Below are 72,089 nucleotides of genomic sequence, written 5' to 3'. Positions count from 1 at the left end.
TATTTCATTGAACGAGGGTCTCGTACTGGCAGACTTGGTTTCGTTAGGTTGTATAAGAGGGACAATTAAACAGCTGCCCGCTCATAATAAGTTCACGTGCTACGTGACGCCAAACATGCGCATAAGAGTGTTTTCGCAATCGTCGTTTTGCTTATAGATGGTGCTGACTGTCACTCCTACTTCTACATTCACAGATAAACTCAAAAAAGTAGATGGAGGGAAGGCCGCTGTGGTAGATCAGTGGTTAGAGCATCGAACGCTTTATTCGAAGGTCATAGGTTCGATTCCTGCCCACGGCTGGTTATTTTTTCATCCACTTTTCTTTCTCCCTATTTACATTCTATTGGTTCTAATAACTTCCCCTGTACATTCCTTGGCATTACTGTCTGTTAGATCTCATTAAGATTGTGTTAAAACACGGAAAAAAGAGCCCTTAGGTATACACTTCTTTCCCTTATTTCATTGAACGAGTGTCTCGTACTGGCAGAATTGGTGTGTTTAGGTTGTATAAGAGGGACAATTAGTCAGCTGCCCGCTCATAATAAGTTCACGTGCTACGTGACGCCAAACATGCGCATAAGAGTGTTTTCACAATCGTCGTTTTGCATATAGATAGTGCTGACTGTCACTACTACTTCTAAATTCACATATAAACTCAAAAAAGTAGATGGAGGGAAGGCCGCTGTGGTAGCTATCTGATTAGAGCATCGAACGCGTTATTCAAAGGTCATAAATTCGATTCCTGCTTACGGCTGGTTATTTTTTCATCAACTTATGTTTCTTCCTATTTACATTCCATTGGTTCTAATAACTTCCCCTGTACATTCCTTGGCATTACTATCTGTTAGATCTCATTAATAGTGTGTAAAAACACGGAAAACGAGCCCTTAGGTATAAACTTCTTTCCCTTATTTCATTGAACGAGGGTCTCGTGCTGGCAGACTTGGTGTGTTTAGGTTGTATAAGAGGGACAATTAATCAGCTGCCCGCTCATAATAAGTTCACGTGCTACGTGACGCCAAACATGCGCATAAGAGTGTTTCAAATTCGTCGTTCGGCTTATAGATGGCGCTGACTATCACTACTACTTCTAAATTCACATATAAACTCAAAAAAGTAGATGGAGGGAAGGCCGCTGTGGTAGCTCAGTGGTTAGAGCATCTAACGCGTTATTCGAAGGTCGTAGGATCGATTTCTGCCCACGGCTTGTTATTTTTTCATCCACTTTTCTTTCTTCTTATTTACATTCCATTGGTTCTAATAACTTCCCCTGTACATTCCTTGGCTTTGCTGTCTGTTAGATCTCATTATTATTGTGTTAAAACACGGAAAAAGGAGCCCTTAGGTATACACTTTTTCCCTTATTTCATTGAACGAGGGTCTCGTACTGGCAGAGTTGGTGTCTTTAGGTTGTATAAGAGGGACAATTAATCAGCTGCCCACTCATAATAGGTTCACGTGCTACGTGACGCCAAACATGCACATAAGAGTGTTTTCACATTCGTCGTTTGGCTTATAGATGGCGCTGACTGTCACTCCTTCTTCTAAGTTCACATATAAACTCAAAAAAGTGGATGGAAGGAAGGCCGCTGTGGTAGCTCAGTGGTTAAAGCATCGAACGCGTTATTTGAAGGTCGTATGTTCGATTCCTGTCCACGGCTCGTTACTCTTTCATCCACTTTTCTTTCTTCTTATTTTCATTCCATTGGTTATAATAACTTCCCCTGTACATTATTTGGCATTACTGTGTGTTAGATCTCATTATATTGTGTTAAAACACGCAAAAACGAGCCCTTAGGTATACACTTCTTTCCCTTATTTCATTGAACGACGGTCTCGTACTGGCAGACTTGGTGTGTTTAGGTTGTATAAGAGGGACAATTAATCAGCTGCTCGCTCATAATAAGTTCACGTGCTACGTGACGCCAAACATGCGCATAAGAGTGTTTTCACAATCGTCGTTTTGCTTATAGATGGTGCTGACTGTCACTCCTTCTGAATTCACATGTAAACTCAAAAAAGTGGATGGAAGGAAGGCCGCTGTGGTAGCTCAGTGGTTAGAGCATCGAACGCGTTATTTGAAGGTCGTATGTTCGATTCCTGCCCACGGCTCGTTACTCTTTCATCCACTTTTCTTTCTTCTTATTTAGATTCCATTGGTTCTAATAACTTCCCCTGCACATTCCTTGGCATTACTGTCTGTTAGATCTCATTATTATTGTGTTAAAACACGGAAAAACGAGCCCTTAGGTATACACTTTTTTCCCTTATTTCATTGAACGAGGGTCTCGTACTGGCAGACTTGGTTTCGTTAGGTTGTATAAGAGGGACAATTAAACAGCTGCCCGCTCATAATAAGTTCACGTGCTACGTGACGCCAAACATGCGCATAAGAGTGTTTTCGCAATCGTCGTTTTGCTTATAGATGGTGCTGACTGTCACTCCTACTTCTACATTCACAGATAAACTCAAAAAAGTAGATGGAGGGAAGGCCGCTGTGGTAGATCAGTGGTTAGAGCATCGAACGCTTTATTCGAAGGTCATAGGTTCGATTCCTGCCCACGGCTGGTTATTTTTTCATCCACTTTTCTTTCTCCCTATTTACATTCTATTGGTTCTAATAACTTCCCCTGTACATTCCTTGGCATTACTGTCTGTTAGATCTCATTAAGATTGTGTTAAAACACGAAAAAAAGAGCCCTTAGGTATACACTTCTTTCCCTTATTTCATTGAACGAGTGTCTCGTACTGGCAGAATTGGTGTGTTTAGGTTGTAAAAGAGGGACAATTAGTCAGCTGCCCGCTTATAATAAGTTCACGTGCTACGTGACGCCAAATATGCGCATAAGAGTGTTTTCACAATGGTCGTTTTGCATATAGATAGTGCTGACTGTCACTACTACTTCTAAATTCACAGATAAACTCAAAAAAGTAGATGGAGGGAAGGCCGCTGTGGTAGCTATCTGATTAGAGCATCGAACGCGTTATTCAAAGGTCATAAATTCGATTCCTGCTTACGGCTGGTTATTTTTTCATCCACTTATGTTTCTTCCTATTTACATTCCATTGGTTCTAATAACTTCCCCTGTACATTCCTTGGCATTACTATCTGTTAGATCTCATTAATAGTGTGTAAAAACACGGAAAACGAGCCCTTAGGTATAAACTTCTTTCCCTTATTTCATTGAACGAGGGTCTCGTACTGGCAGACTTGGTGTGTTTAAGTTGTATAAGAGGGACAATTATTCAGCGGCCCGCTCATAATAAGTTCACGTGCTTCGTGACGCCAAACATGCGCATACGAGTGTTTTCACAATCTTCGTTTGGCTTATAGATACCGCTGACTGTCACTACTACTTCTAAATTCACATATAAACTAAAAAAAGTGGATGGAGGGAAGGCCGCTGTGGTAGATCAGTGGTTAGAGCATCGAACGCGTTATTCGAAGGTCGTAGGTTCGATTTCTGCCCACGGCTGGTTATTTTTTCATCAACTTTTCTTTCTTCCTATTTACATTCGATTGGAACTAATAACTTCCCCTGTACATTCCATGCCATTACTGTCTGTTAGATCTCATTATTATTGTGTTAAAACACGGAAAAACGAGCCCTTAGGTATACACTTCTTTCCCTTATTTCATTGAACGAGGGTCTCGTACTGGCAGACTTGGTGTGTTTAGGTTGTATAAGAGGGACAATTATTCAGCTGCCCGCTCATAATAAGTTCACGTGCTACGTGACGCCAAACATGCGAACGAGTGTTTTCACAATCTTCGTTTGGCCTATAGATACCGCTGACTGTCACTACTACTTCTAAATTCACATATAAACTAAAAAAAGTGGATGGAGGGAAGGCCGCTGTGGTAGATCAGTGGTTAGAGCATCGAACGCGTTATTCGAAGGTGGTAGGTTCGATCTCTGCCCACGGCTGGTTATTTTTTCATCAACTTTTCTTTCTTCTTATTTACATTCGATTGTAACTAATAACTTCCCCTGTACATTCCATGTCATTACTGTCGGTTAGATCTCATTAATATTGTGTTAAAAGACGGAAAAACGAGCCCTTAGGTATACACTTCTTTCCCTTATTTCATTGAACGAGGGTCTCGTACTGGCAGACTTGGTGTGTTTAGGTTGTATAAGAGGGACAATTATTCAGCTGCCCGCTCATAATAAGTTCACGTGCTACGTGACGCCAAACATGCGCATAAGAGTGTTTTCACAATCGTCGTTTTGCTTATAGATAGTGCTGACTGTCACTACTACTTCTTAATTCACAGATAAACTCAAAAAAGTAGATGGAGGGAAGGCCGCTGTGGTAGCTATCTGATTAGAGCATCGAACGCGTTATTCAAAGGTCATAAATTTGATTCCTGCTTACGGCTGGTTATTTTTTCATCCACTTATGTTTCTTCCTATGTACATTCCATTGGTTCTAATAACTTCCCCTGTACATTCCTTGGCATTACTATCTGTTAGATCTCATTAATAGTGTGTAAAAACACGGAAAACGAGCCCTTAGGTATAAACTTCTTTCCCTTATTTCATTGAACGAGGGTCTCGTACTGGCAGACTTGGTGTGTTTAGGTTGTATAAGAGGGACAATTATTCAGCTGCCCGCTCATAATAAGTTCACGTGCTACGTGACGCCAAACATGCGAACGAGTGTTTTCACAATCTTCGTTTGGCCTATAGATACCGCTGACTGTCACTACTACTTCTAAATTCACATATAAACTAAAAAAAGTGGATGGAGGGAAGGCCGCTGTGGTAGATCAGTGGTTAGAGCATCGAACGCGTTACTCGAAGGTCGTAGGTTCGAATTCTGCCCACGGCTGGTTATTTTTTCATCAACTTTTCTTTCTTCCTATTTACATTCGATTGTAACTAATAACTTCCCCTGTACATTCCATGTCATTACTGTCGGTTAGATCTCATTAATATTGTGTTAAAAGACGGAAAAACGAGCCCTTGGGTATACACTTCTTTCCCTTATTTCATTGAACGAGGGTCTCGTACTGGCAGACTTGGTGTGTTTAGCTTGTATAAGAGGGACAATTATTCAGCTTCCCGCTCATAATAAGTTCACGTGCTACGTGACGCCAAACATGCGCATAAGAGTGTTTTCACAATCGTCGTTTTGCTTATAGATGGTGCTGACTGTCACTCCTATTTCTAAATTCACAGATAAACTCAAAAAAGTAGATAGAGGGAAGGCCGCTGTGGTAGCTCAGTGGTTAGAGCATCGAACGCGTTATTCGAAGGTCATAGGTTCGATTCCTGCCCACGGCTGTTTATTTTTTCATCCAATTTTCTTTGTTCTTATTTACATTCCATTGGTTCTAATAACTTCCCCTGTACATTCCTTGGCATTACTGTCTGTTAGATCTCATTAGGATTGTGTTAAAACACGGAAAAACGAGCCCTTAGAAATACACTTCTTTCCCCTATTTCATTGAACGAGTGTCTCGTACTGGCAGAATTGGTGTGTTTAGGTTGTATAAGAGGGACAATTAGTTAGCTGCCCGCTCATAATAAGTTCACGTGCTACGTGACGCCAAACATGCGAATAAGAGTGTTTTCACAATCGTTGTTTGGCTTATAGATGGCGCCGACTGTCACTCCTACTTCTAAATTCACATATAAACTAAAAAAAGTGGACGGAGGGAAGGCCGCTGTGGTAGCTCAGTGGTTAGAGCATCGAACGCGTTATCCGAAGGTCGTAGGTTCGCTTCCTGCTCACGGCTGGTTAATTTTTCTTCCACTTTTCTTTTTTCTTATTTACAATTCATTGGTTCCAATAACTTCCCCTGTACATTCCTTGGCATTACTGTCTATTAGATCTCATTAATATTGTGTTAAACACGGAAAAACGAGCCCTTAGGTGTACACTTCTTCCCCTTATGTCAATGAACGAGGGTCTCGTACTGGCAGACTTGGTGGGTTCAGGTTGTTTAAGAGGGACAATTATTCAGCTGCCCACTCATAATAAGTTCACGTGCTACGTGACGCCAAACATGTGCATAAGTGTCTTTTCACATTCGTCCTTTGGCTCATAGATGGCGCTGACTGTCACTCCTACTTCTATATTCACATATAAACTCAAAAAAGTGGATGGAGGGAAGGCCGCTGTGGTAGCTCAGGGGTTAGAGCATCGAACGCGTTATTCGAAGGTCGCAGGTTCGATTCCTGCCCACGGCTGGTTACTTTTTATCTACTTTTTTTCTTCCTATTTACATTCCATTGGTTCTAATAACTTCCCCTGTACATTTCTTGCCATTACTGTCTGTTAGATCTCATTATTATTGTGTTAAAACACGGAAAAACGAGCCCTTAGGTATACACTTTTTTCCCTTATTTCATTGAACGAGGGTCTCGTACTGGCAGACTTGGTTTCGTTAGGTTGTATAAGAGGGACAATTAAACAGCTGCCCGCTCATAATAAGTTCACGTGCTACGTGACGCCAAACATGCGCATAAGAGTGTTTTCGCAATCGTCGTTTTGCTTATAGATGGTGCTGACTGTCACTCCTACTTCTACATTCACAGATAAACTCAAAAAAGTAGATGGAGGGAAGGCCGCTGTGGTAGATCAGTGGTTAGAGCATCGAACGCTTTATTCGAAGGTCATAGGTTCGATTCCTGCCCACGGCTGGTTATTTTTTCATCCACTTTTCTTTCTCCCTATTTACATTCTATTGGTTCTAATAACTTCCCCTGTACATTCCTTGGCATTACTGTCTGTTAGATCTCATTAAGATTGTGTTAAAACACGGAAAAAAGAGCCCTTAGGTATACACTTCTTTCCCTTATTTCATTGAACGAGTGTCTCGTACTGGCAGAATTGGTGTGTTTAGGTTGTATAAGAGGGACAATTAGTCAGCTGCCCGCTCATAATAAGTTCACGTGCTACGTGACGCCAAACATGCGCATAAGAGTGTTTCAAATTCGTCGTTCGGCTTATAGATGGCGCTGACTATCACTACTACTTCTAAATTCACATATAAACTCAAAAAAGTAGATGGAGGGAAGGCCGCTGTGGTAGCTCAGTGGTTAGAGCATCTAACGTGTTATTCGAAGGTCGTAGGATCGATTTCTGCCCACGGCTTGTTACTTTTTCATCCACTTTTCTTTCTTCTTATTTACATTCCATTGGTTCTAATAACTTCCCCTGTACATTCCTTGGCTTTGCTATCTGTTAGATCTCATTATTATTGTGTTAAAACACGGAAAAAGGAGCCCTTAGGTATACACTTTTTCCCTTATTTCATTGAACGAGGGTCTCGTACTGGTAGAGTTGGTGTCTTTAGGTTGTATAAGAGGGACAATTAATCAGCTGCCCACTCATAATAGGTTCACGTGCTACGTGACGCCAAACATGCACATAAGAGTGTTTTCACATTCGTCGTTTGGCTTATAGATGGCGCTGACTGTCACTCCTTCTTCTAAGTTCACATATAAACTCAAAAAAGTGGATGGAAGGAAGGCCGCTGTGGTAGCTCAGTGGTTAAAGCATCGAACGCGTTATTTGAAGGTCGTATGTTCGATTCCTGTCCACGGCTCGTTACTCTTTCATCCACTTTTCTTTCTTCTTATTTTCATTCCATTGGTTATAATAACTTCCCCTGTACATTATTTGGCATTACTGTGTGTTAGATCTCATTAATATTGTGTTAAAACACGCAAAAACGAGCCCTTAGGTATACACTTCTTTCCCTTATTTCATTGAACGACGGTCTCGTACTGGCAGACTTGGTGTGTTTAGGTTGTATAAGAGGGACAATTAATCAGCTGCTCGCTCATAATAAGTTCACGTGCTACGTGACGCCAAACATGCGCATAAGAGTGTTTTCACAATCGTCGTTTTGCTTATAGATGGTGCTGACTGTCACTCCTTCTTCTGAATTCACATGTAAACTCAAAAAAGTGGATGGAAGGAAGGCCGCTGTGGTAGCTCAGTGGTTAGAGCATCGAACGCGTTATTTGAAGGTCGTATGTTCGATTCCTGCCCACGGCTCGTTACTCTTTCATCCACTTTTCTTTCTTCTTATTTAGATTCCATTGGTTCTAATAACTTCCCCTGCACATTCCTTGGCATTACTGTCTGTTAGATCTCATTATTATTGTGTTAAAACACGGAAAAACGAGCCCTTAGGTATACACTTTTTTCCCTTATTTCATTGAACGAGGGTCTCGTACTGGCAGACTTGGTTTCGTTAGGTTGTATAAGAGGGACAATTAAACAGCTGCCCGCTCATAATAAGTTCACGTGCTACGTGACGCCAAACATGCGCATAAGAGTGTTTTCGCAATCGTCGTTTTGCTTATAGATGGTGCTGACTGTCACTCCTACTTCTACATTCACAGATAAACTCAAAAAAGTAGATGGAGGGAAGGCCGCTGTGGTAGATCAGTGGTTAGAGCATCGAACGCTTTATTCGAAGGTCATAGGTTCGATTCCTGCCCACGGCTGGTTATTTTTTCATCCACTTTTCTTTCTCCCTATTTACATTCTATTGGTTCTAATAACTTCCCCTGTACATTCCTTGGCATTACTGTCTGTTAGATCTCATTAAGATTGTGTTAAAACACGGAAAAAAGAGCCCTTAGGTATACACTTCTTTCCCTTATTTCATTGAACGAGTGTCTCGTACTGGCAGAATTGGTGTGTTTAGGTTGTAAAAGAGGGACAATTAGTCAGCTGCCCGCTTATAATAAGTTCACGTGCTACGTGACGCCAAATATGCGCATAAGAGTGTTTTCACAATGGTCGTTTTGCATATAGATAGTGCTGACTGTCACTACTACTTCTAAATTCACAGATAAACTCAAAAAAGTAGATGGAGGGAAGGCCGCTGTGGTAGCTATCTGATTATAGCATCGAACGCGTTATTCAAAGGTCATAAATTCGATTCCTGCTTACGGCTGGTTATTTTTCATCCACTTATGTTTCTTCCTATTTACATTCCATTGGTTCTAATAACTTCCCCTGTACATTCCTTGGCATTACTATCTGTTAGATCTCATTAATAGTGTGTAAAAACAGGGAAAACGAGCCCTTAGGTATAAACTTCTTTCCCTTATTTCATTGAACGAGGGTCTCGTACTGGCAGACTTGGTGTGTTTAGGTTGTATAAGAGGGACAATTATTCAGCGGCCCGCTCATAATAAGTTCACGTGCTTCGTGACGCCAAACATGCGCATACGAGTGTTTTCACAATCTTCGTTTGGCTTATAGATACCGCTGACTGTCACTACTACTTCTAAATTCACATATAAACTAAAAAAAGTGGATGGAGGGAAGGCCGCTGTGGTAGATCAGTGGTTAGAGCATCGAACGCGTTATTCGAAGGTCGTAGGTTCGATTTCTGCCCACGGCTGGTTATTTTTTCATCAACTTTTCTTTCTTCCTATTTACATTCGATTGGAACTAATAACTTCCCCTGTACATTCCATGCCATTACTGTCTGTTAGATCTCATTATTATTGTGTTAAAACACGGAAAAACGAGCCCTTAGGTATACACTTCTTTCCCTTATTTCATTGAACGAGGGTCTCGTACTGGCAGACTTGGTGTGTTTAGGTTGTATAAGAGGGACAATTATTCAGCTGCCCGCTCATAATAAGTTCACGTGCTACGTGACGCCAAACATGCGAACGAGTGTTTTCACAATCTTCGTTTGGCCTATAGATACCGCTGACTGTCACTACTACTTCTAAATTCACATATAAACTAAAAAAAGTGGATGGAGGGAAGGCCGCTGTGGTAGATCAGTGGTTAGAGCATCGAACGCGTTATTCGAAGGTCGTAGGTTCGAATTCTGCCCACGGCTGGTTATTTTTTCATCAACTTTTCTTTCTTCTTATTTACATTCGATTGTAACTAATAACTTCCCCTGTACATTCCATGTCATTACTGTCGGTTAGATCTCATTAATATTGTGTTAAAAGACGGAAAAACGAGCCCTTAGGTATACACTTCTTTCCCTTATTTCATTGAACGAGGGTCTCGTACTGGCAGACTTGGTGTGTTTAGGTTGTATAAGAGGGACAATTATTCAGCTGCCCGCTCATAATAAGTTCACGTGCTACGTGACGCCAAACATGCGCATAAGAGTGTTTTCACAATCGTCGTTTTGCTTATAGATAGTGCTGACTGTCACTACTACTTCTAAATTCACAGATAAACTCAAAAAAGTAGATGGAGGGAAGGCCGCTGTGGTAGCTATCTGATTAGAGCATCGAACGCGTTATTCAAAGGTCATAAATTTGATTCCTGCTTACGGCTGGTTATTTTTTCATCCACTTATGTTTCTTCCTATTTACATTCCATTGGTTCTAATAACTTCCCCTGTACATTCCTTGGCATTACTATCTGTTAGATCTCATTAATAGTGTGTAAAAACACGGAAAACGAGCCCTTAGGTATAAACTTCTTTCCCTTATTTCATTGAACGAGGGTCTCGTACTGGCAGACTTGGTGTGTTTAGGTTGTATAAGAGGGACAATTAATCAGCTGCCCGCTCATAATAAGTTCACGTGCTACGTGACGCCAAACATGCGCATAAGAGTGTTTCACATTCGTCGTTTGGCTTATAGATGGCGCTGACTGTCACTACTACTTCTAAATTCACATATAAACTGAAAAAAGTAGATGGAGGGAAGGCCGCTGTGGTAGCTCAGTGGTTAGAGCATCTAACGCGTTATTCGAAGGTCGTAGGATCGATATCTGCCCACGGCTGGTTATTTTTTCATCCACTTTTCTTTCTTCTTATTTACAATCCATTGGTTTTAATAACTTCCCCTGTACATTCCTTGGCATGACTGTCTGTAGATCTCATTATTATTGTGTTAAAACACGAAAAAAACGAGTCCTTAGGTATACACTTATTTCCCTTATTTCATTGAACGAGGGTCTCGTACTGGCAGACTTGGTGTGTTTAAGTTGTATAAGAGGGACAATTATTCAGCGGCCCGCTCATAATAAGTTCACGTGCTTCGTGACGCCAAACATGCGCATACGAGTGTTTTCACAATCTTCGTTTGGCTTATAGATACCGCTGACTGTCACTACTACTTCTAAATTCACATATAAACTAAAAAAAGTGGATGGAGGGAAGGCCGCTGGGTTGATCAGTGGTTAGAGCATCGAACGCGTTATTCGAAGGTCGTAGGTTCGATTTCTGCCCACGGCTGGTTATTTTTTCATCAACTTTTCTTTCTTCCTATTTACATTCGATTGGAACTAATAACTTCCCCTGTACATTCCATGCCATTACTGTCTGTTAGATCTCATTATTATTGTGTTAAAACACGGAAAAACGAGCCCTTAGGTATACACTTCTTTCCCTTATTTCATTGAACGAGGGTCTCGTACTGGCAGACTTGGTGTGTTTAGTTTGTATAAGAGGGACAATTATTCAGCTGCCCGCTCATAATAAGTTCACGTGCTACGTGACGCCAAACATGCGAACGAGTGTTTTCACAATCTTCGTTTGGCCTATAGATACCGCTGACTGTCACTACTACTTCTAAATTCACATATAAACTAAAAAAAGTGGATGGAGGGAAGGCCGCTGTGGTAGATCAGTGGTTAGAGCATCGAACGCGTTATTCGAAGGTCGTAGGTTCGAATTCTGCCCACGGCTGGTTATTTTTTCATCAACTTTTCTTTCTTCTTATTTACATTCGATTGTAAATAATAACTTCCCCTGTACATTCCATGTCATTACTGTCGGTTAGATCTCATTAATATTGTGTTAAAAGACGGAAAAACGAGCCCTTAGGTATACACTTCTTTCCCTTATTTCATTGAACGAGGGTCTCGTACTGGCAGACTTGGTGTGTTTAGGTTGTATAAGAGGGACAATTATTCAGCTGCCCGCTCATAATAAGTTCACGTGCTACGTGACGCCAAACATGCGCATAAGAGTGTTTTCACAATCGTCGTTTTGCTTATAGATGGTGCTGACTGTCACTCCTACTTCTAAATTCAAAGATAAACTCAAAAAAGTAGATAGAGGAAAGGCCGCTGTGGTAGCTCAGTGGTTAGAGCATCGAACGCGTTATTCGAAGGTCATAGGTTCGATTCCTGCCCACGGCTGTTTATTTTTTCATCCAATTTTCTTTGTTCTTATTTACATTCCATTAGTTCTAATAACTTCCCCTGTACATTCCTTGGCATTACTGTCTGTTAGATCTCATTAGGATTGTGTTAAAACACGGAAAAACGAGCCCTTAGAAATACACTTCTTTCCCCTATTTCATTGAACGAGTGTCTCGTACTGGCAGAATTGGTGTGTTTAGGTTGTATAAGAGGGACAATTAGTTAGCTGCCCGCTCATAATAAGTTCACGTGCTACGTGACGCCAAACATGCGAATAAGAGTGTTTTCACAATCGTTGTTTGGCTTATAGATGGCGCCGACTGTCACTCCTACTTCTAAATTCACATATAAACTAAAAAAAGTGGACGGAGGGAAGGTCGCTGTGGTAGCTCAGTGGTTAGAGCATCGAACGCGTTATCCGAAGGTCGTAGGTTCGCTTCCTGCCCACGGCTGGTCAATTTTTCTTCCACTTTTCTTTTTTCTTATTTACAATTCATTGGTTCCAATAACTTCCCCTGTACATTCCTTGGCATTACTGTCTATTAGATCTCATTAATATTGTGTTAAACACGGAAAAACGAGCCCTTAGGTGTACACTTCTTCCCCTTATGTCAATGAACGAGGGTCTCGTACTGGCAGACTTGGTGTGTTCAGGTTGTATAAGAGGGACAATTATTCAGCTGCCCACTCATAATAAGTTCACGTGCTACGTGACGCCAAACATGTGCATAAGTGTCTTTTCACATTCGTCCTTTGGCTCATAGATGGCGCTGACTGTCACTCCTACTTCTATATTCACATATAAACTCAAAAAAGTGGATGGAGGGAAGGCCGCTGTGGTAGCTCAGGGGTTAGAGCATCGAACGCGTTATTCGAAGGTCGCAGGTTCGATTCCTGCCCACGGCTGGTTACTTTTTATCTACCTTTTTTCTTCCTATTTACATTCCATTGGTTCTAATAACTTCCCCTGTACATTTCTTGCCATTACTGTCTGTTAGATCTCATTATTATTGTGTTAAAACACGGAAAAACGAGCCCTTAGGTATAAACTTCTTTCCCTTATTTCATTGAACGAGGGTCTCGTACTGGCAGACTTTGTGTGTTTAGGTTGTATAAGAGGGACAATTAAACAGCTGCCCGCTCATAATAAGTTCACGTGCTACGTGACGCCAAACATGCGCATAAGAGTGTTTCAAATTCGTCGTTTGGCTTATAGATGGCGCTGACTATCACTACTACTTCTAAATTCACATATAAACTCAAAAAAGTAGATGGAGGGAAGGCCGCTGTGGTAGCTCAGTGGTTAGAGCATCTAACGCGTTATTCGAAGGTCGTAGGATCAATATCTGCCCACGGCTGGTTATTTTTTCATCCACTTTTCTTTCTTCTTATTTACAATCCATTGGTTCTAATAACTTCCCCTGTACATTCCTTGGCATTACTGTCTGTTAGATCTCATTAAGATTGTGTTAAAACACGGAAAAAAGAGCCCTTAAGTATACACTTCTTTCCCTTATTTCATTGAACGAGGGTCTCGTACTGGCAGACTTGGTGTGTTTAAGTTGTATAAGAGGGACAATTATTCAGCTGCCCGCTCATAATAAGTTCACGTGCTTCGTGACGCCAAACATGCGCATACGAGTGTTTTCACATTCTTCGTTTGGCTTATAGATACCGCTGACTGTCACTACTACTTCTAAATTCACATATAAACTAAAAAAAGTGGATGGAGGGAAGGCCGCTGTGGTAGATCAGTGGTTAGAGCATCGAACGCGTTATTCGAAGGTCGTAGGTTCGATTCCTGCTTACGGCTGGTTATTTTTTCATCCACTTATGTTTCTTCCTATTTACATTCCATTGGTTCTAATAACTTCCCCTGTACATTCCTTGGCATTACTGTCTGTTAGATCTCATTATTATTGTGTTAAAACACGGAAAAAAGAGCCCTTAGGTATACACTTCTTTCCCTTATTTCATTGAACGAGTGTCTCGTACTGGCAGAATTGGTGTGTTTAGGTTGTATAAGAGGGACAATTAGTCAGCTGCCCGCTCATAATAAGTTCACGTGCTACGTGACGCCAAACATGCGCATAAGAGTGTTTTCACAATCGTCGTGTTGCATATAGATAGTGCTGACTGTCACTACTACTTCTAAATTCACAGATAAACTCAAAAAAGTAGATGAGGGAAGGCCGCTGTGGTAGCTCTCTGATTAGAGCATCGAACGCGTTATTCAAAGGTCATAAATTCGATTTCTGCTTACGGCTGGTTATTTTTTCATCCACTTATGTTTCTTCCTATTTACATTCCATTGGTTCTAATAACTTCCCCTGTACATTCCTTGGCATTACTATCTGTTAGATCTCATTAATAGTGTGTAAAAACACGGAAAACGAGTCCTTAGGTATACACTTCTTTCCCTTATTTCATTTAACGAGGGTCTCGTACTGGCAGACTTGGTGTGTTTAGGTTGTATAAGAGGGACAATTAAACAGCTGCCCGCTCATAATAAGTTCACGTGCTACGTGACGCCAAACATGCGCATAAGAGTGTTTTCACAATCGTCGTTTTGCTTATAGATGGTGCTGACTGTCACTCCTACTTTTACATTCACAGATAAACTCAAAAAAGTAGATGGAGGGAAGGCCGCTGTGGTAGATCAGTGGTTAGAGCATCGAACGCGTTATTCGAAGGTCATAGGTTCGATTCCTGCCCACGGCTGGTTATTTTTTCATCCACTTTTCTTTCTCCTTATTTACATTCCATTGGTTCTAATAACTTTCCCTGTACATTCCTTGGCATTACTGTCTGTTAGATCTCATTAAGATAGTGTTAAAACAGGGGAAAACGACCCCTAGGTATACACTTCTTTCTCTTGTTTCATTGAACGAGTGTCTCGTACTGGCAGAACTGGTGTGTTCAGGTTGTATAAGAGCGACAATTAGTCAGCTGCCCGCTCAGAATAAGTTCACGTGCTACGTGACGCCAAACATGCACATAAGAGTGTTTTCACAATCGCCGTTTTGCATATAGATAGTGCTGACTGTCACTACTACTTTTAAATTCACAGATAAACTCAAAAAAGTAGATGGAGGGAAGGCCGCTGTGGTAGCTAACTGATTAGAGCATCGAACGCGTTATTCGAAGGTGTTACGTTCGATTCCTGCCCACGGCTGGTTATTTTTTCATCCACCTTTCTTTTTTTCTCATTTACACTTCATTGGTTCTATTAACTTCCCCTGTACATTCCTTGGCACTACTGTCTGTTAGATCTCATTATTATTGTGTTAAAACACGGAAAAACGAGCCCTTAGGTGTACACTTCTTCCCCTTATGTCAATAAACGAGGGTCTCGTACTGGCAGACTTGGTTTGTTTAGGTTGTATAAGAGGGACAATTAATCAGCTGCCCGCTCATATTAAGTTCACGTGCTACGTGACGCCAAACATGCGCATCATAGTGTTTTCGCATTCGTTGTTTGGCCTATAGATGGCGCTGACAGTCACTCCTACTTCTAAATTCACATATAAACTCAAAAAAGAGGATGAAGGGAAGGTCACTGTGGTAGCTCAGTGGTTAGAGCATCAAACGCGTTATTCGAAAGTCGCAGGTTCGATTCCTGGCCACGGCTGGTTACTTTTTTATCCACTTTTCTTTCTTCTTATTTACATTTCATTGGTTCCAATAACTTCCCCTCTACATTCCTTGGCATTACTGTCTGTTAGATCTCATTAATATTGTGTTAAAACACGGAAAAACGAGCCCTTAGGTATACACTTCTTTACCTTATTTCATTGAACAAGGGTCTCGTACTCGCTGAATTGGTGTGTTTAGGTTGTATAAGAGGGACAAATAATCAGCTGCCCGCTGATAATAAGTTCACGTGCTACGTGACGCCAAACATGCACATAAGAGTGTTTTCACATTCGTCGTTTGGCTCATAGATGGCGCTGACTGTCGCTCCTACTTCCAAATTCACATATAAACCCAAAAAAGTGGATGGAGGGAAGGCCGCTGTGGTAGCTCAGTGGTTAGACCATCGAACGCATTATTTGAAGGGCGTAGGTTCGATTTCTGCCCACGGCTGGTTATTTTTCCATCCAGTTATCTTTTTTCTTATTTACATTCCATTGGTTCTAATAACTTCCCCTGTACATTCCTTGGCATGACTGTCTGTTAGATCTCATTAATATTGTGTTAAAACACGTAAAAACGAGCCCTTAGGTTTACACTTCTTTCCCTTATTTCATTGAACGAGGGTCTCGTATTGGCGGACTCTGTGTGTTTAGGTTGTATAAGAGGGACAATTAATCAGATGCCCGCTCATAATAAGTTCACGTGCTACGTGACGCCAAACATGCGCATAAGAGTGTTTTCACATTCGTCGTTTGGCCTATAGATGGCACTGACTGTTACTCCTTCTTCTAAGTTCACATATAAACTCAAAAAAGTGGATGGAGGGAAGGCCGCTGTGGTAGCTCAGGGGTTAGAGCATCGAACGCGTTATTCGAAGGTCGCAGGTTCGATTCCTGCCCACGGCTGGTTACTTTTTATCTACCTTTTTTCTTCCTATTTACATTCCATTGGTTCTAATAACTTCCCCTGTACATTTCTTGCCATTACTGTCTGTTAGATCTCATTATTATTGTGTTAAAACACGGAAAAACGACCCCTTAGGTATAAACTTCTTTCCCTTATTTCATTGAACGAGGGTCTCGTACTGGCACACTTTGTGTGTTTAGGTTGTATAAGAGGGACAATTAAACAGCTGCCCGCTCATAATAAGTTCACGTGCTACGTGACGCCAAACATGCGCATAAGAGTGTTTCAAATTCGTCGTTTGGCTTATAGATGGCGCTGACTATCACTACTACTTCTAAATTCACATATAAACTCAAAAAAGTAGATGGAGGGAAGGCCGCTGTGGTAGCTCAGTGGTTAGAGCATCTAACGCGTTATTCGAAGGTCGTAGGATCGATATCTGCCCACGGCTGGTTATTTTTTCATCCACTTTTCTTTCTTCTTATTTACAATCCATTGGTTCTAATAACTTCCCCTGTACATTCCTTGGCATTACTGTCTGTTAGATCTCATTAAGATTGTGTTAAAACACGGAAAAAAGAGCCCTTAAGTATACACTTCTTTCCCTTATTTCATTGAACGAGGGTCTCGTACTGGCAGACTTGGTGTGTTTAAGTTGTATAAGAGGGACAATTATTCAGCTGCCCGCTCATAATAAGTTCACGTGCTTCGTGACGCCAAACATGCGCATACGAGTGTTTTCACATTCTTCGTTTGGCTTATAGATACCGCTGACTGTCACTACTACTTCTAAATTCACATATAAACTAAAAAAAGTGGATGGAGGGAAGGCCGCTGTGGTAGATCAGTGGTTAGAGCATCGAACGCGTTATTCGAAGGTCGTAGGTTCGATTCCTGCTTACGGCTGGTTATTTTTTCATCCACTTATGTTTCTTCCTATTTACATTCCATTGGTTCTAATAACTTCCCCTGTACATTCCTTGGCATTACTGTCTGTTAGATCTCATTATTATTGTGTTAAAACACGGAAAAAAGAGCCCTTAGGTATACACTTCTTTCCCTTATTTCATTGAACGAGTGTCTCGTACTGGCAGAATTGGTGTGTTTAGGTTGTATAAGAGGGACAATTAGTCAGCTGCCCGCTCATAATAAGTTCACGTGCTACGTGACGCCAAACATGCGCATAAGAGTGTTTTCACAATCGTCGTGTTGCATATAGATAGTGCTGACTGTCACTACTACTTCTAAATTCACAGATAAACTCAAAAAAGTAGATGGAGGGAAGGCCGCTGTGGTAGCTATCTGATTAGAGCATCGAACGCGTTATTCAAAGGTCATAAATTCGATTCCTGCTTACGGCTGGTTATTTTTTCATCCACTTATGTTTCTTCCTATTTACATTCCATTGGTTCTAATAACTTCCCCTGTACATTCCTTGGCATTACTATCTGTTAGATCTCATTAATAGTGTGTAAAAACACGGAAAACGAGTCCTTAGGTATACACTTCTTTCCCTTATTTCATTTAACGAGGGTCTCGTACTGGCAGACTTGGTGTGTTTAGGTTGTATAAGAGGGACAATTAAACAGCTGCCCGCTCATAATAAGTTCACGTGCTACGTGACGCCAAACATGCGCATAAGAGTGTTTTCACAATCGTCGTTTTGCTTATAGATGGTGCTGACTGTCACTCCTACTTTTACATTCACAGATAAACTCAAAAAAGTAGATGGAGGGAAGGCCGCTGTGGTAGATCAGTGGTTAGAGCATCGAACGCGTTATTCGAAGGTCATAGGTTCGATTCCTGCCCACGGCTGGTTATTTTTTCATCCACTTTTCTTTCTCCTTATTTACATTCCATTGGTTCTAATAACTTTCCCTGTACATTCCTTGGCATTACTGTCTGTTAGATCTCATTAAGATAGTGTTAAAACAGGGGAAAACGACCCCTAGGTATACACTTCTTTCCCTTGTTTCATTGAACGAGTGTCTCGTACTGGCAGAACTGGTGTGTTCAGGTTGTATAAGAGCGACAATTAGTCAGCTGCCCGCTCAGAATAAGTTCACGTGCTACGTGACGCCAAACATGCACATAAGAGTGTTTTCACAATCGCCGTTTTGCATATAGATAGTGCTGACTGTCACTACTACTTTTAAATTCACAGATAAACTCAAAAAAGTAGATGGAGGGAAGGCCGCTGTGGTAGCTAACTGATTAGAGCATCGAACGCGTTATTCGAAGGTGTTACGTTCGATTCCTGCCCACGGCTGGTTATTTTTTCATCCACCTTTCTTTTTTTCTCATTTACACTTCATTGGTTCTATTAACTTCCCCTGTACATTCCTTGGCACTACTGTCTGTTAGATCTCATAATTATTGTGTTAAAACACGGAAAAACGAGCCCTTAGGTGTACACTTCTTCCCCTTATGTCAATAAACGAGGGTCTCGTACTGGCAGACTTGGTTTGTTTAGGTTGTATAAGAGGGACAATTAATCAGCTGCCCGCTCATATTAAGTTCACGTGCTACGTGACGCCAAACATGCGCATCATAGTGTTTTCGCATTCGTTGTTTGGCCTATAGATGGCGCTGACAGTCACTCCTACTTCTAAATTCACATATAAACTCAAAAAAGAGGATGAAGGGAAGGTCACTGTGGTAGCTCAGTGGTTAGAGCATCAAACGCGTTATTCGAAAGTCGCAGGTTCGATTCCTGGCCACGGCTGGTTACTTTTTTATCCACTTTTCTTTCTTCTTATTTACATTTCATTGGTTCCAATAACTTCCCCTCTACATTCCTTGGCATTACTGTCTGTTAGATCTCATTAATATTGTGTTAAAACACGGAAAAACGAGCCCTTAGGTATACACTTCTTTCCCTTATTTCATTGAACAAGGGTCTCGTACTCGCTGAATTGGTGTGTTTAGGTTGTATAAGAGGGACAAATAATCAGCTGCCCGCTGATAATAAGTTCACGTGCTACGTGACGCCAAACATGCACATAAGAGTGTTTTCACATTCGTCGTTTGGCTCATAGATGGCGCTGACTGTCGCTCCTACTTCCAAATTCACATATAAACCCAAAAAAGTGGATGGAGGGAAGGCCGCTGTGGTAGCTCAGTGGTTAGACCATCGAACGCATTATTTGAAGGGCGTAGGTTCGATTTCTGCCCACGGCTGGTTATTTTTCCATCCAGTTATCTTTTTTCTTATTTACATTCCATTGGTTCTAATAACTTCCCCTGTACATTCCTTGGCATGACTGTCTGTTAGATCTCATTAATATTGTGTTAAAACACGTAAAAACGAGCCCTTAGGTTTACACTTCTTTCCCTTATTTCATTGAACGAGGGTCTCGTATTGGCGGACTCTGTGTGTTTAGGTTGTATAAGAGGGACAATTAATCAGATGCCCGCTCATAATAAGTTCACGTGCTACGTGACGCCAAACATGCGCATAAGAGTGTTTTCACATTCGTCGTTTGGCCTATAGATGGCACTGACTGTTACTCCTTCTTCTAAGTTCACATATAAACTAAAAAAAGTCGATGGAAGGAAGGCCGCTGTGGTAGCTCAGTGGTTAGAGCATCGAACGCGTTATTCGAAGGTCGCAGGTTCGATTCCTGCCCACGGCTGGTTAATTTTCCATCCACTTTTCTTTCATCCTATTTACATTCCATTGGTTCTAATAAATTCCCCTGTACATTCCTTGGCATTACTGTCTGTTAGATCTCATTATTATTGTGTTAAAACACGGAAAAACGAGCCCTTAGGTATACACTTTTTTCCCTTATTTCATTGAACGAGGGTCTCGTACTGGTAGACTTGGTGTGTTTAGGTTGTATAAGAGGGACAATTAATCAGCTGCCCGCTCATAATAGGTTCACGTGCTACGTGACGCCAAACATGTGCATAAGTGTGTTTTCACATTCGTCGTTTGGCTTATAGATGGCGCTGACTGTCACTCCTACTTCTATATTCGCATATAAACTCAAAAAAGTGGATAGAGGGAAGGCCGCTGTGGTAGCTCAGTGGTTAGAGCATCGAACGTGTTATTTGAAGGTCGTAGGTTCGATTGCTGCCCACGGCTGGTTATTTTTTCATCCACTTTTCCTTCTTCTTAATTACATTCCATTGGTTCTAATAACTGCCCCTGTACATTCCTTGGCATTACTGTCTGTTAGATCTCAATATTATTGTGTTAAAACACGGAAAAACAAAGCCCCTAGGTATACACTTCTTTCCCTTGTTTCATTGAATGAGGGTCTCGTACTCGCAGAATTGGTGTGTTTAGGTTGTATAAGAGGGACAATTAATCAGCTGCCCGCTCAGAATAGGTTCACGTGCTACGTGACGCCAAACATGCACATAAGAGTGTTTTTATAGATGGCGCTGACTGTCACTCCTACTTCCAAATTCACATATAAACTCAAAAAAGTGGATGGAGGGAAGGCTGCTGTGGCAGCTTAGTGATTAGACCATCGAACGCGTTATTTGAAGGTCGTAGGTTCGATTTCTGCCCACGGCTTGTTATTTTTTCATCCACTTTTCTTTCTTCTTATTTACATTCCATTGGTTCTAATAACTTCCCCTGTACATTCCTTGGCTTTGCTGTCTGTTAGATCTCATTATTATTGTGTTAAAACACGGAAAAAGGAGCCCTTAGGTATACACTTTTTCCCTTATTTCATTGAACGAGGGTCTCGTACTGGCAGAGTTGGTGTCTTTAGGTTGTATAAGAGGTACAATTAATCAGCTGCCCACTCATAATAGGTTCACGTGCTACGTGACGCCAAACATGCACATAAGAGTGTTTTCACATTCGTCGTTTGGCTTATAGATGGCGCTGACTGTCACTCCTTCTTCTAAGTTCACATATAAACTCAAAAAAGTGGATGGAAGGAAGGCCGCTGTGGTAGCTCAGTGGTTAAAGCATCGAACGCGTTATTTGAAGGTCGTATGTTCGATTCCTGTCCACGGCTCGTTACTCTTTCATCCACTTTTCTTTCTTCTTATTTACATTCCATTGGTTATAATAACTTCCCCTGTACATTATTTGGCATTACTGTGTGTTAGATCTCATTAATATTGTGTTAAAACACGCAAAAACGAGCCCTTAGGTATACACTTCTTTCCCTTATTTCATTGAACGACGGTCTCGTACTGGCAGACTTGGTGTGTTTAGGTTGTATAAGAGGGACAATTAATCAGCTGCTCGCTCATAATAAGTTCACGTGCTACGTGACGCCAAACATGCGCATGAGAGTGTTTTCACAATCATCGTTTTGCTTATAGATGGTGCTGACTGTCACTCCTTCTTCTGAATTCACATGTAAACTCAAAAAAGTGGATGGAAGGAAGGCCGCTGTGGTAGCTCAGTGGTTAGAGCATCGAACGCGTTATTTGAAGGTCGTATGTTCGATTCCTGCCCACGGCTCGTTACTCTTTCATCCACTTTTCTTTCTTCTTATTTAGATTCCATTGGTTCTAATAACTTCCCCTGCACATTCCTTGGCATTACTGTCTGTTAGATCTCATTATTATTGTGTTAAAACACGGAAAAACGAGCCCTTAGGTATACACTTTTTTCCCTTATTTCATTGAACGAGGGTCTCGTACTGGCAGACTTGGTTTCGTTAGGTTGTATAAGAGGGACAATTAAACAGCTGCCCGCTCATAATAAGTTCACGTGCTACGTGACGCCAAACATGCGCATAAGAGTGTTTTCGCAATCGTCGTTTTGCTTATAGATGGTGCTGACTGTCACTCCTACTTCTACATTCACAGATAAACTCAAAAAAGTAGATGGAGGGAAGGCCGCTGTGGTAGATCAGTGGTTGGAGCATCGAACGCTTTATTCGAAGGTCATAGGTTCGATTCCTGCCCACGGCTGGTTATTTTTTCATCCACTTTTCTTTCTCCCTATTTACATTCTATTGGTTCTAATAACTTCCCCTGTACATTCCTTGGCATTACTGTCTGTTAGATCTCATTAGGATTGTGTTAAAACACGGAAAAAAGAGCCCTTAGGTATACACTTCTTTCCCTTCTTTCATTGAACGAGTGTCTCGTACTGGCAGAATTGGTGTGTTTAGGTTGTATAAGAGGGACAATTAGTCAGCTGCCCGCTCATAATAAGTTCACGTGCTACGTGACGCCAAACATGCGCATAAGAGTGTTTTCACAATCGTCGTGTTGCATATAGATAGTGCTGACTGTCACTACTACTTCTAAATTCACAGATAAACTCAAAAAAGTAGATGGAGGGAAGGCCGCTGTGGTAGCTATCTGATTAGAGCATCGAACGCGTTATTCAAAGGTCATAAATTCGATTCCTGCTTACGGGTGGTTATTTTTTCATCCACTTATGTTTCTTCCTATTTACATTCCATTGGTTCTAATAACTTCCCCTGTACATTCCTTGGCATTACTATCTGTTAGATCTCATTAATAGTGTGTAAAAACACGGAAAACGAGTCCTTAGGTATACACTTCATTCCCTTATTTCATTTAACGAGGGTCTCGTACTGGCAGACTTGGTGTGTTTAGGTTGTATAAGAGGGACAATTAAACAGCTGCCCGCTCATAATAAGTTCACGTGCTACGTGACGCCAAACATGCGCATAAGAGTGTTTTCGCAATCGTCGTTTTGCTTATAGATGGTGCTGACTGTCACTCCTACTTCTACATTCACAGATAAACTCAAAAAAGTAGATGGAGGGAAGGCCGCTGTGGTAGATCAGTGGTTAGAGCATCGAACGCTTTATTCGAAGGTCATAGGTTCGATTCCTGCCCACGGCTGGTTATTTTTTCATCCACTTTTCTTTCTCCCTATTTATATTCTATTGGTTCTAATAACTTCCCCTGTACATTCCTTGGCATTACTGTCTGTTAGATCTCATTAGGATTGTGTTAAAACACGGAAAAAAGAGCCCTTAGGTATACACTTCTTTCCCTTATTTCATTGAACGAGTGTCTCGTACTGGCAGAATTGGTGTGTTTAGGTTGTATAAGAGGGACAATTAGTCAGCTGCCCGCTCATAATAAGTTCACGTGCTACGTGACGCCAAACATGCGCATAAGAGTGTTTTCACAATCGTCGTGTTGCATATTGTCACCAATCTTGTCTCACTCAAGGAAACCTTCCGCAGAACTGCTCGTCAAGCTAGGACAAAAAGAAAAACTGCTCCAACCCAACCTCTTCGTCCTCTTCCACACGAAAACCACGCGAATTCATGCGGCATTAAAAAGCGGCTCAATCCCAACCTCTTCGTCCTCTTCCACACGAAAACCACGCGAATTCATGCGGCATTAGTCCCCCCTTTTAAAAAGCATCGACTCGATGCTTCTAAATAAAAAGAAGAAGAAAAAAAAAACCCATAATTAGAACACGCGTTGACGTAGAGAATGACAAAGTGAGTGCTGCTGGGTACGACAACTGACGACGCACCCCATGCACAAGAGCCCATCCAGGAGCCGGAACACAAGCCCTGTGCCCGTGGACACGCCAGTTCACAGAACAAGCCGCCGCCAACGAGGCCTACCACCAGAGACACCGGCACAGCTTATCCATAGAGCGACTATGACTTCGCCTCAAGGCGTCATGGAAACTCCTACGTCGTCGGCACCAATTTATTGCACTGTCCAGAACCCGCTGATGCCTAGTCCCTTTCACGGAGAGCTGTTTGAGGATGTGGACGACTGGCTGAGCGAGTTCGAACACGTCGCAGCGATCAACTACTGGGACGAAGCCGCCAAACTCCGCAACGTCTACGCGTGTTTGAAAGACGGCGCCCGAACGTGGTTCATGAACAGAAGTGATGTCTTGACATCCTGGCGCGAGTTCCAGCATCGCCTCTTGGAGACCTACCGGAGCCCCGACCGCCGCGATCGTGCTGAACGTGCATTGCATTCACGCATCCAGATGCCTAATGAGACCGTCACCATGTACGTGGAGGACATGACGCAGCTTTTCAGGCGAGCGGATCCGGCAATGCCAGAAGAAAAAAAGCTACGCTATCTGATGCGAGGCGTGAAGGAGCAGCTTTTTGCTGGTCTAGTGCGGAGTCCTCCGAAGAATGTAGCAGAATTCCTGACCGAAGCCACTACGATGGAGAGGGTACTTCATCAGCGGTCAGCCCTACTCAACCGGCAAGTGAATTCTGCATCACCTACTGAATTTTCCGCCAGCTTCGGGAGCAACAGCATTGAGTGGATTCGCGAAATCGTCCGCTCCGTCGTCCGCGAGGAAATCGCGAAACTACACGGGGCGAGACAGCCGGAGGTAAGCAGCATCACCAATATTATTCGGGACGAGGTCCAGCAGGTACTTCACAGCCGTCGCCCTCAACCAACGGTTACAAATCTAGAACCACCTCCTGCGTCCACTGATGTTGGGAACCGCACATATGCCGAAGCTCTGCGCACTTCCATGCCGGTCTCAAGCCCTGCAGTCCCAATCCAGACGATGCCGCCAGTTTCAATTCAATCTGCGCATGCTGGTTTGGACATCGACGGTCGCCGTGCCCCTCCGCGGAAGTCCGATATTTGGCGTACGTCGGATAGAAGACCCCTCTGCTTCCATTGCGGTGAAGCCGGTCACATCTACCGGGAATGTCCATACCGACAACTTGGACTGCGCGGTTTCTCTATTCATTCGCCTCGTCCCCTAGTTGGTCAGAGGCCAAGAGAAATTGAGGACTACCTCGCGCAGCAACGTCTGCCTTTCCCACGGCGTCAATCGCGGTCTCCATCTCCACGACGACCCGCAGCTATTGGACCACGTCTCAGTACGATGGCACGGGGACGTTCCCCAAGCCCTCGTCGGGAAAACTGAAGGCAGCGACCTTCGGGGGCGAGGTCGCTGGGACTAAAAGTGCGGAAGACCTCCTATCGACGCTTCCACAAAACGCTGCAGACATTGAATTGACGTCTGAGTGCAGTGCGAGAGAAATGCCGGATTGTGCGTCTGAACCCAGTGGCCGAGTCTCACTCGACATTCCCGTGCTGATAGACGGTCTTCAGGTCAGCGCATTGGTGGACACAGGTGCAGATTATTCTATTATGAGCGGAAAATTGGCAACCAGTCTTAAGAAAGTGATGACACCTTGGAATGGGACGCGTATTCGCACTGCTGGAGGCCACGTTATTACTCCATTGGGTCGCTGTACCGCAAGAGTGGAAATACGCGAGTCAACGTTTGTGGTAACCTGCCTCGTACTACGCGACTGTTCTCGTCAGCTCATCCTTGGAATGGACTTCCTTCGAGAGAATGGCGCGATCATAAATCTCCGCGAGCGAATGGTGACTTTCTCGACGCAACTTGCAACCGATCGAGGCGCTGATAGCTGTCGTAGACCTGCGCTGCGTGTTGCCGACGAAAGCGTGACGTTGCCTCCCCGAGCGACTGCTTTCGTAGAAGTCACCTGTGAAGACCTCCAAGACGGTGACGTGGTCGCCGAGAGCAACGTATCCCTTTTACTGCTTCAAGGTGTGTGTGCAGTGCGAAGCATTCTGCGTGTGCGTGACGGACGGTCGCAGATACTCGTCACAAATTTTAACTTCGAGCACCGACATCTTTTCCGCGGCACCACCGTGGCCTTCGGAGACCGTGTAGCGGATGTCACCGAGTGCTTCGCATCCGAGGAAATGATTGATGGAGATAAGTTTCTGGACCACATCGACGTCAGTTCGAAGCTTTCGGACGAGAAGAAGGCCGCACTGCATACCCTGCTGAAGGAATTTAAATCTTGCTTCGCCTCTTCATCTAGAGTCGGTCAAACACCCCTCATAAAGCACCGAATTATTACCGACGATGATGTTCGCCCAATCCGCCAGCAACCTTACCGTGTTTCGGCTAAAGAACGCGAGACTATACAGACGCAGGTAAAGGAGATGCTTGACGACGGGGTAATACAACCGTCGAGCAGCCCGTGGTCCTCGCCAGTCGTTCTAGTAAAGAAGAAAGACGGAACGCTGCGATTCTGTGTTGACTACAGGAAACTCAATAGCGTCACCAAAAAAGACGTCTACCCGCTTCCACGGGTTGATGATTCTCTCGACAGGCTACGACACGCGAAGTATTTTTCATCGATAGATTTGAAGAGCGGCTATTGGCAGATAGAGGTCGATGAGCGAGACAGAGAGAAGACAGCGTTTGTAACTCCCGATGGGCTTTATGAATTCAGAGTTCTTCCTTTCGGCCTCTGTTCGGCTCCCGCAACATTCCAGCGAATGATGGATACCGTCCTCGCTGGCTTGAAGTGGCAAAGCTGCCTTGTATACCTTGATGATGTGGTCATCTTTGCCGAGAGTTTCGAAGAACATCTGAAGCGTCTAAGAATGGTTCTGGAAGCTATTCGTTCGGCCGAACTCACGCTAAAACCCCAGAAGTGCCATTTCGGCTACGATGAGCTGAAATTTCTGGGACATGTTGTGAGTGCGGATGGAGTGCGGCCTGACCCAGAAAAAACTGCTCCAACCCAACCTCTTCGTCCTCTTCCACACGAAAACCACGCGAATTCATGCGGCATTAAAAAGCGGCTCAATCCCAACCTCTTCGTCCTCTTCCACACGAAAACCACGCGAATTCATGCGGCAATATAGATAGTGCTGACTGTCACTACTACTTCTAAATTCACAGATAAACTCAAAAAAGTAGATGGAGGGAAGGCCGCTGTGGTAGCTATCTGATTAGAGCATCGAACGCGTTATTCAAAGGTCATAAATTCGATTCCTGCTTACGGCTGGTTATTTTTTCATCCCCTTTTGTTTCTTCCTATTTACATTCCATTGGTTCTAATAACTTCCCCTGTACATTCCTTGGCATTACTATCTGTTAGATCTCATTAATAGTGTGTAAAAACACGGAAAACGAGTCCTTAGGTATACACTTCTTTCCCTTATTTCATTTAACGAGGGTCTCGTACTGGCAGACTTGGTGTGTTTAGGTTGTATAAGAGGGACAATTAAACAGCTGCCCGCTCATAATAAGTTCACGTGCTACGTGACGCCAAACATGCGCATAAGAGTGTTTTCACAATCGTCGTTTTGCTTATAGATGGTGCTGACTGTCACTCCTACTTCTACATTCACAGATAAACTCAAAAAAGTAGATGGAGGGAAGGCCGCTGTGGTAGATCAGTGGTTAGAGCATCGAACGCGTTATTCGAAGGTCATAGGTTCGATTCCTGCCCACGGCTGGTTATTTTTTCATCCACTTTTCTTTCTCCTTATTTACATTCCATTGGTTCTAATAACTTCCCCTGTACATTCCTTGGCATTACTGTCTGTTAGATCTCATTAAGATTGTGTTAAAACAGGGGAAAACGACCCCTAGGTATACACTTCCTTCCCTTATTTCATTGAACGAGTGTCTCGTACTGGCAGAACTGGTGTGTTTAGGTTGTATAAGAGGGACAATTAGTCAGCTGCCCGCTCAGAATAAGTTCACGTGCTACGTGACGCCAAACATGCACATAAGAGTGTTTTCACAATCGCCGTTTTGCATATAGATAGTGCTGACTGTCACTACTACTTTTAAATTCACAGATAAACTCAAAAAAGTAGATGGAGGGAAGGCCGCTGTGGTAGCTAACTGATTAGAGCATCGAACGCGTTATTCGAAGGTGTTACGTTCGATTCCTGCCCACGGCTGGTTATTTTTTCATCCACCTTTCTTTTTTTCTCATTTACATTTCATTGGTTCTATTAAATTCCCCTGTACATTCCTTGGCACTACTGTCTGTTAGATCTCATTATTATTGTGTTAAAACACGGAAAAACGAGCCCTTAGGTGTACACTTCTTCCCCTTATGTCAATAAACGAGGGTCTCGTACTGGCAGACTTGGTTTGTTTAGGTTGTATAAGAGGGACAATAATCAGCTGCCCGCTCATATTAAGTTCACGTGCTACGTGACGCCAAACATGTGCATAAGTGTGTTTTCACATTCGTCGTTTGGCTTATAGATGGCGCTGACTGTCACTCCTACTTCTAAATTCACATATAAACTCATAAACGTTGATGGAGGGAAGGCCGCTGTGATAGATCAGTGGTTAGAGCATCGAACGCGTTATTCGAAGGTCGTAGGTTCGATTTCTGCCCACGGCTGGTTATTTTTTCATCCACTTTTCTTTCTTGTTATTTACATTTCATTGGTTCTAATAATTTCCCCAGTACATTCCTTGGCATAACTGTTTGTTAGATCTCATTAATATTGTGTTAAAACCCGGAAAAATGAGCCCTTAGGTATACACTTCTTTCCCTTATTTCATTGAACGGGGGTCTCGTACTAGCAGACTTGGTGTGTTTAGGTTGTATAAGAGGGACAATTATTCAGCTGCCCGCTCATAATAAGTTCACGTGCTACGTGACGCCAAACATGCGCATCAGAGTGTTTTCACACTCGTTGTTTGGCCTATAGATGGCGCTGACAGTCACTCCTACTTCTAAATTCACATATAAACTAAAAAAAGAGGATGAAGGGAAGGTCACTGTGGTAGCTCAGTGGTTAGAGCGTCAAACGCGTTATTCGAAGGTCGCAGGTTCGATTCCTGGCCACGGCTGGTTACTTTTTTATCCACTTTTCTTTCTTCTTATTTACATTTCATTGGTTCCAATAACTTCCCCTCTACATTCCTTGGCATTACTGTCTGTTAGATCTCATTATTATTGTGTTAAAACACGGAAAAACGAGCCCTTAGGTATACACTTCTTTCCCTTATTTCATTGAACAAGGGTCTCGTACTCGCTGAATTGGTGTGTTTAGGTTGTATAAGAGGGACAAATAATCAGCTGCCCGCTGATAATAAGTTCACGTGCTACGTGATGCCAAACATGCACATAAGAGTGTTTTCACATTCGTCGTTTGGCTTATAGATGGCGCTGACTGTCGCTCCTACTTCCAAATTCACATATAAACCCAAAAAAGTGGATGGAGGGAAGGCCGCTGTGGTAGCTCAGTAGTTAGACCATCGAACGCATTATTTGAAGGGCGTAGGTTCGATTTCTGCCCACGGCTGGTTATTTTTCCATCCAGTTATCTTTCTTCTTATTTACATTCCATTGGTTCTAATAACTTCCCCTGTACATTCCATGGCATGACTGTCTGTTAGATCTCATTAATATTGTGTTAAAACACGTAAAAACGAGCCCTTAGGTTTACACTTCTTTCCCTTATTTCATTGAACGAGGGTCTCGTATTGGCGGACTCTGTGTGTTTAGGTTGTATAAGAGGGACAATTAATCAGATGCCCGCTCATAATAAGTTCACGTGCTACGTGACGCCAAACATGCGCATAAGAGTGTTTTCACATTCGTCGTTTGGCCTATAGATGGCACTGACTGTTACTCCTTCTTCTAAGTTCACATATAAACTAAAAAAAGTGGATGGAGGGAAGGCCGTTGTGGTAGCTCAGTGGTTAGAGCATCGAACGTGTTATTTGAAGGTGTTAGGTTCGATTCCTGCCCACGGCTGGTTATTTTTCATCCACTTTTCTTTCTTCTTATTTACATTCCATTGGTTCTAATCACTTCCCCTGTACATTCCTTGGCATTACTATCTGTTAGATCTCATTAATAGTGTGTAAAAACACGGAAAACGAGTCCTTAGGTATACACTTCTTTCCCTTATTTCATTTAACGAGGGTCTCGTACTGGCAGACTTGGTGTGTTTAGGTTGTATAAGAGGGACAATTAAACAGCTGCCCGCTCATAATAAGTTCACGTGCTACGTGACGCCAAACATGCGCATAAGAGTGTTTTCACAATCGTCGTTTTGCTTATAGATGGTGCTGACTGTCACTCCTACTTCTACATTCACAGATAAACTCAAAAAAGTAGATGGAGGGAAGGCCGCTGTGGTAGATCAGTGGTTAGAGCATCGAACGCGTTATTCGAAGGTCATAGGTTCGATTCCTGCCCACGGCTGGTTATTTTTTCATCCACTTTTCTTTCTCCTTATTTACATTCCATTGGTTCTAATAACTTCCCCTGTACATTCCTTGGCATTACTGTCTGTTAGATCTCATTAAGATTGTGTTAAAACAGGGGAAAACGACCCCTAGGTATACACTTCCTTCCCTTATTTCATTGAACGAGTGTCTCGTACTGGCAGAACTGGTGTGTTTAGGTTGTATAAGAGGGACAATTAGTCAGCTGCCCGCTCAGAATAAGTTCACGTGCTACGTGACGCCAAACATGCACATAAGAGTGTTTTCACAATCGCCGTTTTGCATATAGATAGTGCTGACTGTCACTACTAGTTTTAAATTCACAGATAAACTCAAAAAAGTAGATGGAGGGAAGGCCGCTGTGGTAGCTAACTGATTAGAGCATCGAACGCGTTATTCGAAGGTGTTACGTTCGATTCCTGCCCACGGCTGGTTATTTTTTCATCCACCTTTCTTTTTTTCTCATTTACATTTCATTGGTTCTATTAAATTCCCCTGTACATTCCTTGGCACTACTGTCTGTTAGATCTCATTATTATTGTGTTAAAACACGGAAAAACGAGCCCTTAGGTGTACACTTCTTCCCCTTATGTCAATAAACGAGGGTCTCGTACTGGCAGACTTGGTTTGTTTAGGTTGTATAAGAGGGACAATTAATCAGCTGCCCGCTGATATTAAGTTCACGTGCCACGTGACGCCAAACATGTGCATAAGTGTGTTTTCACATTCGTCGTTTGGCTTATAGATGGCGCTGACTGTCACTCCTACTTCTAAATTCACATATAAACTCATAAACGTTGATGGAGGGAAGGCCGCTGTGGTAGATCAGTGGTTAGAGCATCGAACGCGTTATTCGAAGGTCGTAGGTTCGATTTCTGCCCACGGCTGGTTATTTTTTCATCCACTTTTCTTTCTTGTTATTTACATTTCATTGGTTCTAATAATTTCCCCAGTACATTCCTTGGCATAACTGTTTGTTAGATCTCATTAATATTGTGTTAAAACCCGGAAAAATGAGCCCTTAGGTATACACTTCTTTCCCTTATTTCATTGAACGGGGGTCTCGTACTAGCAGACTTGGTGTGTTTAGGTTGTATAAGAGAGACAATTATTCAGCTGCCCGCTCATAATAAGTTCACGTGCTACGTGACGCCAAACATGCGCATCAGAGTGTTTTCACACTCGTTGTTTGGCCTATAGATGGCGCTGACAGTCACTCCTACTTCTAAATTCACATATAAACTAAAAAAAGAGGATGAAGGGAAGGTCACTGTGGTAGCTCAGTGGTTAGAGCGTCAAACGCGTTATTCGAAGGTCGCAGGTTCGATTCCTGGCCACGGCTGGTTACTTTTTTATCCACTTTTCTTTCTTCTTATTTACATTTCATTGGTTCCAATAACTTCCCCTCTACATTCCTTGGCATTACTGTCTGTTAGATCTCATTAATATTGTGTTAAAACACGGAAAAACGAGCCCTTAGGTATACACTTCTTTCCCTTATTTCATTGAACAAGGGTCTCGTACTCGCTGAATTGGTGTGTTTAGGTTGTATAAGAGGGACAAATAATCAGCTGCCCGCTGATAATAAGTTCACGTGCTACGTGATGCCAAACATGCACATAAGAGTGTTTTCACATTCGTCGTTTGGCTTATAGATGGCGCTGACTGTCGCTCCTACTTCCAAATTCACATATAAACCCAAAAAAGTGGATGGAGGGAAGGCCGCTGTGGTAGCTCAGTGGTTAGACCATCGAACGCATTATTTGAAGGGCGTAGGTTCGATTTCTGCCCACGGCTGGTTATTTTTCCATCCAGTTATCTTTCTTCTTATTTACATTCCATTGGTTCTAATAACTTCCCCTGTACATTCCTTGGCATGACTGTCTGTTAGATCTCATTAATATTGTGTTAAAACACGTAAAAACGAGCCCTTAGGTTTACACTTCTTTCCCTTATTTCATTGAACGAGGGTCTCGTATTGGCGGACTCTGTGTGTTTAGGTTGTATAAGAGGGACAATTAATCAGATGCCCGCTCATAATAAGTTCACGTGCTACGTGACGCCAAACATGCGCATAAGAGTGTTTTCACATTCGTCGTTTGGCCTATAGATGGCACTGACTGTTACTCCTTCTTCTGAGTTCACATATATACTAAGAAAAGTGGATGGAGGGAAGGCCGTTGTGGTAGCTCAGTGGTTAGAGCATCGAACGTGTTATTTGAAGGTGTTAGGTTCGATTCCTGCCCACGGCTGGTTATTTTTTCATCCACGTTTCTTTCTTCTTATTTACATTCCATTGGTTCTAATCACTTCCCCTGTACATTCCTTGGCATTAATGCCTGTTAGATCTCATTATCATTGTGTTAAAACACGGAAAAACGAGCCCTTAGGTATACACTTCTTTCCCCTATTTTATTGAGCTAGGGTCTCGTACTGGAAGACTTGGTGTGTTTAGGTTGTATAAGAGGGACAATTAATCAGCTGCCCGCTCATAATAGGTTCACGTGCTACGTGACGCCAAACATGTGCATAAGTGTGTTTTCACATTCGTCGTTTGGCTTATAGATGGCGCTGACTGTCACTCCTACTTCTATATTCGCATATAAACTCAAAAAAGTGGATAGAGGGAAGGCCGCTGTGGTAGCTCAGTGGTTAGAGCATCGAACGTGTTATTTGAAGGTCGTAGGTTCGATTCCTGCCCACGGCTGGTTATTTTTTCATCCAATTTTCCTTCTTCTCTATTACATTCCATTGGTTCTAATAACTTCCCCTGTACATTCCTTGGCATTACTGTCTGTTAGATCTCAATATTATTGTGTTAAAACACGGAAAAACAAAGCCCCTAGGTATACACTTCTTTCCCTTGTTTCATTGAATGAGGGTCTCGTACTCGCAGAATTGGTGTGTTTAGGTTGTATAAGAGGGACAATTAATCAGCTGCCCGCTCACAATAGGTTCACGTGCTACGTGACGCCAAACATGCACATAAGAGTGTTTTTATAGATGGCGCTGACTGTCACTCCTACTTCCAAATTCACATATAAACTCAAAAAAGTGGATGGAGGGAAGGCTGCCTTGGCAGCTTAGTGATTAGACCATCGAACGCGTTATTTGAAGGTCGTAGGTTCGATGTCCTCCCACGGCTTGTTATTTTTTCATCCACTTTTCTTTCTTATTTACAATCCATTGGTTCTAATAACTTCCCCTGTACATTCCTTGGCTTTGCTGTCTGTTAGATCTCATTATTATTGTGTTAAAACACGAAAAAAGGAGCCCTTAGGTATACACTTTTTCCCTTATTTCATTGAACGAGGGTCTCGTACTGGCAGAGTTGGTGTCTTTAGGTTGTATAAGAGGGACAATTAATCAGCTGCCCACTCATAATAGGTTCACGTGCTACGTGACGCCAAACATGCACATAAGAGTGTTTTCACATTCGTCGTTTGACTTATAGATGGCGCTGACTGTCACTCCTTCTTCTAAGTTCACATATAAACTCAAAAAAGTGGATGGAAGGAAGGCCGCTGTGGTAGCTCAGTGGTTAAAGCATCGAACGCGTTATTTGAAGGTCGTATGTTCGATTCCTGTCCACGGCTCGTTACTCTTTCATCCACTTTTTTTTCTTCCTATTTACATTCCATTGGTTATAATAACTTCCCCTGTACATTATATGGCATTACTGTGTGTTAGATCTCATTAATATTGTGTTAAAACACGCAAAAACGAGCCCTTAGGTATACACTTCTTTCCCTTATTTCATTGAACGACGGTCTCGTACTGGCAGACTTGGTGTGTTTAGGTTGTATAAGAGGGACAATTAATCAGCTGCTCGCTCATAATAAGTTCACGTGCTACGTGACGCCAAACATGCGCATAAGAGTGCTTTCACAATCGTCGTTTTGCTTATAGATGGTGCTGACTGTCGCTCCTTCTGAATTCACATGTAAACTCAAAAAAGTGGATGGAAGGAAGGCCGCTGTGGTAGCTCAGTGGTTAGAGCATCGAACGCGTTATTTGAAGGTCGTATGTTCGATTCCTGCCCACGGCTCGTTACTCTTTCATCCACTTTTCTTTCTTCTTATTTAGATTCCATTGGTTCTAATAACTTTCCCTGCACATTCCTTGGCATTACTGTCTGTTAGATTTCATTATTATTGTGTTAAAACACGGAAAAACGAGCCCTTAGGTATACACTTTTTTCCCTTATTTCATTGAACGAGGGTCTCGTACTGGCAGACTTGGTTTCGTTAGGTTGTATAAGAGGGACAATTAAACAGCTGCCCGCTCATAATAGGTTCACGTGCTACGTAACGCCAAACATGCGCATAAGAGTGTTTTCGCAATCGTCGTTTTGCTTATAGATGGTGCTGACTGTCACTCCTACTTCTACATTCACAGATAAACTCAAAAAAGTAGATGGAGGGAAGGCCGCTGTGGTAGATCAGTGGTTAGAGCATCGAACGCTTTATTCGAAGGTCATAGGTTCGATTCCTGCCCACGGCTGGTTATTTTTTCATCCACTTTTCTTTCTCCCTATTTACATTCTATTGGTTCTAATAACTTCCCCTGTACATTCCTTGGCATTACTGTCTGTTAGATCTCATTAGGATTGTGTTAAAACACGGAAAAAGAGCCCTTAGGTATACACTTCTTTCCCTTATTTCATTAAACGAGTGTCTCGTACTGGCAGAATTGGTGTGTTTAGGTTGTATAAGAGGGACAATTAGTCAGCTGCCCGCTCATAATAAGTTAACGTGCTACGTGACGCCAAACATGCGCATAAGAGTGTTTTCACAATCGTCGTTTTGCATATAGATAGTGCTGACTGTCACTACTACTTCTAAATTCACAGATAAACTCAAAAAAGTAGATGGAGGGAAGGCCGCTGTGGTAGCTATCTGATTAGAGCATCGAACGCGTTATTCAAAGGTCATAAATTCGATTCCTGCTTACGGCTGGTTATTTTTTCATCCACTTATGTTTCTTCCTATTTACATTCCATTGGTTCTAATAACTTCCCCTGTACATTCCTTGGCATTACCATCTGTTAGATCTCATTAATAGTGTGTAAAAACACGGAAAACGAGTCCTTAGGTATACACTTCTTTCCCTTATTTCATTTAACGAGGGTCTCGTACTGGCAGACTTGGTGTGTTTAGGTTGTATAAGAGGGACAATTAAACAGCTGCCCGCTCATAATAAGTTCACGTGCTACGTGACGCCAAACATGCGCATAAGAGTGTTTTCACAATCGTCGTTTTGCTTATAGATGGTGTTGACTGTCACTCCTACTTCTACATTCACAGATAAACTCAAAAAAGTAGATGGAGGGAAGGCCGCTGTGGTAGATCAGTGGTTAGAGCATCGAACGCGTTATTCGAAGGTCATAGGTTCGATTCCTGCCCACGGCTGGTTATTTTTTCATCCACTTTACTTTCTCCTCTTTACATTCCATTGGTTCTAATAACTTCCCAAGTACATTCCTTGGCATTACTGTCTGTTAGATCTCATTAAGATTGTGTTAAAACAGGGGAAAACGACCCCTAGGTGTACACTTCTTCCCCTTATGTCAATAAACGAGGGTCTCGTACTGGCAGACTTGGTTTGTTTAGGTTGTATAAGAGGGACAATTAATCAGCTGCCCGCTCATATTAAGTTCACGTGCTACGTGACGCCAAACATGTGCATAAGTGTGTTTTCACATTCGTCGTTTGGCTTATAGATGGCGCTGACTGTCACTCCTACTTCTAAATTCACATATAAACTCATAAACGTTGATGGAGGGAAGGCCGCTGTGGTAGATCAGTGGTTAGAGCATCGAACGCGTTATTCGAAGGTCGTAGGTTCGATTTCTGCCCACGGCTTGTTATTTTTTCATCCACTTTTCTTTCTTCTTATTTACATTCCATTGGTTCTAATAACTTCCCCTGTACATTCCTTGGCTTTGCTGTCTGTTAGATCTCATTATTATTGTGTTAAAACCCGGAAAAATGAGCCCTTAGGTATACACTTCTTTCCCTTATTTCATTGAACGAGGGTCTCGTACTAGCAGACTTGGTGTGTTTAGGTTGTATAAGAGGGACAATTATTCAGCTGCCCGCTCATAATAAGTTCACGTGCTACGTGACGCCAAACATGCGCATAAGAGTGTTTTCACAATCGTCGTTTTGCATATAGATGGCGCTGACTGTCACTCCTACTTCCAAATTCACATATAAACTCAAAAAAGTGGATGGAGGGAAGGCCGCTGTGGTAGCTCAGTGGTTAGACCATCGAACGCGTTATTTGAAGGTCGTAGGTTCGATTTCTGCCCACGGCTTGTTATTTTTCATCCACTTTTCTTTCTTCTTATTTACACTCCATTGGTTCTAATAACTTGCCCTGTACATTCCTTGGCATGACTGTCTGTTAGATCTCATTATTATTGTGTTAAAACACGGAAAAACGAGCCCTTAGGTATAAACTTTTTTCCCTTATTTCATTGAACGAGGGTCTCGTGCTGGCAGACTTGGTGTCTTTAGGTTGTATAAGAGGGACAATTAATCAGCTGCCCGCTTATAATAAGTTCACGTGCTACGTGACGCCAAACATGCGCATAAGAGTGTTTTCAGAATCGTCGTTTTGCTTATAGATGGTGCTGACTGTCACTCCTTCTTCTGAATTCACATATAAACTCAAAAAAGTGGATAGAGGGAAGGCCGCTGTGGTAGCTCAGTGGTTAGAGCATCGAACGTGTTATTTGAAGGTGTTAGGTTCGATTCCTGCCCACGGCTGGTAATTTTTTCATCCACTTTTCTTTCTTCTTATTTACATTCCATTGGTTCTAATAACTTCCCTGTACATTCCTTGGCATTAATGCCTGTTAGATCTCATTATTATTGTGTTAAAACACGGAAAAACGAGCCCTTAGGTATACACTTCTTTCCCCTATTTCATTGAGCTAGGGTCTCGTACTGGCAGACTTGGTGTGTTTAGGTTGTATAAGAGGGACAGTTAATCAGCTGCCCGCTCATAATAGGTTCACGTGCTACGTGACGCCAAACATGTGCATAAGTGTGTTTTCACATTCGTCGTTTGGCTTATAGATGGCGCTGACTGTCACTCCTACTTCTATATTCGCATATAAACTCAAAAAAGTGGATAGAGAGAAGGCCGCTGTGGTAGCTCAGTGGTTAGAGCATCGAACGTGTTATTTGAAGGTCGTAGGTTCGATTCCTGCCCACGGCTGGTTAATTTTTCATCCACTTTTCCTTCTTCTTAATTACATTCCATTGGTTCTAATAACTTCCCCTGTACATTCCTTGGCATTACTGTCTGTTAGATCTCAGTATTATTGTGTTAAAACACGGAAAAACAAAGCCCCTAGGTATACACTTCTTTCCCTTGTTTCATTGAATGAGGGTCTCGTACTCGCAGAATTGGTGTGTTTAGGTTGTATAAGAGGGACAATTAATCAGCTGCCCGCTCACAATAGGTTCACGTGCTACGTGACGCCAAACATGCACATAAGAGTGTTTTTATAGATGGCGCTGACTGTCACTCCTACTTCCAAATTCACATATAAACTCAAAAAAGTGGATGGAGGGAAGGCTGCTGTGGCAGCTTAGTGATTAGATCATCGAACGCGTTATTTGAAGGTCGTAGGTTCGATTTCTGCCCACGGCTCGTTACTCTTTCATCCACTTTTCTTTCTTCTTATTTACATTCCATTGGTTATAATAACTTCCCATGTACATTATTTGGCATTACTGTGTGTTAGATCTCATTAATATTGTGTTAAACACGCAAAAACGAGCCCTTATGTATACACTTCTTTCCCTTATTTCATTGAACGACGGTCTCGTACTGGCAGACTTGGTGTGTTTAGGTTGTATAAGAGGGACAATTAATCAGCTGCTCGCTCATAATAAGTTCACGTGCTACGGGAAGCCAAACATGCGCATAAGAGTGTTTTCACAATCGTCGTTTTGCTTATAGATGGTGCTGACTGTCACTCCTTCTTCTGAATTCACATGTAAACTCAAAAAGTGGATGGAAGGAAGGCCGCTGTGGTAGCTCAGTGGTTAGAGCATCGAACGCGTTATTTGAAGGTCGTATGTTCGATTCCTGCCCACGGCTCGTTACTCTTTCATCCACTTTTCTTTCTTCTTATTTAGATTCCATTGGTTCTAATAACTTCCCCTGCACATTCCTTGGCATTACTGTCTGTTAGATCTCATTAATATTGTGTTAAAACACGGAAAAACGAGCCCTTAGGTATACACTTCTTTCCCCTATTTCATTGAACGAGGGTCTCGTACTGGCAGACTTGGTGTATTTAGGTTGTATAAGAGGGACAATTAATCAGCTGCCCGCCCATAATAAGTTCACGTGCTACGTGACGCGAAACATTCGCATAAGAGTATTTTCACCATCGTCGTTTTGCTTATAGATGGTGCTGACTGTCACTCCTTCTTCTGAATTTACATATAAACTCAAAAAAGTGGATGGAGGGAAGGCCACTGTGGTAGCTCAGTGGTTAGAGCATCGAACGTGTTATTTGAAGGTCGTAGGTTCGATTCCTGCCCACGGCTGGTTATTTTTTCATCCACTTTTCTTTCTTCTTAATTACATTCCATTGGTTCTAATAACTTCCCCTGTACATTCCTTGGCATTACTGTCTGTTAGATCTCAATATTATTGTGTTAAAACACGGAAAAACAAAGCCCCTAGGTATACACTTCTTTCCCTTGTTTCATTGAATGAGGGTCTCGTACTCGCAGAATTGGTGTGTTTAGGTTGTATAAGAGGGACAATTAATCAGCTGCCCGCTCACAATAGGTTCACGTGCTACGTGACGCCAAACATGCACATAAGAGTGTTTTTATAGATGCCGCTGACTGTCACTCCTACTTTTAAATTCACATATAAACTCAAAAAAGTGGATGGAGGGAAGGCTGCTGTGGCAGCTTAGTGATTAGACCATCGAACGCGTTATTTGAAGGTCGTAGGTTCGATTTCTGCCCACGGCTTGTTATTTTTTCATCCACTTTTCTTTCTTCTTATTTACATTCCATTGGTTCTAATAACTTCCCCTGTACATTCCTTGGCTTTGCTGTCTGTTAGATCTCATTATTATTGTGTTAAAACACGGAAAAACGAGCCCTTAGGTATACACTTCTTTCCCTTATTTCATTGAACAAGGGTCTCGTACTCGCTGAATTGGTGTGTTTAGGTTGTATAAGAGGGACAAATAATCAGCTGCCCGCTGATAATAAGTTCACGTGCTACGTGATGCCAAACATGCACATAAGAGTGTTTTCACATTCGTCGTTTGGCTTATAGATGGCGCTGACGGTCGCTCCTACTTCCAAATTCACATATAAACCCAAAAAGTGGATGGAGGGAAGGCGCTGGGGTAGCTCAGTGGTTAGACCATCGAACGCATTATTTGAAGGGCGTAGGTTCGATTTCTGCCCACGGCTGGTTATTTTTCCATCCAGTTATCTTTCTTCTTATTTACATTCCATTGGTTCTAATAACTTCCCCTGTACATTCCTTGGCATGACTGTCTGTTAGATCTCATTAATATTGTGTTAAAACACGTAAAAACGAGCCCTTAGGTTTACACATCTTTCCCTTATTTCATTGAACGAGGGTCTCGTATTGGCAGACTCTGTGTGTTTAGGTTGTATAAGAGGGACAATTAATCAGCTGCTCGCTCATAATAAGTTCACGTGCTACGTGACGCCAAACATGCGCATAAGAGTGTTTTCACAATCGTCGTTTTGCTTATAGATGGTGCTGACTGTCACTCCTTCTTCTGAATTCACATGTAAACTCAAAAAGTGGATGGAAGGAAGGCCGCTGTGGTAGCTCAGTGGTTAGAGCATCGAACGCGTTATTTGAAGGTCGTATGTTCGATTCCTGCCCACGGCTCGTTACTCTTTCATCCACTTTTCTTTCTTCTTATTTAGATTCCATTGGTTCTAATAACTTCCCCTGCACATTCCTTGGCATTACTGTCTGTTAGATCTCATTAATATTGTGTTAAAACACGGAAAAACGAGCCCTTAGGTATACACTTCTTTCCCCTATTTCATTGAACGAGGGTCTCGTACTGGCAGACTTGGTGTCTTTAGGTTGTATAAGAGGGACAATTAATCAGCTGCCCGCCCATAATAAGTTCACGTGCTACGTGACGCCAAACATGCGCATAAGAGTGTTTTCACCATCGTCGTTTTGCTTATAGATGGTGCTGACTGTCACTCCTTCTTCTGAATTTACATATAAACTCAAAAAAGTGGATGGAGGGAAGGCCACTGTGGTAGCTCAGTGGTTAGAGCATCGAACGTGTTATTTGAAGGTCGTAGGTTCGATTCCTGCCCACGGCTGGTTATTTTTTCATCCACTTTTCTTTCTTCTTAATTACATTCCATTGGTTCTAATAACTTCCCCTGTACATTCCTTGGCATTACTGTCTGTTAGATCTCAATATTATTGTGTTAAAACACGGAAAAACAAAGCCCCTAGGTATACACTTCTTTCCCTTGTTTCATTGAATGAGGGTCTCGTACTCGCAGAATTGGTGTGTTTAGGTTGTATAAGAGGGACAATTAATCAGCTGCCCGCTCACAATAAGTTCACGTGCTACGTGACGCCAAACATGCACATAAGAGTGTTTTCACATTCGTCGTTTGGCTTATAGATGGCGCTGACTGTCACTCCTACTTCCAAATTCACATATAAACTCAAAAAAGTGGATGGAGGGAAGGCTGCTGTGGCAGCTTAGTGATTAGACCATCGAACGCGTTATTTGAAGGTCGTAGGTTCGATTTCTGCCCACGGCTTGTTAGTTTTTCATCCACTTTTCTTTCTTCCTATTTACATTCCATTGGTTCTAATAACTTCCCCTGTACATTCCTTGGCATGATTGTGTTTAGAACTCATTAATATTGTGTTAAAACCCGGAAAAATGAGCCCTTAGGTATACACTTCTTTCCCTTATTTCATTGAACGAGGGTCTCGTACTGGCAGACTTGGTGTCTTTAGGTTGTATAAGAGGGACAATTAATCAGCTGCCCGCTCATAAGTCCACGTGCTACGTGACGCCAAACATGCGCATAAGAGTGTTTTATCCATTGTCGTTTTGGGTATAGATGGTGCTGACTGTCACTCCTTCTTCTGAATTCACATATAAACTCAAAAAAGTGGATGGAGGGAAGGCCGCTGTGGTAGCTCAGTGGTTAGAGCATCGAACGTGTTATTTGAAGGTCGTAGGTTCGATTCCTGCCCACGGCTGGTTATTTTTTCATCCACTTTTCTTTCTTCTTATTTACATTCCATTGGTTCTAATAACTTCCCCTGTACATTCCTTGGCATTACTGTCTGTTAGATCTCAATAATATTGTGTTTAAATACGGAAAAACAAAGCCCCTAGGTATACACTTCTTTCCCTTATTTCATTGAATGAGGGTCTCGTACTCGCAGAATTGGTGTGTTTAGGTTGTATAGAGGGACAATTAATCAGCTGCTCGCTCATAATAAGTTCACGTGCTACGTGACGCCAAACATGCGCATAAGAGTGTTTTCACAATCGTCGTTTTGCTTATAGATGGTGCTGACTGTCACTCCTTCTTCTGAATTCACATATAAACTCAAAAAAGTGGATGGAGGGAAGGCCGCTGTGGTAGCTCAGTGGTTAGAGCGTCGAACGTGTTATTTGAAGGTCGTAGGTTTGATTCCTGCCCACGGTGGTTATTTTTTCATCCACTTTTCTTTCTTCTTATTTACATTCCATTGGTTCTAATAACTTCCCCTGTACATTCCTTGGCAATACTGTCTGTTAGATCTCATTATTATTGTGTTAAACACGGAAAAACGAGCCCTTAGGTATACGCTTCTTTCCCCTATTTCATTGAGCTAGGGTCTCGTACTGGCAGACTTGGTGTGTTTAGGTTGTATAAGAGGGACAATTAATCAGCTGCCCGCTCATAAGAAGTTCACGTGCTACGTGACGCCAAACATGTGCATAGGTGTGTTTTCACATTCGTCGTTTGGCTTATAGATAGAACTGACTGTCGCTCCTACTTCTAAATTCACATATAAACTCAAGAAGTGGATGGAGGGAAGGCAGCTGTGGTAGATGAGTGGTTAGAGCATCGAACGCGTTATTCGAAGGTCGTATGTTCGATTCCTGCCCACGGCTCGTTACTCTTTCATCCACTTTTCTTTCTTCTTATTTACATTCCATTGGTTCTAATAACTTCCCCTGTACATTCCTTGGCATTACTGTCTGTTAGATCTCATTATATTGTGTTAAAACATGCAAAAACGAGCCCTAAGGTATACACTTCTTTCCCTTATTTCATTGAACGACGGTCTCGTACTGGCAGACTTGGTGTGTTTAGGTTGTATAAGAGGGACAATTAATCAGCTGCTCGCTCATAATAGGTTCACGTGCTACGTGACGCCAAACATGCGCATAGGAGTGTTTTCACATTCGTCGTTTGGCTTATAGATGGCGCTGACTGTCACTCCTTCTTCTAAGTTCACATATAAACTCAAAAAAGTGGATGGAAGGAAGGCCGCTGTGGTAGCTCAGTGGTTAGAGCATCGAACGCGTTATTTGAAGGTCGTATGTTCGATTCCTGCCCACGGCTCGTTACTCTTTCATCCACTTTTCTTTCTTCTTATTTACAATCCATTGGTTCTAATAACTTCCCCTGCACATTCCTTGGCATTATTGTCTGTTAGATCTCATTATTATTGTGTTAGAACACGCAAAAACGAGCCCTTCGGTATACACTTCACTTCTTTCCCTTATTTATATGAACGAGGGTCTCGGACTCGCAGAATTGGTGTGTTTAGGTTGTATAAGAGGGACAATAATTCAGCTGCCCGCTCATAATGGGTTCACGTGCTACGGGACGCCAAACATGCGCATAAGAGTGTTTTCACAATCGTCGTTTTGCTTATAGATGGTGCTGACTGTCACTCCTACTTCTACATTCACAGATAAACTCAAAAAAGTAGATGGAGGGAAGGCCGCTGTGGTAGATCAGTGGTTAGAGCATCGAACGCGTTATTCGAAGGTCATAGGTTCGATTCCTGCCCATGGCTGGTTATTTTTTCATCCACTTTTCTTTCTCCCTATTTACATTCCATTGGTTCTAATAACTTCCCCTGTACATTCCTTGGCATTACTGTCTGTTAGATCTCATTAAGATTGTGTTAAAACAGGGGAAAACGACCCCTAGGTGTACACTTCTTCCCCTTATGTCAATAAACGAGGGTCTTGTACTGGCAGACTTGGTTTGTTTAGGTTGTATAAGAGGGACAATTAATCAGCTGCCCGCTCATATTAAGTTCACGTGCTACGTGACGCCAAACATGTGCATAAGTGTGTTTTCACATTCGTCGTTTGGCTTATAGATGGCGCTGACTGTCACTCCTACTTCTAAATTCACATATAAACTCATAAATGTGGGTGGAGGGAAGGCAGCTGTGGTAGATCAGTGGTTAGAGCATCGAACGCGTTATTCGAAGGTCGTAGGTTCGATTCCTGCCCACGGCTGGTTATTTTTTCATCCACTTTTCTTTCTTGTTATTTACATTTCATTGGTTCTAATAATTTCCCCAGTACATTCCTTGGCATAACTGTTTGTTAGATCTCATTAATATTGTGTTAAAACCCGGAAAAATGAGCCCTTAGGTATACACTTCTTTCCCTTATTTCATTGAACGAGGGTCTCGTACTAGCAGACTTGGTGTGTTTAGGTTGTATAAGAGGGACAATTATTCAGCTGCCCGATCATAATAAGTTCACGTGCTACGTGACGCCAAACATGCGCATCAGAGTGTTTTCACATTCGTTGTTTGGTCTATAGATGGCGCTGACAGTCACTCCTACTTCTAAATTCACATATAAACTAAAAAAAGAGGATGAAGGAAAGGTCACTGTGGTAGCTCAGTGGTTAGAGCATCAAACGCGTTATTCGAAGGTCGCAGGTTCGATTCCTGGCCACGGCTGGTTACTTTTTTATCCACTTTTCTTTCTTCTTATTTACAATTCATTGGTTCCAATAACTTCCCCTCTAGATTCCTTGGCATTACTGTCTATTAGATCTCATTATTATTGTGTTAAAACACGGAAAAACGAGCCCTTAGGTATACACTTCTTTCCCTTATTTCATTGAACAAGGGTCTCGTACTCGCTGAATTGGTGTGTTTAGGTTGTATAAGAGGGACAAATAATCAGCTGCCCGCTGATAATAAGTTCACGCGCTACGTGATGCCAAACATGCACATAAGAGTGTTTTCACATTCGTCGTTTGGCTTATAGATGGCGCTGACGGTCGCTCCTACTTCCAAATTCACATATAAACCCAAAAAGTGGATGGAGGGAAGGCCGCTGTGGTAGCTCAGTGGTTAGACCATCGAACGCATTATTTGAAGGGCGTAGGTTCGATTTCTGCCCACGGCTGGTTATTTTTCCATCCAGTTATCTTTCTTCTTATTTACATTCCATTGGTTCTAATAACTTCCCCTGTACATTCCTTGGCATGACTGTCTGTTAGATCTCATTAATATTGTGTTAAAACACGGAAAAACGAGCCCTTAGGTATACACTTTTTTCTCTTATTTCATTGAACGAGGGTCTCGTACTGGCAGACTTGGTGTCTTTAGGTTGTATAAGAGGGACAATTAATCAGCTGCCCGCTTATAATAAGTTCACGTGCTACGTGACGCCAAACATGCGCATAAGAGTGTTTTCAGAATCGTCGTTTTGCTTATAGATGGTGCTGACTGTCACTCCTTCTTCTGAATTCACATATAAACTCAAAAAAGTGGATAGAGGGAAGGCCGCTGTGGTAGCTCAGTGGTTAGAGCATCGAACGTGTTATTTAAAGGTGTTAGGTTCGATTCCTGCCCACGGCTGGTTATTTTTTCATCCACTTTTCTTTCTTCTTATTTACATTCCATTGGTTCTAATAACTTCCCCTGTACATTCCTTGGCAATAATGCCTGTTAGATCTCATTATTATTGTGTTAAAACACGGAAAAACGAGCCCTTAGGTATACACTTCTTTCCCCTATTTCATTGAGCTAGGGTATCGTACTGGCAGACTTGGTGTGTTTAGGTTGTATAAGAGGGACAGTTAATCAGCTGCCCGCTCATAATAGGTTCACGTGCTACGTGACGCCAAACATGTGCATAAGTGTGTTTTCACATTCGTCGTTTGGCTTATAGATGGTGCTGACTGTCACTCCTACTTCTATATTCGCATATAAACTCAAAAAAGTGGATAGAGGGAAGGCCGCTGTGGTAGCTCAGTGGTTAGAGCATCGAACGTGTTATTTGAAGGTCGTAGGTTCGATTCCTGCCCACGGCTGGTTATTTTTTCATCCACTTTTCCTTCTTCTTAATGACATTCCATTGGTTCTAATAACTTCCCCTGTACATTCCTTGGCATTACTGTCTGTTAGATCTCAGTAATAGTGTGTTAAAACACGGAAAAACAAATCCCCTAGGTATACACTTCTTTCCCTTGTTTCATTGAATGAGGGTCTCGTACTCGCAGAATTGGTGTGTTTAGGTTGTATAAGAGGGACAATTAATCAGCTGCCCGCTCACAATAGGTTCACGTGCTACGTGACGCCAAACATGCACATAAGAGTGTTTTTATAGATGGCGCTGACTGTCACTCCTACTTTTAAATTCACATATAAACTCAAAAAAGTGGATGGAGGGAAGGCTGCTGTGGCAGCTTAGTGATTAGACCATCGAACGCGTTATTTGAAGGTCGTAGGTTCGATTTCTGCCCACGGCTTGTTATTTTTTCATCCACTTTTCTTTCTTCTTATTTACATTCCATTGGTTCTAATAACTTCCCCTGTACATTCCTTGGCTTTGCTGTCTGTTAGATCTCATTATTATTGTGTTAAAACACGGAAAAACGAGCCCTTAGGTATACACTTCTTTCCCTTATTTCATTGAACAAGGGTCTCGTACTCGCTGAATTGGTGTGTTTAGGTTGTATAAGAGGGACAAATAATCAGCTGCCCGCTGATAATAAGTTCACGTGCTACGTGATGCCAAACATGCACATAAGAGTGTTTTCACATTCGTCGTTTGGCTTATAGATGGCGCTGACGGTCGCTCCTACTTCCAAATTCACATATAAACCCAAAAAGTGGATGGAGGGAAGGCCGCTGTGGTAGCTCAGTGGTTAGACCATCGAACGCATTATTTGAAGGGCGTAGGTTCGATTTCTGCCCACGGCTGGTTATTTTTCCATCCAGTTATCTTTCTTCTTATTTACATTCCATTGGTTCTAATAACTTCCCCTGTACATTCCTTGGCATGACTGTCTGTTAGATCTCATTAATATTGTGTTAAAACACGTAAAAACGAGCCCTTAGGTTTACACTTCTTTCCCTTATTTCATTGAACGAGGGTCTCGTATTGGCAGACTCTGTGTGTTTAGGTTGTATAAGAGGGACATTTAATCAGCTGCCCGCTCATAATAAGTTCACGTGCTACGTGACGCCAAACATGCGCATAAGAGTGTTTTCACATTCGTCGTTTGGCGTATAGATGGCGCTGACTGTCACTCCTACTTCCAAATTCACATATAAACTCAAAAAAGTGGATGGAGGGAAGGCCGCTGTGGTAGCTCAGTGGTTAGACCATCGAACGCGTTATTTGAAGGTCGTAGGTTCGATTTCTGCCCATGGCTTGTTATTTTTCATCCACTTTTCTTTCTTCTTATTTACACTTTATTGGTTCTAATAACTTGCCCTGTACATTCCTTGGCATGACTGTCTGTTAGATCTCATTATTATTGTGTTAAAACACGGAAAAACGAGCCCTTAGGTATACACTTTTTTCTCTTATTTCATTGAACGAGGGTCTCGTACTGGCAGACTTGGTGTCTTTAGGTTGTATAAGAGGGACAATTAATCAGCTGCCCGCTTATAATAAGTTCACGTGCTACGTGACGCCAAACATGCGCATAAGAGTGTTTTCAGAATCGTCGTTTTGCTTATAGATGGTGCTGACTGTCACTCCTTCTTCTGAATTCACATATAAACTCAAAAAAGTGGATAGAGGGAAGGCCGCTGTGGTAGCTCAGTGGTTAGAGCATCGAACGTGTTATTTAAAGGTGTTAGGTTCGATTCCTGCCCACGGCTGGTTATTTTTTCATCCACTTTTCTTTCTTCTTATTTACATTCCATTGGTTCTAATAACTTCCCCTGTACATTCCTTGGCATTAATGCCTGTTAGATCTCATTATTATTGTGTTAAAACACGGAAAAACGAGCCCTTAGGTATACACTTCTTTCCCCTATTTCATTGAGCTAGGGTATCGTACTGGCAGACTTGGTGTGTTTAGGTTGTATAAGAGGGACAGTTAATCAGCTGCCCGCTCATTATAGGTTCACGTGCTACGTGACGCCAAACATGTGCATAAGTGTGTTTTCACATTCGTCGTTTGGCTTATAGATGGCGCTGACTGTCACTCCTACTTCTATATTCGCATATAAACTCAAAAAAGTGGATAGAGGGAAGGCCGCTGTGGTAGCTCAGTGGTTAGAGCATCGAACGTGTTATTTGAAGGTCGTAGGTTCGATTCCTGCCCACGGCTGGTTATTTTTTCATCCACTTTTTCTTCTTCTTAATGACATTCCATTGGTTCTAATAACTTCCCCTGTACATTCCTTGGCATTACTGTCTGTTAGATCTCAGTAATATTGTGTTAAAACACGGAAAAACAAAGCCCCTAGGTATACACTTCTTTCCCTTGTTTCATTGAATGAGGGTCTCGTACTCGCAGAATTGGTGTGTTTAGGTTGTATAAGAGGGACAATTAATCAGCTGCCCGCACACAATAGGTTCACGTGCTACGTGACGCCAAACATGCACATAAGAGTGTTTTTATAGATGGCGCTGACTGTCACTCCTACTTTTAAATTCACATATAAACTCAAAAAAGTGGATGGAGGGAAGGCTGCTGTGGCAGCTTAGTGATTAGACCATCGAACGCGTTATTTGAAGGTCGTAGGTTCGATTTCTGCCCACGGCTTGTTATTTTTTCATCCACTTTTCTTTCTTCTTATTTACATTCCATTGGTTCTAATAACTTCCCCTGTACATTCCTTGGCTTTGCTGTCTGTTAGATCTCATTATTATTGTGTTAAAACACGGAAAAAGGAGCCCTTAGGTATACACTTTTTCCCTTATTTCATTGAACGAGGGTCTCGTACTGGCAGAGTTGGTGTCTTTAGGTTGTATAAGAGGGACAATTAATCAGCTGCTCGCTCATAATAGGTTCACGTGCTACGTGACGCCAAACATGCGCATAGGAGTGTTTTCACATTCGTCGTTTGGCTTATAGATGGCGCTGACTGTCACTCCTTCTTCTAAGTTCACATATAAACTCAAAAAAGTGGATGGAAGGAAGGCCGCTGTGGTAGCTCAGTGGTTAAAGCATCGAACGCGTTATTTGAAGGTCGTATGTTCGATTCCTGTCCACGGCTCGTTACTCTTTCATCCACTTTTCTTTCTTCTTATTTACATTCCATTGGTTATAATAACTTCCCCTGTACATTATTTGGCATTACTGTGTGTTAGATCTCATAATATTGTGTTAAAACACGCAAAAACGAGCCCTTAGGTATACACTTCTTTCCCTTATTTCATTGAACGACGGTCTCGTACTGGCAGACTTGGTGTGTTTAGGTTGTATAAGAGGGACAATTAATCAGCTGCTCGCTCATAATAAGTTCACGTGCTACGTGACGCCAAACATGCGCATAAGAGTGTTTTCACAATCGTCGTTTTGCTTATAGATGGTGCTGACTGTCACTCCTTCTTCTGAATTCACATGTAAACTCAAAAAAGTGGATGGAAGGAAGGCCGCTGTGGTAGCTCAGTGGTTAGAGCATCGAACGCGTTATTTGGAGGTCGTATGTTCGATTCCTGCCCACGGCTCGTTACTCTTTCATCCACTTTTCTTTCTTCTTATTTAGATTCCATTGGTTTTAATAACTTCCCCTGCACATTCCTTGGCATTACTGTCTGTTAGATCTCATTAATATTGTGTTAAAACACGGAAAACGAGCCCTTAGGTATACACTTCTTTCCCCTATTTCATTGAGCTAGGGTCTCGTACTGGCAGACTTGGTGTGTTTAGGTTGTATAAGAGGGACAATTATTCAGCTGCCCGCTCAGAATAGGTTCACGTGCTACGTGACGCCAAACATGTGCATAAGTGTGTTTTCACATTCGTCGTTTGGCTTATAGATGGCGCTGACTGTCACTCCTACTTCTAAATTCACATATAAACCCATAAAAGTGGATGGAGGGAAGGCAGCTGTGGTAGATCAGTGGTTAGAGCATCGAACGCGTTATTCAAAGGTCGTATGTTCGATTCCTGCCCACGGCTCGTTACTCTTTCATCCACTTTTCTTTCTTCTTATTTACATTCCATTGGTTCTAATAACTTCCCCTGCACATTCCTTGGCATTACTGTCTGTTAGATCTCATTAATATTGTGTTAGAACACGCAACAACGAGCCCTTCGGTATACACTTCACTTCTTTCCCTTATTTATATGAACGAGGGTCTCGTACTCGCAGAATTGGTGTGTTTAGGTTGTATAAGAGGGACAATAATTCAGCTGCCCGCTCATAATAAGTTCACGTGCTACGGGACGCCAAACATGCGCATGAGAGTGTTTTCGCAATCGTCGTTTTGCTTATAGATGGTGCTGACTGTCACTCCTATTTCTACATTCACAGATAAACTCAAAAAAGTAGATGGAGGGAAGGCCGCTGTGGTAGATCAGTGGTTAGAGCATCGAACGCGTTATTCGAAGGTCATAGGTTCGATTCCTGCCCACGGCTGGTTATTTTTTCATCCACTTTTCTTTCTCCTTATTTACATTCCATTGGTTCTAATAACTTCCCCTGTACATTCCTTGGCATTACTGTCTGTTAGATCTCATTAAGATTGTGTTAAAACAGGGGAAAACGACCCCTAGGTGTACACTTCTTCCCCTTATGTCAATAAACGAGGGTCTCGTACTGGCAGACTTGGTTTGTTTAGGTTGTATAAGAGGGACAATTAATCAGCTGCCCGCTCATATTAAGTTCACGTGCTACGTGACGCCAAACATGTGCATAAGTGTGTTTTCACATTCGTCGTTTGGCTTATAGATGGCGCTGACTGTCACTCCTACTTCTAAATTCACATATAAACTCATAAACGTTGATGGAGGGAAGGCCGCTGTGGTAGATCAGTGGTTAGAGCATCGAACGCGTTATTCGAAGGTCGTAGGTTCGATTCCTGCCCACGGCTGGTTATTTTTTCATCCACTTTTCTTTCTTGTTATTTACATTTCATTGGTTCTAATAATTTCCCCAGTACATTCCTTGGCATAACTGTTTGTTAGATCTCATTAATATTGTGTTAAAACCCGGAAAAATGAGCCCTTAGGTATACACTTCTTTCCCTTATTTCATTGAACGAGGGTCTCGTACTAGCAGACTTGGTGTGTTTAGGTTGTATAAGAGGGACAATTATTCAGCTGCCCGATCATAATAAGTTCACGTGCTACGTGACGCCAAACATGCGCATCAGAGTGTTTTCACATTCGTTGTTTGGCCTATAGATGGCGCTGACAGTCACTCCTACTTCTAAATTCACATATAAACTAAAAAAAGAGGATGAAGGAAAGGTCACTGTGGTAGCTCAGTGGTTAGAGCATCAAACGCGTTATTCGAAGGTCGCAGGTTCGATTCCTGGCCACGGCTGGTTACTTTTTTGTCCACTTTTCTTTCTTATTATTTACATTTCATTGGTTCCAATAACTTCCCCTCTACATTCCTTGGCATTACTGTCTGTTAGATCTCATTATTATTGTGTTAAAACACGGAAAAACGAGCCCTTAGGTATACACTTCTTTCCCTTATTTCTTTGAACAAGGGTCTCGTACTCGCTGAATTGGTGTGTTTAGGTTGTATAAGAGGGACAATTAATCAGCTGCCCGCTCATAATAAGTTCACGTGCTACGTGACGCCAAACATGCGCATAAGAGTGTTTTCACATTCGTCGTTTGGCGTATTGATGGCGCTGACTGTCACTCCTACTTCCAAATTCACATATAAACTCAAAAAAGTGGATGGAGGGAAGGCCGCTGTGGTAGCTCAGTGGTTAGACCATCGAACGCGTTATTTGAAGGTCGTAGGTTCGATTTCTGCCCACGGCTTGTTATTTTTCATCCACTTTTCTTTCTTCTTATTTACACTCCATTGGTTCTAATAACTTGCCCTGTACATTCCTTGGCATGACTGTCTGTTAGTGCTCATTATTATTGTGTTAAAACACGGAAAAACGAGCCCTTAGGTATACACTTTTTTCCCTTATTTCATTGAACGAGTGTCTCGTACTGGCAGACTTGGTGTCTTTAGGTTGTATAAGAGGGACAATTAATCAGCTGCCCGCTTATAATAAGTTCACGTGCTACGTGACGCCAAACATGCGCATAAGAGTGTTTTCAGAATCGTCGTTTTGCTTATAGATGGTGCTGACTGTCACTCCTTCTTCTGAATTCACATATAAACTCAAAAAAGTGGATAGAGGGAAGGCCGCTGTGGTAGCTTAGTGGTTAGAGCATCGAACGTGTTATTTGAAGGTGTTAGGTTCGATTCCTGCCCACGGCTGGTTATTTTTTCATCCACTTTTCTTTCTTCTTATTTACATTCCATTGGTTCTAATAACTTCCCCTGTACATTCCTTGGCATTAATGCCTGTTAGATCTCATTATTATTGTGTTAAAACACGGAAAAACGAGCCCTTAGGTATACACTTCTTTCCCCTATTTCATTGAGCTAGGGTCTCGTACTGGCAGACTTGGTGTGTTTAGGTTGTATAAGAGGGACAGTTAATCAGCTGCCCGCTCATAATAGGTTCACGTGCTACGTGACGCCAAACATGTGCATAAGTGTGTTTTCACATTCGTCGTTTGGCTTATAGATGGCGCTGACTGTCACTCCTACTTCTATATTCGCATATAAACTCAAAAAAGTGGATAGAGGGAAGGCCGCTGTGGTAGCTCAGTGGTTAGAGCATCGAACGTGTTATTTGAAGGTCGTAGGTTCGATTCCTGCCCACGGCTGGTAATTTTTTCATCCACTTTTCCTTCTTCTTAATTACATTCCATTGGTTCTAATAACTTCCCCTGTACATTCCTTGGCATTACTGTCTGTTAGATCTCAGTATTATTGTGTTAAAACACGGAAAAACAAAGCCCCTAGGTATACACTTCTTTCCCTTGTTTCATTGAATGAGGGTCTCGTACTCGCAGAATTGGTGTGTTTAGGTTGTATAAGAGGGACAATTAATCAGCTGCCCGCTCACAATAGGTTCACGTGCTACGTGACGCGAAACATGCACATAAGAGTGTTTTTATAGATGGCGCTGACTGTCACTCCTACTTCCAAATTCACATATAAACTCAAAAAAGTGGATGGAGGGAAGGCTGCTGTGGCAGCTTAGTGATTAGACCATCGAACGCGTTATTTGAAGGTCGTAGGTTCGATTTCTGCCCTAGGCTTGTTATTTTTTCATCCACTTTTCTTTCTTCTTATTTACATTCCATTGGTTCTAATAACTTCCCCTGTACATTCCTTGGCTTTGCTGTCTGTTAGATCTCATTATTATTGTGTTAAAACACGGAAAAAGGAGCCCTTAGGTATACACTTTTTCCCTTATTTCATTGAACGAGGGTCTCGTACTGGCAGAGTTGGTGTCTTTAGGTTGTATAAGAGGGACAATTAATCAGCTGCTCGCTCATAATAGGTTCACGTGCTACGTGACGCCAAACATGCGCATAGGAGTGTTTTCACATTCGTTGTTTGGCTTATAGATGGCGCTGACTGTCACTCCTTCTTCTAAGTTCACATATAAACTCAAAAAAGTGGATGGAAGGAAGGCCGCTGTGGTAGCTCAGTGGTTAAAGCATCGAACGCGTTATTTGAAGGTCGTATGTTCGATTCCTGTCCACGGCTCGTTACTCTTTCATCCACTTTTTTTTCTTCTTATTTACATTCCATTGGTTATAATAACTTCCCCTGTACATTATTTGGCATTACTGTGTGTTAGATCTCATTAATATTGTGTTAAAACACGCAAAAACGAGCCCTTAGGTATACACTTCTTTCCCTTATTTCATTGAACGACGGTCTCGTACTGGCAGACTTGGTGTGTTTAGGTTGTATAAGAGGGACAATTAATCAGCTGCTCGCTCATAATAAGTTCACGTGCTACGTGACGCCAAACATGCGCATAAGAGTGTTTTCACAATCGTCGTTTTGCTTATAGATGGTGCTGACTGTCACTCCTTCTTCTGAATTCACATGTAAACTCAAAAAAGTGGATGGAAGGAAGGCTGCTGTGGTAGCTCAGTGGTTAGAGCATCGAACGCGTTATTTGAAGGTCGTATGTTGGATTCCTGCCCACGGCTCGTTACTCTTTCATCCACTTTTCTTTTTTCCTATTTAGATTCCATTGGTTCTAATAACTTCCCCTGCACATTCCTTGGCATTACTGTCTGTTAGATCTCATTAATATTGTGTTAAAACACGGAAAAACGAGCCCTTAGGTATACACTTCTTTCCCCTATTTCATTGAGCTAGGGTCTCGTACTGGCAGACTTGGTGTGTTTAGGTTGTATAAGAGGGACAATTATTCAGCTGCCCGCTCAGAATAGGTTCACGTGCTACGTGACGCCAAACATGTGCATAAGTGTGTTTTCACATTCGTCGTTTGGCTTATAGATGGCGCTGACTGTCACTCCTACTTCTAAATTCACATATAAACCCATAAAAGTGGATGGAGGGAAGGCAGCTGTGGTAGATCAGTGGTTAGAGCATCGAACGCATTATTCAAAGGTCGTAGGTTCGATTCCTGCCCACGGCTGGTTATTTTTTCATCCACATTTGTTTCTTTTTATTTACACTCCATTGGTTCTAATAACTTCCCCTGTACATTCCTTGGCATGACTGTCTGTTAGATCTCATTATTATTGTGTTGAAACCCGGAAAAATGAGCCCTTAGGTATACACTACTTTCCCCTATATCATTGAACGAGGGTCTCGTACTAGCAGACTTGGTGCGTTTAGGTTGTATAAGAGGGACAATTAATCAGCTGCCCGCTCATAATAAGTTCACGTGCTACGTGACGCCAAACATGCGCATAAGAGTGTTTTCACATTCGTCGTTTGGCGTATAGATGGCGCTGACTGTCACTCCTACTTCCAAATTCACATATAAACTCAAAAAAGTGGATGGAGGGAAGGCCGCTGTGGTAGCTCAGTGGTTAGACCCTCGAAGGCGTTATTTGAAGGTCGTAGGTTCGATTTCTGCCCACGGCTTGTTATTTTTTCATCCACGTTTCTTTATTCTTATTTACATTCCATTGGTTCTAATAACTTGCCCTGTACATTCCTTGGCATGACTGTCTGTTAGATCTCATTAATATTGTGTTAAAACACAATAAAACGAGCCCTTAGGTATACACTTATTTCCCTTATGTCATTGAACGAGGGTCTCGTACTGGCAGACTTGGTGTCTTTAGGTTGTATAAGAGGGACAAATAATCAGCTGCCCGCCTATAATAAGTTCACGTGCTACGTGACGCCAAACATGCGCATAAGAGTGTTTTCACCATCGTCGTTTTGCTTATAGATGGTGCTGACTGTCACTCCTTCTTCTGAATTCACATATAAACTCAAAAAAGTGGATGGAGGGAAGGCCACTGTGGTAGCTCAGTGGTTAGAGCATCGAACGTGTTATTTGAAGGTCGTAGGTTCGATTCCTGCCCACGGCTGGTTATTTTTTCATCCACTTTTCTTTCTTCTTAATTACATTCCATTGGTTCTAATAACTTCCCCTGTACATTCCTTGGCATTACTGTCTGTTAGATCTCAATATTATTGTGTTAAAACACGGAAAAACAAAGCCCCTAGGTATACACTTCTTTCCCTTGTTTCATTGAATGAGGGTCTCGTACTCGCAGAATTGGTGTGTTTAGGTTGTATAAGAGGGACAATTAATCAGCTGCCCGCTCACAATAAGTTCACGTGCTACGTGACGCCAAACATGCACATAAGAGTGTTTTCACATTCGTCGTTTGGCTTATAGATGGCGCTGACTGTCACTCCTACTTCCAAATTCACATATAAACTCAAAAAAGTGGATGGAGGGAAGGCTGCTGTGGCAGCTTAGTGATTAGACCATCGAACGCGTTATTTGAAGGTCGTAGGTTCGATTTCTGCCCACGGCTTGTTATTTTTTCATCCAATTTTCTTTCTTCCTATTTACATTCCATTGGTTCTAATAACTTCCCCTGTACATTCCTTGGCATGATTGTGTTTAGAACTCATTAATATTGTGTTAAAACCCGGAAAAATGAGCCCTTAGGTATACACTTCTTTCCCTTATTTCATTGAACGAGGGTCTCGTACTGGCAGACTTGGTGTCTTTAGGTTGTATAAGAGGGACAATTAATCAGCTGCCCGCTCATAATAAGTTCACGTGCTACGTGACGCCAAACATGCGCATAAGAGTGTTTTCACCATCGTCGTTTTGGGTATAGATGGTGCTGACTGTCACTCCTTCTTCTGAATTCACATATAAACTCAAAAAAGCGGATGGAGGGAAGGCCACTGTGGTAGCTCAGTGGTTAGAGCATCGAACGTGTTATTTGAAGGTCGTAGGTTCGATTCCTGCCCACGGCTGGTTATTTTTTCATCCACTTTTCTTTCTTCTTATTTACATTGCATTGGTTCTAATAACTTCCCCTGTACATTCCTTGGCAATACTGTCTGTTAGATCTCATTATTATTGTGTTAAACACGGAAAAACGAGCCCTTAGGTATACGCTTCTTTCCCCTATTTCATTGAGCTAGGGTCTCGTACTGGCAGACTTGGTGTGTTTAGGTTGTATAAGAGGGACAATTAATCAGCTGCCCGCTCATAAGAAGTTCACGTGCTACGTGACGCCAAACATCTGCATAGGTGTGTTTTCACATTCGTCGTTTGGCTTATAGATGGAACTGACTGTCGCTCCTACTTCTAAATTCACATATAAACTCAAGAAGTGGATGGAGGGAAGGCAGCTGTGGTAGATGAGTGGTTAGAGCATCGAACGCGTTATTCGAAGGTCGTAGGTTTGATTCCTGCCCACGGCTGGTTATTTTTTCATCCACTTTTCTTTCTTCTTATTTACATTCCATTAGTTCTAATAACTTCCCCTGTACATTCCTTGGCATTACTGTCTGTTAGATCTAAATATTGTGTTAAAACACGGAAAAACGAGCCCTTAGGTATACACTTTTTTCCCTTATTTCATTGAACGAGTGTCTCGTACTGGCAGATTTGGTGTGTTTAGGTTGTATAAGAGGGACAATTAGTCAGCTGCCCGCTCATAATAAGTTCACGTGCTACGTGACGCCAAACATGCGCATAAGAGTGTTTTCACATTCGTCGTATGGCTTATAGATGGCGCTGACTGTCATTCCTTCTTCTAAGTTCACATATAAACTCAAAAAAGTGGATGGAAGGAAGGCCGCTGTGGTAGCTCAGTGGTTAGAGCATCGAACGCGTTATTTGAAGGTCGTATGTTCGATTCCTGCCCACGGCTCGTTACTCTTTCATCCACTTTTCTTTCTTCTTATTTACATTCCATTCGTTCTAATAACTTCCCCTGCACATTCCTTGGCATTACTGTCTGTTAGATCTCATTAATATTGTGTTAGAACACGCAAAAACGAACCCTTCGGTATACACTTCACTTCTTTCCCTTATTTATATGAACGAGGGTCTCGTACTCGCAGAATTGGTGTGTTTAGGTTGTATAAGAGGGACAATAATTCAGCTGCCCGCTCATAATAGGTTCACGTGCTACGGGACGCCAAACATGCGCATAAGAGTGTTTTCACCATCGTCGTTGTGCTTATAGATGGTGCTGACTGTCACTCCTTCTTCTGAATTCACATATAAATTCAAAAAAGTGAATGGAGGGAAGGCCGCTGTGGTAGCTCAGTGGTTAGAGCATCGAACGTGTTATTTGAAGGTCGTAGGTTCGATTCCTGACCACGGCTGGTTATTTTTTTCATCCACTTTTCCTTCTTCTTATTTACATTCCATTGGTTCTAATAACTTCCCCTGTACATTCCTTGGCATTACTGTCTGTTAGATCTCAATAATATTGTGTTAAAACACGGAAAAACAAAGCCCCTAGGTATACACTTCTTTCCCTTATTTCATTGAATGAGGGTCTCGTACTCGCAGAATTAAGGTGTTTAGGTTGTATAAGAGGGACAATTAATCAGCTGCCCGCTCACAACAGGTTCACGTGCTACGTGACGCCAAACATGCGCATAAGAGTGTTTTCACATTCGTCGTTTGGCTTATAGATGGCGCTGACGGTCACTCCTACTTCCAAATTCACATATAAACTCAAAAAAGTAGATAAAGGGAAGGCAGCTGTGGTAGATCAGTGGTTAGAGCATCGAACGCGTTATTCGAAGGTCGTAGGTTCGATTCCTGCCCACGGCTGGTTATTTTTTCATCCACATTTGTTTCTTCTTGTTTACATTTTTATTGGTTCTAATAACTTCCCCTGTACATTCCTTGGCATGACTGTCTGTTAGATCTCATTAATATTGTGTTGAAACCCGGAAAAATGAGCCCTTAGGTATACACTTCTTTCCCCTATTTCATTGAACGAGGGTCTCGTACTAGCAGACTTGGTGTGTTTAGGTTGTATAAGAGGGACAATTATTCAGCTGCCCGCTCATAATAGGTTCACGTGCTACGTGACGCCAAACATGCGCATAAGAGTGTTTTCACATTCGTCGTTTGGCTTATGGATGGCGCTGAATGTTACTCCTACTTGTAAATTCACATATAAACTCAAAAAAGTAGATAGAGGGAAGGCCGCTGTGGTAGCTCAGTGCTTAGAGCATCGAACGTGTTATTTGAAGGTCGTAGGTTCGATTCCTGCCCACGGCTGGTTATTTTTTCATCCACTTTTCCTTCTTCTTATTTACATTCCATTGGTTCTAATAACTTCCCCTGTACATTCCTTGGCATTACTGTCTGTTAGATCTCAATATTATTGTGTTAAAACACGGAAAAACAAAGCCCCTAGGTATACACTTCTTTCCCTTATTTCATTGAATGAGGGTCTCGTACTCGCAGAATTGGTGTGTTTAGGTTGTGTAAGAGGGACAATTAATCAGCTGCCCGCTCACAATAAGCTCACGTGCTACGTGACGCATCATGCGCATAAGAGTGTTTTCACATTCGTCGTTTGGCTTATAGATTGCGCTGACTGTCACTCCTACTTCCAAATTCACATATAAACTCAAAAAAGTGGATGGAGGGAAGGCCGCTGTGGTATCTCAGTGATTAGACCATCGAACGCGTTATTTGAAGGTCGTAGGTTCGATTTCTGCCCACGGCTTGTTATTTTTTCATCCACTTTTCTTTCTTCTTATTTACATTCTATTGGTTCTAATAACTTCCCCTGTACGTTCTTTGGCATGACTGTCTGTTAGATCTCATTATTATTGTGTTAAAACACGCAAAAACGAGCCCTTAGGTATACCCTTCTTTCCCTTATTTCATTGAACGAGGATCTCGTACTGGCAGACTTGGTGTCTTTAGGTTGTATAAGAGGGACAATTAATCAGCTGCCCGCTCATAATAAGTTCACGTGCCACGTGACGCCAAACATGCGCATAAGAGTGTTTTCACCATCGTCGTTTTGGGTATAGATGGTGCTGACTGTCACTCCTTCTTCTGAATTCACATATAAACTCAAAAAAGTGGATGGAGGGAAGGCCGCTGTGGTAGCTCAGTGGTTAGAGCATCGAACGTGTTATTTGAAGGTCGTAGGTTTGATTCCTGCCCACGGCTGGTTATTTTTTCATCCACTTTTCTTTCTTCTTATTTACATTCCAATGGTTCTAATAACTTCCCCTGTACATTCCTTGGCATTACTGTCTGTTAGATCTCAATAATATTGTGTTAAAATACGGAAAAACAAAACCCCTAGGTATACGCTTCTTTCCCTTATTTCATTGAATGAGGGTCTCGTACTCGCAGAATTGGTGTGTTTAGGTTGTATAAGAGGGACAATTAATCAGCTGCTCGCTCATAATAAGTTCACGTGCTACGTGACGCCAAACATGCGCATAAGAGTGTTTTCACAATCGTCGTTTTGCTTATAGATGGTGCTGACTGTCACTCCTTCTTCTGAATTCACATATAAACTCAAAAAAGTGGATGGAGGGAAGGCCGCTGTGGTAGCTCAGTGGTTAGAGCGTCGACCGTGTTATTTGAAGGTCGTAGGTTTGATTCCTGCCCACGGCTGGTTATTTTTTCATCCACTTTTCTTTCTTCTTATTTACATTCCATTGGTTCTAATAACTTCCCCTGTACATTCCTTGGCAATACTGTCTGTTAGATCTCATTATTATTGTGTTAAACACGGAAAAACGAGCCCTTAGGTATACACTTCTTTCCCCTATTTCATTGAGCTAGGGTCTCGTACTGGCAGACTTGGTGTGTTTAGGTTGTATAAGAGGGACAATTAATCAGCTGCCCGCTCATAAGAAGTTCACGTGCTACGTGACGCCAAACATGTGCATAGGTGTGTTTTCACATTCGTCGTTTGGCTTATAGATGGAACTGACTGTCGCTCCTACTTCTAAATTCACATATAAACTCAAGAAGTGGATGGAGGGAAGGCAGCTGTGGTAGATGAGTGGTTAGAGCATCGAACGCGTTATTCGAAGGTCGTAGGTTTGATTCCTGCCCACGGCTGGTTATTTTTTCATCCACTTTTCTTTCTTCTTATTTACATTCCATTGGTTCTAATAAATTCCCCTGTACATTCCTTGGCATTACTGTCTGTTAGATCTCAATATTGTGTTAAAACACGGAAAAACGAGCCCTTAGGTATACACTTTTTTCCCTTATTTCATTGAACGAGTGCCTCGTACTGGCAGATTTGGTGTGTTTAGGTTGTATAAGAGGGACAATTAGTCAGCTGCCCGCTCATAATAAGTTCACGTGCTACGTGACGCCAAACATGCGCATAAGAGTGTTTTCACATTCGTCGTTTGGCTTATAGATGGCGCTGACTGTCACTCCTTCTTCTAAGTTCACATATAAACTCAAAAAAGTGGATGGAAGGAAGGCCGCTGTGGTAGCTCAGTGGTTAAAGCATCGAACGCGTTATTTGAAGGTCGTATGTTCGATTCCTGCCCACGGCTCGTTACTCTTTCATCCACTTTTCTTTCTTCTTATTTACATTCCATTGGTTCTAATAACTTCCGCTGTACATTCCTTGGCATTACTGTCTGTTAGATCTCATTATATTGTGTTAAAACGTGCAAAAACGAGCCCTAAGGTATACACTTCTTTCCCTTATTTCATTGAACGACGGTCTCGTACTGGCAGACTTGGTGTGTTTAGGTTGTATAAGAGGGACAAATAATCAGCTGCTCGCTCATAATAAGTTCACGTGCTACGTGACGCCAAACATGCGCATAAGAGTGTTTTCACATTCGTCGTTTGGCTTATAGATGGCGCTGACTGTCACTCCTACTTCCAAATTCACATATAAACTCAAAAAAGTGGATGGAGGGAAGGCAGCTGTGGTATCTCAGTGATTAGACCATCGAACGCGTTATTTGAAGGTCGTAGGTTCGATTTCTGCCCACGGCTTGTTATTTTTTCATCCACTTTTCTTTCTTCTTATTTACATTCTATTGGTTCTAATAACTTCCCCTGTACGTTCTTTGGCATGACTGTCTGTTAGATCTCATTAATATTGTGTTAAAACACGAAAAAACGAGCCCTTAGGTATACACTTCTTTCCCCTATTTCATTGAGCTAGGGTCTCGTACTGGCAGACTTGGTGTGTTTAGGTTGTATAAGAGGGACAATTAATCAGCTGCCCGCTCATAATAAGTTCACGTGCTACGTGACGCCAAACATGCGAAGAGAGTGTTTTCACCATCGTCGTTTTGCTTATAGATGGTGCTGACTGTCACTCCTTCTTCTGAATTCACATATAAACTCAAAAAAGTGAATGGAGGGAAGGCCGCTGTGGTAGCTCAGTGGTTAGAGCATCAAACGTGTTATTTCAAGGTCGTAGGTTCGATTCCTGCCCACGGCTGGTTATTTTTTCATCCACTTTTCTTTCTTCCTATTTACATTCCATTGGTTCTAATAACTTCCCCTGTACATTCCTTGGCATTACTGTCTGTTAGATCTCATTATTATTGTGTTAAAACACGGAAAAACGAGCGCTTAGGTATACACTTCTTTCCCCTATTTCATTGAACGAGGGTCTCGTACTAGCAGACTTGGTGTGTTTAGGTTGTATAAGAGGGACAATTATTCAGCTGCCCGCTCATAATAAGTTCACGTGCTACGTGACGCCAAACATGCGCATAAGAGTGTTTTCACATTCGTCGTTTGGCTTATGGATGGCGCTGAATGTTACTCCTACTTGTAAATTCACATATAAACTCAAAAAAGTAGATAGAGGGAAGGCCGCTGTGGTAGCTCAGTGCTTAGAGCATCGAACGTGTTATTTGAAGGTCGTAGGTTCGATTCCTGCCCACGGCTGGTTATTTTTTCATCCACTTTTCCTTCTTCTTATTTACATTCCATTGGTTCTAATAACTTCCCCTGTACATTCCTTGGCATTACTGTCTGTTAGATCTCAATATTATTGTGTTAAAACACGGAAAAACAAAGCCCCTAGGTATGCACTTCTTTCCCTTATTTCATTGAATGAGGGTCTAGTACTCGCAGAATTGGTGTGTTTAGGTTGTATAAGAGGGACAATCAATCAGCTGCCCGCTCACAATAAGTTCACGTGCTACGTGACGCCAAACATGCGCATAAGAGTGTTTTCACATTCGTCGTTTGGCTTATAGATGGCACTGACTGTCACTCCTACTTCCAAATTCACACATAAACTCAAAAAAGTGGATGGAGGGAAGGCCGCTGTGGTAGCTCAGTGGTTAGACCATCGAACGCGTTATTTGAAGGTCGTAGGTTCGATTTCTGCCCACGGCTTGTTATTTTTTCATCCACTTTTCTTTCTTCTTATTTACATTCCATTGGTTCTAATAACTTGCCCTGTACATTCCTTGGCATGACTGTCTGTTAGATCTCATTATTATTGTGTTAAAACACGCAAAAACGAGCCCTTAGGTATACCCTTCTTTCCCTTATTTCATTGAACGAGGATCTCGTACTGGCAGACTTGGTGTCTTTAGGTTGTATAAGAGGGACAATTAATCAGCTGCCCGCTCATAATAAGTTCACGTGCCACGTGACGCCAAACATGCGCATAAGAGTGTTTTCACCATCGTCGTTTTGGGTATAGATGGTGCTGACTGTCACTCCTTCTTCTGAATTCACATATAAACTCAAAAAAGTGGATGGAGGGAAGGCCGCTGTGGTAGCTCAGTGGTTAGAGCATCGAACGTGTTATTTGAAGGTCGTAGGTTTGATTCCTGCCCACGGCTGGTTATTTTTTCATCCACTTTTCTTTCTTCTTATTTACATTCCAATGGTTCTAATAACTTCCCCTGTACATTCCTTGGCATTACTGTCTGTTAGATCTCAATAATATTGTGTTAAAATACGGAAAAACAAAACCCCTAGGTATACGCTTCTTTCCCTTATTTCATTGAATGAGGGTCTCGTACTCGCAGAATTGGTGTGTTTAGGTTGTATAAGAGGGACAATTAATCAGCTGCTCGCTCATAATAAGTTCACGTGCTACGTGACGCCAAACATGCGCATAAGAGTGTTTTCACAATCGTCGTTTTGCTTATAGATGGTGCTGACTGTCACTCCTTCTTCTGAATTCACATATAAACTCAAAAAAGTGGATGGAGGGAAGGCCGCTGTGGTAGCTCAGTGGTTAGAGCGTCGACCGTGTTATTTGAAGGTCGTAGGTTTGATTCCTGCCCACGGCTGGTTATTTTTTCATCCACTTTTCTTTCTTCTTATTTACATTCCATTGGTTCTAATAACTTCCCCTGTACATTCCTTGGCAATACTGTCTGTTAGATCTCATTATTATTGTGTTAAACACGGAAAAACGAGCCCTTAGGTATACACTTCTTTCCCCTATTTCATTGAGCTAGGGTCTCGTACTGGCAGACTTGGTGTGTTTAGGTTGTATAAGAGGGACAATTAATCAGCTGCCCGCTCATAAGAAGTTCACGTGCTACGTGACGCCAAACATGTGCATAGGTGTGTTTTCACATTCGTCGTTTGGCTTATAGATGGAACTGACTGTCGCTCCTACTTCTAAATTCACATATAAACTCAAGAAGTGGATGGAGGGAAGGCAGCTGTGGTAGATGAGTGGTTAGAGCATCGAACGCGTTATTCGAAGGTCGTAGGTTTGATTCCGGCCCACGGCTGGTTATTTTTTCATCCACTTTTCTTTCTTCTTATTTACATTCCATTGGTTCTAATAAATTCCCCTGTACATTCCTTGGCATTACTGTCTGTTAGATCTCAATATTGTGTTAAAACACGGAAAAACGAGCCCTTAGGTATACACTTTTTTCCCTTATTTCATTGAACGAGTGCCTCGTACTGGCAGACTTGGTGTGTTTAGGTTGTATAAGAGGGACAAATAATCAGCTGCCCGCTCATAAGAAGTTCACGTGCTACGTGACGCCAAACATGTGCATAGGTGTGTTTTCACATTCGTCGTTTGGCTTATAGATGGAACTGACTGTCGCTCCTACTTCTAAATTCACATATAAACTCAAGAAGTGGATGGAGGGAAGGCAGCTGTGGTAGATGAGTGGTTAGAGCATCGAACGCGTTATTCGAAGGTCGTAGGTTTGATTCCTGCCCACGGCTGGTTATTTTTTCATCCACTTTTCTTTCTTCTTATTTACATTCCATTGGTTCTAATAAATTCCCCTGTACATTCCTTGGCATTACTGTCTGTTAGATCTCAATATTGTGTTAAAACACGGAAAAACGAGCCCTTAGGTATACACTTTTTTCCCTTATTTCATTGAACGAGTGCCTCGTACTGGCAGATTTGGTGTGTTTAGGTTGTATAAGAGGGACAATTAGTCAGCTGCCCGCTCATAATAAGTTCACGTGCTACGTGACGCCAAACATGCGCATAAGAGTGTTTTCACATTCGTCGTTTGGCTTATAGATGGCGCTGACTGTCACTCCTTCTTCTAAGTTCACATATAAACTCAAAAAAGTGGATGGAAGGAAGGCCGCTGTGGTAGCTCAGTGGTTAAAGCATCGAACGCGTTATTTGAAGGTCGTATGTTCGATTCCTGCCCACGGCTCGTTACTCTTTCATCCACTTTTCTTTCTTCTTATTTACATTCCATTGGTTCTAATAACTTCCGCTGTACATTCCTTGGCATTACTGTCTGTTAGATCTCATTATATTGTGTTAAAACGTGCAAAAACGAGCCCTAAGGTATACACTTCTTTCCCTTATTTCATTGAACGACGGTCTCGTACTGGCAGACTTGGTGTGTTTAGGTTGTATAAGAGGGACAAATAATCAGCTGCTCGCTCATAATAAGTTCACGTGCTACGTGACGCCAAACATGCGCATAAGAGTGTTTTCACATTCGTCGTTTGGCTTATAGATGGCGCTGACTGTCACTCCTACTTCCAAATTCACATATAAACTCAAAAAAGTGGATGGAGGGAAGGCAGCTGTGGTATCTCAGTGATTAGACCATCGAACGCGTTATTTGAAGGTCGTAGGTTCGATTTCTGCCCACGGCTTGTTATTTTTTCATCCACTTTTCTTTCTTCTTATTTACATTCTATTGGTTCTAATAACTTCCCCTGTACGTTCTTTGGCATGACTGTCTGTTAGATCTCATTAATATTGTGTTAAAACACGAAAAAACGAGCCCTTAGGTATACACTTCTTTCCCCTATTTCATTGAGCTAGGGTCTCGTACTGGCAGACTTGGTGTGTTTAGGTTGTATAAGAGGGACAATTAATCAGCTGCCCGCTCATAATAAGTTCACGTGCTACGTGACGCCAAACATGCGAAGAGAGTGTTTTCACCATCGTCGTTTTGCTTATAGATGGTGCTGACTGTCACTCCTTCTTCTGAATTCACATATAAACTCAAAAAAGTGAATGGAGGGAAGGCCGCTGTGGTAGCTCAGTGGTTAGAGCATCAAACGTGTTATTTCAAGGTCGTAGGTTCGATTCCTGCCCACGGCTGGTTATTTTTTCATCCACTTTTCTTTCTTCCTATTTACATTCCATTGGTTCTAATAACTTCCCCTGTACATTCCTTGGCATTACTGTCTGTTAGATCTCATTATTATTGTGTTAAAACACGGAAAAACGAGCGCTTAGGTATACACTTCTTTCCCCTATTTCATTGAACGAGGGTCTCGTACTAGCAGACTTGGTGTGTTTAGGTTGTATAAGAGGGACAATTATTCAGCTGCCCGCTCATAATAAGTTCACGTGCTACGTGACGCCAAACATGCGCATAAGAGTGTTTTCACATTCGTCGTTTGGCTTATGGATGGCGCTGAATGTTACTCCTACTTGTAAATTCACATATAAACTCAAAAAAGTAGATAGAGGGAAGGCCGCTGTGGTAGCTCAGTGCTTAGAGCATCGAACGTGTTATTTGAAGGTCGTAGGTTCGATTCCTGCCCACGGCTGGTTATTTTTTCATCCACTTTTCCTTCTTCTTATTTACATTCCATTGGTTCTAATAACTTCCCCTGTACATTCCTTGGCATTACTGTCTGTTAGATCTCAATATTATTGTGTTAAAACACGGAAAAACAAAGCCCCTAGGTATGCACTTCTTTCCCTTATTTCATTGAATGAGGGTCTAGTACTCGCAGAATTGGTGTGTTTAGGTTGTATAAGAGGGACAATCAATCAGCTGCCCGCTCACAATAAGTTCACGTGCTACGTGACGCCAAACATGCGCATAAGAGTGTTTTCACATTCGTCGTTTGGCTTATAGATGGCACTGACTGTCACTCCTACTTCCAAATTCACACATAAACTCAAAAAAGTGGATGGAGGGAAGGCCGCTGTGGTAGCTCAGTGGTTAGACCATCGAACGCGTTATTTGAAGGTCGTAGGTTTGATTCCTGCCCACGGCTGGTTATTTTTTCATCCACTTTTCTTTCTTCTTATTTACATTCCATTGGTTCTAATAACTTGCCCTGTACATTCCTTGGCATGACTGTCTGTTAGATCTCATTATTATTGTGTTAAAACACGCAAAAACGAGCCCTTAGGTATACCCTTCTTTCCCTTATTTCATTGAACGAGGATCTCGTACTGGCAGACTTGGTGTCTTTAGGTTGTATAAGAGGGACAATTAATCAGCTGCCCGCTCATAATAAGTTCACGTGCCACGTGACGCCAAACATGCGCATAAGAGTGTTTTCACCATCGTCGTTTTGGGTATAGATGGTGCTGACTGTCACTCCTTCTTCTGAATTCACATATAAACTCAAAAAAGTGGATGGAGGGAAGGCCGCTGTGGTAGCTCAGTGGTTAGAGCATCGAACGCGTTATTCGAAGGTCGTAGGTTCGATTCCTGCCCACGCTGGTTATTTTTTCATCCACATTTGTTTCTTCTTGTTTACATATTTATTGGTTCTAATCACTTCCCCTGTACATTCCTTGGTATGACTGCCTGGTAGATCTCATTATTATTGTGTTGAAACCCGGAAAAATGAGCCCTTAGGTATACACTTCTTTCCCCTATTTCATTGAACGAGGGTCTCGTACTAGCAGACTTGGTGTGTTTAGGTTGTATAAGAGGGACAATTATTCAGCTGCCCGCTCATAATAAGTTCACGTGCTACGTGACGCCAAACATGCGCATAAGAGTGTTTTCACATTCGTCGTTTGGCTTATGGATGGCGCTGAATGTCACTCCTACTTGTAAATTCACATATAAACTCAAAAAAGTAGATAGAGGGAAGGCCGCTGTGGTAGCTCAGTGGTTAGAGCATCGAACGTGTTATTTGAAGGTCGTAGGTTCGATTCCTGCCCACGGCTGGTTATTTTTTCATCCACTTTTCCTTCTTCTTATTTACATTCCATTGGTTATAATAACTTCCCCTGTACATTCCTTGGCATTACTGTCTGTTAGATCTCATTATTATTGTGTTAAAACACGGAAAAACGAGCGCTTAGGTTTACACTTTTTTCCCTTATTTCATTGAACGAGGGTCTCGTACTGGCAGACTTGGTGTCTTTAGGTTGTATAAGAGGGACAATTAATCAGCTGCCCGCTCATAATAAGTTCACGTGCTTCGTGACGCCAAACAAGCGCATAAGAGTGTTTTCACAATCGTTGTTTTGCTTATAGATGGTGCTGACTGTCAGTCCTTCTTCTGAATTCACATATAAACTCAAAAAAGTGGATGGAGGGAAGGCCGCTGTGGTAGCTCAGTGGTTAGAGCATCGAACGTGTTATTTGAAGGTCGTAGGTTTGAATCCTGCCCACGGCTGGTTATTTTTTCATCCACTTTTCTTTCTTCTTACTTACATTCTATTGGTTCTAATAACTTCCCCTGTACATTCCTTGGCATTACTGTCTGTTAGATCTCAATAATATTGTGTTAAAATACGGAAAAACAAAGTCCCTAGGTATACACTTCTTTCCCTTATTTCATTGAATGAGGGTCTCGTACTCGCAGAATTCGTGTGTTTAGGTTGTATAAGAGGGACAATTATTCAGCTGCCCGCTCACAATAAGTTCACGTGCTACGTGACGCCAAACATGCGCATAAGAGTGTTTTCACATTCGTCGTTTGGCCTATAGATGGCGCTGACTGTCACTCCTACTTCAAAATTCACATATAAACTCAAAAAAGTGGATGGAGGGATGGCCGCTGTGGTAGCTCAGTGGTTGGACCATCGAACGCGTTATTTGAAGGTCGTATGTTCGATTTCTGCCCACGGCTGGTTATTTTTTCATCCACTTTTCTTTCTTCCTATTTACATTCCATTGGTTCTAATAACTTCCCCTGTACATTCCTTGGCATGACTGTCTATTAGATCTCATTATTATTGTGTTAAACACGGAAAAACGAGCCCTTAGGTATACACTTCTTTCCCCTATTTCATTGAGCTAGGGTCTCGTACTGGCAGAATTGGTGTGTTTAGGTTGTATAAGAGGGACAATAATTCAGCTGCCCGCTCATAATAAGTTCACGTGCTACGGGACGCCAAACATGCGCATAAGAGTGTTTTCACCATCGTCGTTTTGCTTATAGATGGTGCTGACTGTCACTCCTTCTTCTGAAATCACATATAAATTCAAAAAAGTGAATGGAGGGAAGGCCGCTGTGGTAGCTCAGTGGTTAGAGCATCGAACGTGTTATTTGAAGGTCGTAGGTTCGATTCCTGACCACGGCTGGTTATTTTTTTCATCCACTTTTCCTTCTTCTTATTTACATTCCATTGGTTCTAATAACTTCCCCTGTACATTCCTTGGCATTACTGTCTGTTAGATCTCAATAATATTGTGTTAAAACACGGAAAAACAAAGCCCCTAGGTATACACTTCTTTCCCTTATTTCATGGAAGGAGGGTCTCGTACTCGCAGAATTAAGGTGTTTAGGTTGTATAAGAGGGACAATTAATCAGCTGCCCGCTCACAACAGGTTCACGTGCTACGTGACGCCAAACATGCGCATAAGAGTGTTTTCACATTCGTCGTTTGGCTTATAGATGGCGCTGACTGTCACTCCTACTTCCAAATTCACATATAAACTCAAAAAAGTGGATGGAGGGAAGGCAGCTGTGGTAGATCAGTGGTTAGAGCATCGAACGCGTTATTCGAAGGTCGTAGGTTCGATTCCTGCCCACGGCTGGTTATTTTTTCATCCACATTTGTTTCTTCTTGTTTACATTTTTATTGGTTCTAATAACTTCCCCTGTACATTCCTTGGCATGACTGTCTGTTAGATCTCATTAATATTGTGTTGAAACCCGGAAAAATGAGCCCTTAGGTATACACTTCTTTCCCCTATTTCATTGAACGAGGGTCTCGTACTAGCAGACTTGGTGTGTTTAGGTTGTATAAGAGGGACAATTATTCAGCTGCCCGCTCATAATAAGTTCACGTGCTACGTGACGCCAAACATGCGCATAAGAGTGTTTTCACATTCGTCGTTTGGCTTATGGATGGCGCTGAATGTCAATCCTACTTGTAAATTCACATATAAACTCAAAAAAGTAGATAGAGGGAAGGCCGCTGTGGTAGCTCAGTGCTTAGAGCATCGAACGTGTTATTTGAAGGTCGTAGGTTCGATTCCTGCCCACGGCTGGTTATTTTTTCATCCACTTTTCCTTCTTCTTATTTACATTCCATTGGTTCTAATAACTTCCCCTGTACATTCCTTGGCATTACTGTCTGTTAGATCTCAATATTATTGTGTTAAAACACGGAAAAACAAAGCCCCTAGGTATACACTTCTTTCCCTTATTTCATTGAATGAGGGTCTCGTACTCGCAGAATTGGTGTGTTTAGGTTGTGTAAGAGGGACAATTAATCAGCTGCCCGCTCACAATAAGTTCACGTGCTACGTGACGCAAACATGCGCATAAGAGTGTTTTCACATTCGTCGTTTGGCTTATAGATTGCGCTGACTGTCACTCCTACTTCCAAATTCACATATAAACTCAAAAAAGTGGATGGAGGGAAGGCCGCTGTGGTATCTCAGTGATTAGACCATCGAACGCGTTATTTGAAGGTCGTAGGTTCGATTTCTGCCCACGGCTTGTTATTTTTTCATCCACTTTTCTTTCTTCCTATTTACATTCCATTGGTTCTAATACCTTCCCCTGTACATTCCTTGGCATTACTGTCTGTTAGATCTCATTATTATTGTGTTAAAACACGGAAAAACGAGCACTTAGGTTTACACTTTTTTCCCTTATTTCATTGAACGAGGGTCTCGTACTGGCAGACTTGGTGTCTTTAGGTTGTATAAGAGGGACAATTATTCAGCTGCCCGCTCATAATAAGTTCACGTGCTACGTGACGCCAAACATGCGCATAAGAGTGTTTTCACATTCGTCGTTTGGCTTATGGATGGCGCTGACAGTCACTCCTACTTCTAAATTCACAAATAAACTCAAAAAAGCGGATGGAGGGAAGGCTGCTGTGGTAGCTCAGTGGTTAGAGCATCGAAAGTGTTATTTGAAGGTCGTAGGTTCGATTCCTGCCCACGGTTGGTTATTTTTTCATCCACTTTTCCTTCTTCTTATTTACATTCCATTGGTTCTAATAACTTCCCCTGTACATTCATTCCTTGGCATTACTGTCTGTTAGATCTCAATAATACTGTGTTAAAACACGGAAAAACAAAGCCCCCAGGTATACACTTCTTTCCCTTATTTCATTGAATGAGGGTCTCGTACTCGCAGAATTAAGGTGTTTAGGTTGTATAAGAGGGACAATTAATCAGCTACCCGCTCACAACAGGTTCACGTGCTACGTGACGCCAAACATGCGCATAAGAGTGTTTTCACATTCGTCGTTTGGCTTATAGATGGCGCTGACTGTCACTCCTACTTCCAAATTCACATATAAACTCAAAAAAGTGGATGGAGGGAAGGCAGCTGTGGTAGATCAGTGGTTAGAGCATCGAACGCGTTATTCGAAGGTCGTAGGTTCGATTCCTGCCCACGGCTGGTTATTTTTTCATCCACATTTGTTTCTTCTTGTTTACATTTTTATTGGTTCTAATAACTTCCCCTGTACATTCCTTGGCATGACTGCCTGTTAGATCTCATTATTATTGTGTTGAAACCCGGAAAAATGAGCCCTTAGGTATACACTTCTTTCCCCTATTTCATTGAACGAGGGTCTCGTACTAGCAGACTTGGTGTGTTTAGGTTGTATAAGAGGGACAATTATTCAGCTGCCCGCTCATAATAAGTTCACGTGCTACGTGACGCCAAACATGCGCATAAGAGTGTTTTCACATTCGTCGTTTGGCTTATGGATGGCGCTGAATGTCACTCCTACTTGTAAATTCACATATAAACTCAAAAAAGTAGATAGAGGGAAGGCCGCTGTGGTAGCTCAGTGGTTAGAGCATCGAACGTGTTATTTGAAGGTCGTAGGTTCGATTCCTGCCCACGGCTGGTTATTTTTTCATCCACTTTTCCTTCTTCTTATTTACATTCCATTGGTTATAATAACTTCCCCTGTACATTCCTTGGCATTACTGTCTGTTAGATCTCACTATTATTGTGTTAAAACACGGAAAAACGAGCGCTTAGGTTTACACTTTTTTCCCTTATTTCATTGAACGAGGGTCTCGTACTGGCAGACTTGGTGTCTTTAGGTTGTATAAGAGGGACAATTAATCAGCTGCCCGCTC

General features: G+C 42.2%; 10 non-coding genes across 10 annotated transcripts; all 10 read left to right on the top strand.

The window, feature by feature from the left end:
* The first annotated feature begins 33,232 nt into the window (after window positions 1-33,232).
* TRNAT-UGU (transfer RNA threonine (anticodon UGU)) lies at window positions 33,233-33,305 on the top strand. The gene has a single exon. It is a non-coding gene; the product is annotated as a tRNA-Thr (tRNA).
* A 4,447-nt stretch (window positions 33,306-37,752) lies between these two features.
* On the top strand, window positions 37,753-37,825 carry TRNAT-UGU (transfer RNA threonine (anticodon UGU)). Its single transcript has one exon. It is a non-coding gene; the product is annotated as a tRNA-Thr (tRNA).
* A 3,980-nt stretch (window positions 37,826-41,805) lies between these two features.
* Window positions 41,806-41,878, top strand: TRNAT-UGU (transfer RNA threonine (anticodon UGU)). Its single transcript has one exon. It is a non-coding gene; the product is annotated as a tRNA-Thr (tRNA).
* Window positions 41,879-45,899: 4,021 nt separating this feature from the next.
* Window positions 45,900-45,972, top strand: TRNAT-UGU (transfer RNA threonine (anticodon UGU)). Its single transcript has one exon. It is a non-coding gene; the product is annotated as a tRNA-Thr (tRNA).
* A 2,183-nt stretch (window positions 45,973-48,155) lies between these two features.
* On the top strand, window positions 48,156-48,228 carry TRNAT-UGU (transfer RNA threonine (anticodon UGU)). Its single transcript has one exon. It is a non-coding gene; the product is annotated as a tRNA-Thr (tRNA).
* Window positions 48,229-52,688: 4,460 nt separating this feature from the next.
* On the top strand, window positions 52,689-52,761 carry TRNAT-UGU (transfer RNA threonine (anticodon UGU)). The gene has a single exon. It is a non-coding gene; the product is annotated as a tRNA-Thr (tRNA).
* Window positions 52,762-61,766: 9,005 nt separating this feature from the next.
* TRNAT-UGU (transfer RNA threonine (anticodon UGU)) lies at window positions 61,767-61,839 on the top strand. The gene has a single exon. It is a non-coding gene; the product is annotated as a tRNA-Thr (tRNA).
* A 4,013-nt stretch (window positions 61,840-65,852) lies between these two features.
* Window positions 65,853-65,925, top strand: TRNAT-UGU (transfer RNA threonine (anticodon UGU)). The gene has a single exon. It is a non-coding gene; the product is annotated as a tRNA-Thr (tRNA).
* Window positions 65,926-67,673: 1,748 nt separating this feature from the next.
* TRNAT-UGU (transfer RNA threonine (anticodon UGU)) lies at window positions 67,674-67,746 on the top strand. The gene has a single exon. It is a non-coding gene; the product is annotated as a tRNA-Thr (tRNA).
* A 4,031-nt stretch (window positions 67,747-71,777) lies between these two features.
* On the top strand, window positions 71,778-71,850 carry TRNAT-UGU (transfer RNA threonine (anticodon UGU)). Its single transcript has one exon. It is a non-coding gene; the product is annotated as a tRNA-Thr (tRNA).
* Window positions 71,851-72,089: the final 239 nt, after the last annotated feature.

The sequence above is a fragment of the Rhipicephalus microplus genome, chromosome 1 (genome assembly GCF_043290135.1).
Source record: "Rhipicephalus microplus isolate Deutch F79 chromosome 1, USDA_Rmic, whole genome shotgun sequence".
NCBI lineage: Eukaryota > Metazoa > Arthropoda > Arachnida > Ixodida > Ixodidae > Rhipicephalus > Rhipicephalus microplus.
This window is presented reverse-complemented; position numbering and strand designations above follow the sequence as displayed.